The 51,155-nt window shown below is 46.5% G+C and overlaps 1 protein-coding gene across 1 annotated transcript; it reads right to left on the reverse strand.

Moving 5' to 3' along the window:
- Positions 1-17,425: 17,425 nt before the first annotated feature.
- On the reverse strand, positions 17,426-46,813 carry LOC124664495 (protein O-glucosyltransferase 1-like). Its single transcript, XM_047202006.1, has 4 exons — positions 46,746-46,813; positions 18,444-19,092; positions 18,088-18,152; positions 17,426-17,987 (listed from the first exon to the last, which is right to left on the reverse strand). The coding sequence occupies exons 1-4, from the start codon at positions 46,811-46,813 to the stop codon at positions 17,426-17,428; spliced, it is 1,344 nt and encodes a 447-aa protein (XP_047057962.1).
- Positions 46,814-51,155: the final 4,342 nt, after the last annotated feature.

Raw genomic sequence — 51,155 nt, forward strand, 5'->3', positions numbered from 1 at the left:
GTAGATTGCTATTGATTAAAGCAAACCATTGCACAAATAGAATCCAGAGCCACATTATAGAAAATAAGAACATCTCCAGTCACATCCCCAAAGCGGCCTCCATAGATTTTTGGGACGTGTCGGACATTTTATCTAACCCACCCACGCGCCTTAAAGGGCGCCCTAAGCCCATCCCGGTTCACAGAGGATGCGCCGAACAGAGCACGAAACTAAACTACGTCGCAAGTGGCAAGCCTGACGCGTCATTGACACGAAAGTCCAAAACCCGTCTACAACCTCTGGTCAACGGCGTTAATGGCCTGACGGGTTTCCCAGGCGGCGCAGTGAAACGGTTAGTCGTGCATGGCCGTTCGCGCCGGCGTTTATTGCGACCAACGCCCCCGCTGGCGCTTCGCCTGCCGCCGCCGTCTAGGCACCGCAAGTACTACTAGATTGGTTTTAGGTTTAAATTTTATTGAATTTCGTTCATATCCACGTAATATATAGAGAGTTTGAATGAATTTGACTGTTTTCCATTAAATTAAAAAATCTAAACTTTTGTTTGGAGGACGCGGCTAGGTAGCGACGCCCCCAAATGTGGCATAAAGAAACAACATAAATTCGCCCCCCAAATGTGGCATAAAGAAACAACATAAATTCGGTGCGCTTTGGGGGGAGGGTGTACAACAATTGATTAACTTTGTGAAATATGAAATACAAAGCAAATGGAAAACATATGCATGAGCGAAAAGCGGGTCTAGATTATTATATTTGTGGCTGCTAAAGTAAAAAAAAAAAGAGTCTTATTTAGCAAGAAATTAGCAATTAGAAATAGGAACTTCAGTTCATAAGTTGAGAAGGTAGCATATTTATTTCACATGACACAATTATGAGCATACACGATACATAAGTAAAGGTAGCCTGTATTTTAATTCGTAGGCTATAAATCATGTATGTATGCATACAACATGCATAACATAAGTAGAGAAGGTAGCTTATATTATCATTCAGAAGCTATAAATCATGCATGCGTGCTAGGATGAATTAAGTTGAGAAGATGGATCAGAAAAGTACCCGCACTTACAAGAGGGTTAAGCAGGTTTTAAAGCACGAAAATTCAATGCACAACCTAGTTCTTTTTGTCTATGTATGCAATGATCTAGTATCATGGTGTCACACATTTTCGATAACAATTTTACTAGAAGTATGGGAACCACGTCGGTCTTACACGAAGCCCTCTTCTTGGTCATCGCCCCCAAGCCTGATAGCGGTGCCGAGAAGAAGCCGTCCGTTAATCTGGCAGCCATGCCTCCCCCTAACCCTAACCCTAACCTTAAACCATAACCCTAACACTAACACTAACACTAACCCTCATAATTTATAGGTCTTGACTTCTTATTCTTTACCTGAAATTCACAAACACAAATGGCCGGACCTTAGATGAAAATTGCAAATAATCATGTCTTCTCTTCTGTTCATCTACTCAAAACAAGCAGGTACCAAGAGCTACCAGCAATAGCAACTAACATTAGATGGATTTACTTCATGCAAAAGGATTACTGTAAAATAAAGTCGCCACATATGGATTTTACATAATTGTTAGAACAATGGTCACTTACTCGCAGTATCATCAAAACGTGATTTACTTTTCCGGTAATATTAATGACGATATAAAAATAAAACAAGTACTCCTTCGGACCATACTAAGTGCCATGCTTTAAGTAAAACCATGACACTTATTATGGTTCAGAGAGAGTAGAATTATTATATAGATATAGGGTGAATCAACTATTCTACCAAGCTTGTAAAATCAACTATTCTATTATAATAAGAACGTGCATCAGAGGTGAATTTATTCAGTGTGTTGTAGAACCGCCAACAGAACAAAAAGAGCAAAGGTTGTTTAGGCAAACGAGACCTCGAATTATTGCACGAGATGAGCCACTGTTATTATTCTTCCACAATTTCAACCGACGAAAACTGTAGATACATATGCAGATATTGTACAACTCCAGACCGATGAAGAAAGACAGATCCAGCAAAACATGAACCCTTACTATGTCTAAGCACCAGCATCCTTTTTTTTTTCCTTTTGGAGCCTATATCCGGCTGACCCCGATGAAATGGTGTACCCAGAATTGAGCACCTGCACTAATTTATTTTGGAGCTTAAGTTAAAGGAACCAGGAGTTATTCCGGTACCATAATTAATATAAAAAATAATTAGTAAAGCTAAAATCAGTTGCCAACTCGAGATACAGATAACAAATCAATGACCAACTTTTGTTCTTGAAAACAAAGTACTGAACAATGAACTACCATAAACAATGCTACCATATGGCACCTCAAAACTGAAAGACCATGTGAAAAAACATAGGAAGAGCATGTAGAGGAGAAGGAAGAGGAAGTATAGGACTGACAAGTCTTTGGCCTTATTTCAAAACAAAGAAGAACTTTTGGTCACAACTTTTGTACTTGAGGGAGAAAACAAATTGATCAAACAACCAGAGGAAGTTGGGGATCATCATGACTATAACTTCTCTACTTCATGGACAGATGGAAACTAAGCAAATGGTAGAACCACCAAAAATAATGCACAAATTTATTCTATACTGGGTGTAAAGATGAGACAAGCGGTGGAAAGGGAATAACTTCAATAACTAGTAAGAAAAGAAACGAATACATATCCTACCAATATGAATTAAGCTACCCCAATATTCACGAAGCTCACAAAGATGCACTACATAATTTCACAGTCCAAATTTAACAAGTTAAAGAACTTCCGAAAAATATGACCAGGATACATAGAATTACAAATAAATAAATGTTACTGCAGACCGAGAACTAACTTTGTTCGCAGACCAACATAATCTCAATAATTAATGATAAAAAACTAGCAATGCTAGAGATAATTAGCACAATAAGAGTTTCATGATTTATAACAGAGTGAAGCAGCTAGTATGTGTTTAAAAGTTTCATCTAGTATTTCATCAAGGATTTGCCGCATGCATCAGTGTGCGACCAAACATGAAAACCTATCATTGCAATTCAGCTCCCAAGAAACAAAACAAAAATAAATAAGGATCTAGGTGTACATCTACATGTCAAAATGAAATATTTTGTTCTTTCTTCCTCAAAAGTGCTCTCTTCCTACAAAATTGTTCAAATAGAGAAGTTGTTTAAATAAAGGAGTATATCTCTTTGCTTGGTTTGGCTGGCAGCAGGACCCAACGACTAACAACAACAAGAAACATTAAATCTCACACCATAATCAGCTCGCAAATGGACTTTCAAAATCCTGCATTACTGTACAAAGTGATGATAGAGAAATACAAACTAACTTTGTTCGCAGGCCAACATGATCTCAATTCATTTTATGATAAAAAATACTAGCAATGCTAGAGCAAATTAGAATAATAACGTTTCATGATCTATAGCAGAGCGAACAAGCTAGTATGTGTTCAAAAGTTTCATCCAGTATTTCCTCATTAGTAGGAGTTTCTGCATGAATGAGTCTGCAACCCAGCCGTCTATAATTGCAATTCAGCTCCAAAGAAACCAAACAAAAATAAATAAGGATCTGGGTGCATAGCTACATGTAAGATGAAATATTTTCTTCTTTCTTCCATAAAATTGGTCTCTTCCTGCAAAATTATTTAACTGAAGATTATACTGACTACAAAGCACCATAATCAGCTCAGAACTGGACGACCAAATTCCAGAATTATTGTACAAAATGATGATCGAGATATACAAACAATAGACTGAAAACGAGATGTGATGTTGCGACACATTAATTTCAGACATCATAAAAATTGTGGAACAGAGCGACATTACTCAGTTGTTTTCCTGATTTGGAGTTTCGATTGGTTGAAGAATACTCAAATCACATACCTATGTACAGGTGACTGAATCGGGAGAACATATTAGAGGACTCCTATTTGTTTGGACTTTAGGTACTAGAAGTTGATTCAGTCAGCTGTTTGCTTATTCTTCAATTATACCTCATTAGTCAGGTAAAAAGCAACTCAAGCAAATTATGGACCTGTTTTTCCTCCTGGATTATCAGAAAAGTGTCCATGATTGTATATTGTATCCTACTACTTGAGATTTTTTTAGTTTTGGTCAATCAGCGAATTTGTGGAAACTAGTATTAGTAGATAACTCAATGGAGAGTCAATATATGCGCAGTTTGCTTGACACCACAATACAGGCTTCTTTCCCTTCTAGATTAGCACGCAAATCACCTACACTTGCATTGACACGGTAAGGCAAAGGAGAGCGGGAACTGGTCTCACCTGCGGACACACAGTTCACATGGCCGGCGACACATATGCCACCGGGAAGCCGCTTAGCACTTCATGCAGACCGGGGAGCCGCGTCGATGATGCCGACGGACAAGACCCCATCCCCTCCTCAAAGGAGATCCAAGGGTCTTGCAGCGCGGGGAGGACGGCGTCATGAGCAGCCCTTCATGGCTCGCGTCGCCGAAGTCCCGTCCTGGTGGCTTGAATGCAGCGCCCTCCCAACTCCACCGATCACGCGCGATGCGATCTGGCAATCTCGATGGCGCGGCGTACACCGACTAACCGATGCACGTGCGAACCGGTGATCAAGACAGCCAGCCGCACCGTCACGGTACCGTCGCTAAAGGAGCTGGGCGTGGAGCCACGTTGCAGGGGTCCGGCGGCGCCGACAAGACGGAATCCATCGTGGCTAGGGTTCGACGGGAAGCAACACATCGTCGGTCCCGCGGCATGGCATCGGTGGAGGAGGAGGATGTGGTGCCGGGGCGGTGTTCAGCAACGCGAGGACTCGCCGGAGCTGGCCGGGATCTGCCCGAGGCGTAGGCGGCGGCTAAGGAGATCGTGAGGCGTGATGGGAGGAAAATGGACATGAGGTGGAGGCGGTGAGTGATGATCTACGGGTGGAGAAGGGCGTCTGGGTTGAAGTAGTGCTTTTTTGGGCCAAAATTTGATGCTCGTCCCAAAATGAAATATGGGGCTACAAAATGAATATACGTCGTGGACCATGGTGGGCTTTAGTCAGCGTTGAAAAAAGGTACCAATCAATGAATCAACGAATGCTTAATTCCATCGGTAGATGTAGTGCAATTGTGGATCGGAAATGCTCCACACATGACAAATTTAGTACTCCCTCCGATTCATATTAATTGACTTCAATATAGATGTATCTAGAACTAAAATGTGTCTAGATACATCCATATTAGAGTCAATTAATATGAACCTACGATGGTCATTTTCCTTTTTCTTCACTGCAAGAAAATGCATCAGGGCGAGCAATCTTCATCTCCTCCACTTTCGGCAATCTTAGCCGGCGCCAAACCCCGGCGATCTCCCTCGCCTCACCCAGCTTCTTGTGGTGAGTCTGGTGACCATGGAGCTGCGACCTCCTTCTGTTCTAGCTGCTTGTTCCTAAGCTAGATGTGCATGGGGCAGGTCGTTCCCGGCTGCCCATGTGCCAACCACCGGCAGAAGCTCGCCGCCGGCTTGATTTTTCCCCCGGCGTGCCACCTCTCTGTTGCCCTTCCGTGTGCTTGCAGCTTTGTCCCGACGTCGCCGGCATCTAAACACCGATGAAATCGAGTGAGTTTTCATGCTGTTGTACAAAACTCGTAGGAAAAAATCGTACTTATAGCAGCGATCATTGTGGATCGTCCAAGATTGATGTGGTGGGGCAATATCGAGAAGTGATTCGTAGTGTGTTCAAAGTTGTTGACTATTTGCAGCCATACGCATGGAGTAGACGTACAAGTAAACAGAAACCGAAAATAGAGCGATGTAGATATGTACCGGAATTAAAAGAACACTTGAATCATGCAAATAACTGAGAATTCAAGCGAATGAATAAACTTGTTTCCCTAATTCTAGCGTGTTGCTTGATTTACTGAACAGGAGAAGGTCGAACCGTGGAAACGTCCTCGAATGTATAAAGAAAGTACTTGACAAGATCATGTAATAGGATTTCTTGGGCTGGAACATGCACATCAATACATTACAAATGGAAATTTCATTTCAGCCGGAAACGAAAATTCCTTTTCCATGGTGGTTTGGCCAGAAAATATTGTTCCATTTCCGTCAAAAAGTTTTCATTTCCATATCTGTTTTGCAAAATTCCCTTTATGTTTCTATATTTTCATTCCGTTTCCGTTTTAATGCGAAAAGTTGAAAACTTTCCGCTGTATTTTCATACCTAGCTGAGGCCGAGATGCGTTCTTTAGCTCTCATGTCCTGATCGATGGATCCAGCTGCAGGTAGGTTGACTCCCGGCTCAGCTTCCTCTGTTTGACTCCGCAGCTGCTCCCCGGGAGGCCGGGAGGCTGGCAGGCTTGCATCGACGATGTGGGTGACGAGTTGAGGTGAGGTGGGTTTCTGTGCGTTGGATGGATGAGATAGTCATCGGCAGAGAGGCTTGGTTGTGCTAGTCGATGGCTTCATCGATGGCTGTGATTACCGATGGAGGTTAATTAAGTACGTACTCTGAAACATCAAGACATTAATTTTGGCTGTGTGATTGCCGATAGCTACGTGATTGTAGTTGGTGTTACTTAGTACGCGCTGGCCAATATGCCAAGGCATGCATACGTCAAAATCTAGCCAAAAATACGAGTGTTGCATGTTACGTGCTCTAGACATACGTACATGCACATGGTTACATTTCGAGCTGATTGGATTGGTTTGTGTACCAATCACGATGGTTTCATTTTCTATTTGGTATAAAACCACATCAGGCAGGTAGCTAGTATTTTTTTTCTCTCTTTCCTGGAAAATGGCATTCGACCATATTGGTGAACTCAATAACCCCATTTTGTTTCTCCAAATAAATCTCGAGACATCCTAGAAATCGAGATGATCAAGGGGGCAGTGCTGTCGTGTTGGACCATCCGAGATACACTACTAGGAAAATATCTATAGGCGGGTGGCATACCCGTGATGCATTAGGAAAGTGGTGTGCCACAGTAAGTTGCTACCCATGATGGTCACGGTTGTCTTCTCCCCCTTCGCATGGAGAGAGCGTTGTCGCTCGGTCGACTTCAGCGCCCAACCACCACCGCACGTGCTCTCCATCTCCACCACCTTCCTTCCTGAACGGCGTCGGATGTATCCCTCCCCAATCCCTTCTGCGTACCGGGGGAAACCCTAGGCCTAGTCCGGGCAGCAGCGGCGTCGTCGTCGTTCCCTTGTTGAAGATGCTGCTTGGTATGCGGTGTCTTGGCGTGCTAGGAGCGTGGTGGTACTTCTCCGGAGGGCGCAGCGGTTGCGGAGTCATCCTCGTTTTCGTCAATCTGCCTGTGTCGGCATTAGTTTCTTTTTCTTTTCTTTGTCCTTTCATTTGGGCTTGGTTGTGCTGCGGCCCCAGCTGTTTTGTTGTATCGGGTGATTGCTATATTAATATAGCGGGGCGAAAGCCTATTTCGAGGAGGAGGTTTGCTTTCTTCACGTAGAAAGAAAAGGGATGGATTAAATTAATTAAACATAAGAGTGGTGCGTGCGCACACGATGGATGCATGGCTTTGGTGTGGTGGTTTGGACTTCGGAATTTAGACAAAGCCAGCCGACGTCAAAATTGAAAAAGAAAATTGAAAAATGATACACCTATACCGATGGCAATACCGTCGGCACAGGACCTTGGCTATGCCGATGGCCAAAAGGTCTGTGCCGAGAAAGGATTGTAACTGCGGGGGTTGTGCCAACGGTCAAAATAGCATGTGCCGACGGCTTTCTGGTCGTCGCATTTTGACTATTTCCTGTAGTGTCGCTCGGTAAAAAGACAAGCTTGCTACTACGCCATGCACAAAGGTTTATTTCCTCTCCAATGTGTGAATTGCTGCCAGCGTGATTGGCGGACTATGCTTTGTGTAAGTATGGTTTAACATGCACGGAAGATAACCAAACCGAAGAAAAAGAACGAAATTAAATTAAAATCAACACAAATTTGCTTATCACTCGGTGCACAAAGGCTTATTTCCTCCCCAATGTGTTGCCACCGCAAAATATCACTCTTGATTCCCTTAAATCTCTCTTGGCCAATGCCCCTATCGCACGATTTATTCCGTTGGAGACCTAGCCGCCCACACCTCTAATCATCGATGGAGACCCTCGCTGACCACCACAATATTGCTGCCCACTGGCACGTCCCCTAGTTTGCATCTCATCAAAACCATCACCATGAACTTCGTCCCTTCGTTGGCTCATCCTCCCATTTCGCGTCATCCCCAAGTTGCCATATTTGATGGATTATCCATCAAATATGTAAGCCCCATAAGAAAAAAAAAAGACATGCATTTTTTATACGTCGCGGTCGCGAATAAACAAAGCAATAAAATTCTGGTCTGGCAATAAAACTGAGTATTTAGTCACACGACCATGGCTCTTCGCACCCCCGCCCATGCCAAGGGTGTCAGGGTTGTTGCTCGTTGCCTCATCACCGAAGTCCACCTCACCACACCGACACATCATCCACTGGTATGGTGGGCCCGCATATCAATCATGTGATTTATCCACTTGAGTTGTGACTTTTTCCACACAGTCGATTATGACCATGACTCCATAAGGACAAGATGCCATGGGGAAAACATCGCCTTACATGGCAACTACTACCGACCGGACTGTGCTCATTCATCCTAGGTGTTGAATATAAATACACTGCATAGTATCTTTTCATCAGTTCGGATTTTTGGTTCAATTGGCTAGTGCAGCAATCTTACCCTAGGCTCACCGCGTCCGCCTGCGTTACCACCGCCTTCTCCTTTCCTAGCTTACGAGGCCATCGGCCCGCCACCCCGTGGTGTGAGGCATAGCTGTGCCACCTTGCCCTTCTGAATTACGTGCCACCCTGCCCTTGCAAATTACGTGTTCAAAAAAGAAGTAGAATTATGTGTTAAATACCCTCTCCACTCTGCTTGAAATAAATAAATTTGGTGTATATGGGTATAGAGGTGGCTAACGCGGTACTAGGGTGCAACATACTACATTATATGCATGCATACATTTCATGATGTTTCGCGTGATTAGCACTACACGTACATACTACTCAAGGACACATGCAGTTATTAATTAAGAAGTCTGTTGGCCGGTGGCGGTTAATGATGTGATTTAGGAAGATGGTAATTAGTAGCCGATGCATGCTTCCTAGCTAGCTCGTCTCACGCATGGTTTGCACTTTGCATGCATGTGTTCATGTATGTTTTGACAAAACAATTGATGAAGTAGATTGGCATCCCAGCTTCAAGTAGGAAGAAGAAATTATTGATGTGTGCTAGATACTAGGAAGCAAGAACCTCTGATATATAGAAGGAAAAGGGAAAACAACGTGATCCATAGCTAGCTAGCGGTGTTTCTCCTATATATCGCGGCCTCTCCGTCGGCATCCCCTAAAGGCCTTCAGACCGCGGTCATCCTTATCGGGTGGGAGATCTGGAAGGAGCGCAATGCTAGGATCTTCAACAACAAGGCTTCCACGCCTTTGGCGCTCATGCAGAGGATTAAGGACGAGGCCGCTAGATGGAGAGCGGCAGGCGCAAAACACCTTGCGGAGTTATCCTCTTAGGGCTGGCTTTGTTTTATCCTTTTTTGGTTTCTGGTTGAGCTTAGGCCGTGTCATGTTTGCTCCTTCTATATCAATATAAAAGGCAAAGCTTTTGCCTCTTGCTTAAAAAAAAAATTAAGCAACCGTGCGTGCGCGATGGATGGGTTTGGTTTGGGAGGAACACACGAGACAAAGGCAGCCGACCCGGCCCGCTCTCGCGCGTGTCAAACTGGAACATATGTGCCGAGCATGCTCCAAACTCTAGAGGGCAGCGCCATGCAAAGGAGCATATGTGCATAATTTTTTTTTACGACGGATACCTAGCAACGAGAATTGGCGCCGCCACGGTTCCGAGTCTCACCTTCCTTTGAACCCGCTCCTCCCGGCTTACTCATGTAGAACCATAGGAAGTTATATGTCACCAAAACTGTATTAAGGGTGTGACAATTTCTCGGTCAACTTAGAAGTAACTTTGTTCTCAGTCGGGTGATGTCAGCAAATCTCAGTTGCAACTGATGGCTAGCACGAATGAGGAAGCAAATCTAATGGCGTAGATAGTTTTTTCTCGGTTGTAGCTCTACTTTCAATTGAAAAAAGAAGAAACCCTAAAAGAACTCAGTTGCAACCCATATATATATATGCATATGAATGAAGATGCAATCAAATAGTGTACGACTTGACTGAGACATAGCAAAACCGGTTGTTTCAATTGTTAGTATGTAGCAAGAATGACAAACGCCACATGATTGGTGATGTAAATGTCCAAAGAAAAAAATAAGAGAGAGATAGGAAGAGAGACAAAGCCAGGCGTCCCGGCCGCTGTCGCGCGGCGCGTGTGCAGTCAAACCAGAAACGCGTCAAAGCGACCGACCGACCGAAGTCGCAGTGGAGCAAGTGATTTTTTTTTTTTTTTTTTTTGCGAAACACAGTACAATCAAAGACGCTCATACATACGCGTACACACTCACCCCTATGAACGCACACACGCACACCCTACCCCTATGAGCACCTCCAAGAGATCACGATGAAGAACGATCCGGCGGGTCTTGAGATTGACGAAGTCACCACAGCGCTGCCATTGTCGACAGGAACGTCACCTCCCATCTGAAGAATATTCCGCCTTTATGAGACACCAAGTGTCAAATCCGGATTTGAACTCCGGCAGGTGCAGAGTCATCGCCTTCCTAACCATCCAACCACAGGTTGGTTCTCAGCAAGTGATTTTTGACGATGTACCAAGTGGGCAGATGTATCAAATCAAATTAATTATGCAGCAGAGTGGTGCGCGCGCGATGGATGCATGACTGAGCACGAGCAAATCCCGCGCGGGAGGCTGTCTCCGGACGATTGATTCGCCAGCTGTCTCCGGACGCGCGCGTCAAACCGACCGATGGAGGATAGAAATCAGCACCGCGCCGCTGCCAGTATTGTGTGACACAATCGTGGTGGGCCAGCGCGGGGACGTGTTCACACGGACGGACAGCGGCACCAGAATAAACCCGGACAGGGGGAGGAGTTCGATCACTGAAAAGGGGAGGGCGTGCAGTCCTTCTTCTTGCGCACGGGGACCGGATCCAGGCGAAGCCGTGTAGCGCGCCCGGACCTCTGGCTGGTTAATTGTGGCGCGCGTACGTGGACCTACGTGTTCACACGGAACGGAAGGCCAGCGCCGACCTTGGCCTTGGCCGACCCGAGCCTAAGAATTTTCGCTGATTCACCTCGCTCCATCCTTGGCAGTTGCACTGTGCACGGCAGTGGCGTGTAGCAGCTGCGTCCGCCAGCCAGTGGCTGCGCTGCGCTCATTTCTTTTTCACTCTTGACCGATGACCAATCACGAATCGCTTCTTCCTTTTGTTTTCAGCAGAAAACCACAACTGATTCCACCTGCCCACCATCCCACTTCTTCTTCCACCGGCACCTTGCCCCACTCCTCTTCAGCCTCTCTGTTCACAGTACACACGCCACTCCCTCAAACGCTCGAGCTTCTTCTTGTCCTTCCAGATCTGAGGAATGACGTCCGAGGGGAGGGACAGGGGCTCGCCGTCGTCGGTCATGGGGCAGGGCGACCAGAGCGCCAAGAAGCAGAGGGTGGAGCAGCTGCCCAACGGCTCGGCGGTGAAGCAGGAAGTCGTCGTGCACGATGGAGCCGTCGTTGCGGAGGTGAACGGGGCCAGAGTGGAGGTCACCCTCAAGATGGACATCTCGGTTCTCCACTGCCCCCTTTGCTTCTCCCCTCTCAAGCCCCCCGTCCACAAGGTTTGTTCCTTTCTTGCTCTCTTGATTTCGACTATCGGTTCGCGTCTCAGCAACTTCGATCTGTGACAGTGTAAGGCCGGACATCTGGCCTGCGGCGGCTGCGTCGCCGATCTGCCGGGGAACCAGTGCCGTCGATGCGAGCACGGCGGCGCGTTCGACCATGAGCCGGCCATGGACGCGGTCGTCTCGGCGGCAAGGGTGGAGTGCCCGCACGAGGGCTGCGGCCGCTTCGTCGCCTACTACGAGGCCAGCGACCACAAGAGCGCCTGCCTGCACGCGCCGTGCCTGTGCACGGAGCCCGGCTGCGGCTTCGCGGCCCCGCCGTCCGCCCTCGTCGCGCACCTCTCCGCCGCCCACTCCATGCCCGTGCACAGGATCCCTTGCGGCAGGCCCAACAAGATCCAGGTGCCGGTGCCGTGCCCCCCGCGGCGCCTGATCGTCGTCACCGGAGACGACGGGCGCCAAGGGCCCGTGTTCCTCCTCACGCTCTCCGCGCTCAGCGCCGTCACCGTCGTGTCCGTGGTCTGCGTCCGGGCGGACACCTGCATGGTGCCGCGGTACACGGTTAAGATGTGGGCCAATGGGCCGCCACCGTTGCCGGGGTCGGCGGCGAACCGCAAGACAGACACCGTGCTGGCGGACGTCGAGGCGGTGAGCAGCTCGTCGCCGGGCCTTGTCGCCTTGGAGGACCTCACGTCGTACCTCATGGTGCCGCCACGCTACCTCGTCGGGCCTGCCGCGTCCAAGGAGCTCCCTCTCCACATCCGTATCGAGAAGAACATCTCCTCCTGATCACTCCGTGATGTTCCACTACTCTACTGCACGCGTCCATCCAGAAGAACAGCTTCTCATCTGTCGTTGATGTTCCAGCATTCCAGTAATCGTCTACTCATCCTAATTAGGTAACTTTGAGCTTAATTTAGTTGGGGAAGGTTCCGCTTGTCATTCATAACAAGTGATGAATTCTAGTTGCAGTGTGCACTATTTCGTGGCTGTTATTAGTACTTCAACATCAGACGAGGTACTGTGAAAATTCCAAACCAAATGGATTTCCATTATGTCACGGTTCCGTCGGCGCTCTGCCTCCCGGACGCATCTCTGCGCCTCCGCCACACGTCGTCACCGTTCGCACGCCACCGCGCGTTCCCACAGCTTCTGGCCTCTTCTCGTGCTTTCTTCCCGCCTCTTCTCGTGTCGCCGGCGCCTATAAAAGGCTCCCCCGCTCAATGGACACCACCACAGCCGCCAGTATCCCTTTCTCCGCCGCAACGCATGCCTCGTCACCTACGCAATGATGAGCTGCGTAGGGGGTGTCCAGTTGCCTCCACCACCGTCTCCACCTCCACCTCCATCTCCACCACCACCGGAGTTCAACGTCGATCTGGAGGCTGCGGACAACGAAGCATGGGAGGAGGCGGCGCTAGCGGCCACCGTAGCGGACTTCGACGACGCTACAACGGAAGAGATGCGCCTCCGCCGGGCGGAGGAGATGGGTGAGCGGCGGCGTGCAGAGCAGCTGCAGTGGCGCCGTCGTGCGGATGAGCTGGAGCTGCGGCGGCATGCGGACTAGCTGCATGAGCGGCGGCGCATTGAGGAGATGGGCGAGCGGCTGCGGATCCGGGAGCTCCATCAACGACAACGGCTGGAGGAGCTGGAGCAGCAGCTGCGGAGGAGGCAGCCTAGGAGGTGGAGATGTTGGCGGCGATGGCGCAAGTTGAGGAGGAGGAGGAGCAGGCGAAGGAGGAGGAAGAGGAGGAGGCGGCCTAGGAGGTGGAGATGTTGGCGGCGATGGCGCAAGTTGAGGAGGAGGAGGAGCAGGCGAAGGAGGAGGAAGAGGAGGAGGACGACAATGGCTTCGACTGGTCCGACGACGATGGGCCGAACCCGGAGGAGGTGGCGCATCAGCAGGCGCTCGTCAAGTCGTTCGAGTCGCAAAAGAAGCTGCAGGACGATGCCCGTGCCCGCGAGGAGGACAACGACGCGTGGGTTCGTCGTGGCGTCGAACTCTCCCTCCAGCAGGAGCAGCTGCGGAGGGTAGGCGATGATGCGGCGAATGAGCAACGGCGTCTTATCGTCACGCTTCGTAGGGAGAGGCAGCGCGCGGTGCACAAGCAGCGGCTGAGGGGAGGCGACGATGGGGCGAGGCCGTCGAACGCACCGTCGGACGGCCAGTAGGCCAGAGTTAGATAATCTAGCCGTTTTCATTTAAACTTGTAAATTTTAGTCAAATTTAAATAAAAACTTTTATTTTCGTACATCTTTATTGATTTGGGGTCTCTAAATGAGACGCGCGACTGGGCAGCGACGCTGCTCAAACGCGGCACGAAGTAACAACGTCCCCAAAAGCTCGATCCAGCTGTGTCACTCAAACAGGTACGATGCATGCATTTATTAGAGGAGATCAGCCCATGTGAAAAAGTAGGTGAGATAAAGTGTGGGAAAAGAGAATGGTATGTGAGAACTAGGAGCTAGATAAATGCATTCAGATGTTGTTTTTTTTTCCAGCGTCTCCGGTAGAAACTCTATACATAGAGTCTCTACCGGAGACGTCGGAATGCGGCGCTGTTTAACTTTGGACGATGTGAATGGAAAGAATTTTTCTCCATTTTTTATCCGCGGTTGGAGATGCTCTAATTGTTGCTTATCTCATTGCAAAATATGCAAATTTTCAAAAGAAAAGTTTACCCCCACGAGCTAACTAATATCCGCCTATTTATCAGTCGATGTTAATTTTACAAATCTATTCATTTTTTTCATCGTGTTATAATATTTTTACATTTCATGCATCGATATGTGGTGTCAATTATTAGAGTACAATACCAACAGCCTTAATAGTAGACCCAACTGTTTACTAGAAAGAACATAAAGAAAACCATGCTGAATTGGTCGCCATCACAACCTTCTAATGCCTATACGGGCATCTCCAACGGCTCTACAATTTAGTCCGTTTGGATCCGGTGACGGGCACACATTTGTTCATTTGGATCCGGTGACGGGCACGCATTTGTTCGTTTGGCCCGACACAAATGTTGATAAATTATATTTGATAGATAAATATGAGTAATTTACAGAAACCAGTTTAGAGAAACCACATTTTTGGTGTGGCGCTCCTATTTGATGAAACATATGACTCATTTAAGTGGTCTTTTGAGACTTTTCTAGCTACACATAATGGGAGGCAGCCTAGTACTATTTATACGGATCAAGATGCAGCCATGGGAAAAGCAATAGGGAAAGTCTTCACGGAATCCTCTTCTTCCTCTACTTCTTCTTCTTCCTCCTTCCCGTCGGAGGAGGTGGGTTTCACCCAGGGATGAAGGTCGTCTTCGCCTTCACTTATCAGCTTCCCTTCGACGAGGAACTTGAGGTCCTCTTCCCCGTCGGTCAGAGGCAGGTCGCCTTCTGGCACATGATCGGAGTTCCACTCCGGTTCGCTCGAGGATGGGGACTGGAGGGAAAGGCCGGAGGAGGCTGAGGAAGAGGAAGACATTGCTACAGGGGAAGAGGGTTTTTTGGTGCCGATAGTTAGAACAGAGGAAGGGGATGAAGTGGGCTAACCAATCGGCACGTTTAAATAATAAGGAGCCTAGTGGGGATTTAATGCCATTGCAGTTTCCGAGGAGGTGATGCTGAAGCTATCAAATTTTGCAGAGAAGCTGAGAAGACAGGGCGTCATGATGAAGGATACTGCAACGGTTATGCTCTGCCACGACATGACCCGACGAAGAAAAGCAGAGTGATTTTGGAATTATCAATTCCAAAACCAGGGGGGCATGTGTTATCACCAGAATTTGACCGAGTCAGAGGTGGGCCGCGATCAAGATGGATTTGAAGATTATATATGGAAGAAATACGTGAATCGGCCTTTATATGCAAAGTTTGGGCTAGTTTGCCCTTGTATCTGTAACATATTAGGATACGTGTCGGTTAGTTAGAGTTTGCCCCGTGCACGGTTAGGTGCACGCCTGAATTAGAAAGTCCCTGGACTATAAATATGTATCTAGGGTTTATGGAATAAACAACAACCAACGTTCACCCCACAAATCAATCTCGGCGCATCGCCAACTCCTTCGTCTCGAGGGTTTCTACCGGTAAGCATCATGCTGCCTAGATCGCATCTTGCGATCTAGGCAGCACAAGTTTATCTCGTTGTTCATGCGTTGCTCGTATCGAAGCCTTTTGATGGCGAGCAACGTAGTTATCATAGATATGTTAGGGTTAGCATTGTTCTTCGTATCATATGCTGTCGTAGTGCAACCCTTGCATATCTAGCCGCCCTTACACCTATCTTAGGTGTAGGGGCGGCACCCCGCTTGATCATTATTCAGTAGATCCGATCCGTTACGGTTGCTCCTTGCTCTGCAAGGATTAGTTTAATATCTGCAATAGTTAGGCCTTACAAAGGGTTGGAGGATCCAGCGGCACGTAGGGTGTCGTTTGCTAGTCCTAAACAGGATGTTCCGGGGATCAACCTCGTGTTGGTTTTTAGGCCTTGTTTAGGATCGGCTTACGATCACCGTGCGTGGCCGCGAGGCCCAATCGTGAGTAGGATGATCCGATTATGCGGTGAAAACCCTAAATCGTCGTAGATCGAGTTAGCTTTATCTTGATCAAGCAGGACCACCATATATTCGTGCTCCTCGTACGAATCATGGGTGGATCGGCTCCTTGAGCCGATTCACAGGATAACCTGAGAGCCGATCGAGGCTCGTATTTAATGTTTACGTGTATGCCATGCAGGAAACTAAGCGAGGCATCTCCATCACCTTCCTGACCAGGTATAGGTCAGGTGGCACGCCCTTGCATCAGCATCGGACGGTCGTACCAGAAGCTTTGCGGGCCGTCGCTCGGAGGGACCAGGGCCAGCCGCAGCCCTAAGTTGTTCCCGGCTCTACTGTGTTGCCTGTCGCTGCCCGCCGGTGGGTTTCTGACGACAACAAAAGAACAACGAGCAGCTAATGCTCGTGACACGCGTGCTGGAGACCCTAATGAAAGGGAAGAAGCTCGGTGATGGGGCAGAGCAAAGAAAGGAGATGGGGCAAATGGCGGCCAGAGTGGAGGCCATGACAAAGGTCGTGTTGATCATGGCCAGAACAATGGAAAGGGGAAGCAGAAAAAACAGCACAAGTTCGACATCACGAAAGTTAAGTGTTTCAACTGCAATGAGAAAGGTCATTTTTCTTCTGACTGCCCGGAGCCGAAGCGTGGCGTGAGAGGCCTAATCTTCTGTCGGCCATCTCCTTGGCCTGCGCCCTGGTGAAGGGTGGCGGCAAATTTCACGCATGAAAAAAAAATAGCGCTATTTCGGCGTTAATAGCACGCTACAACGTTTCTAGACAGTCTACGCTACATTATTCCGGTGCTATAGCGCGCTATTAGCGTACGCTAATAGTGTATTTTTCGGCCAACGCTATTTTATTATAGCGCGCTATCTTTTTCCTTGCTTTCACGGATAAGAGTCGTGGCTCTTCTTGGAGCTATAGCGGCATGCATAGGCACTAAAATGATGTAAAACTGACGCTTCAAGTTTTGGCCTGATTTTGTCATTTGTGCCGGTGGAGCAACAGATCATCTAGTTACGAGAAATAAGTTGGATTTGCTTCTCCCTTTATATTATTCACCAAGTTTTGTAAATTTGCTCGTCAAGGCGGAGCAGCATGCTCCTTCTCCCTCTTCTGAATGTTTCTTAGCAACTCCTCCTCTTTGTCGGCCATCTCCTTTGCCTGAGCCGTGGTGAAGGGTGGCGGCAGCGTGCACGGATCAGAGTCAGCAGCTCGCCTCTCCATGGAATCCATCATGCAGGGCCGGTGCTGGTCGTCGGCAGGGCATGCCAGGGAGTGGGTGCAGATCTCGACGGCTTTCTCCAGGATGGTGGGCTTGTACCGGAGCAGCTTGGCGTACTCGGTGAGCAGGTGCAGCATGTAGTCGTAGATGTAGTCCATGCTCATCTCCTCTCTGGCGAACCGGCTGCCTTGCTCGCCGATGAGCTGCGCCTCGACAGGGTGCTGGTTGCCCCAGTCGACGGCGAACCTGATGGACTCGCATATGCGGTTCCGGTCAATGGGCCAGTAGTGCTTGCCGGCGACGAGACCTCTCGACATGATGTCCTGGAAGGGCGTCACCACGAAGAGCACCGGCGAGTTGCACGCTAGGATGTACTTCTCGCTCACTGACCATGCGTTCCCCTCGATGTATATCTTGTACCTGAATGTATGTACTAGTATTAACAAAGCATCGGTCGATCATCAAAATTTGAAACAGTACTGTAGCCATAGGCAGGCGTTGTCCAGAACGAATTATATACCTATATAAGCATTGCTTGGGAATGCTGGAATCTCTTAGACCGTTTTGTCTCGCTTTCCCCCAGTCCTAAAGCCAGGTGAAGGTAAAAAGAGTTAATTTGTGGATTCAGTAACCGGTGAATTTCTTTGTTGCCAATAACATATTTTAGTAGTTTAAAATAGCCTGCTATAGCCGGGCTATAACTATAGCCTTTCCCGCATGGTGCTGCTAACTGCATTAGTCGCTAAAAGGTGTCAAACTCCTTAAATAGCCGGCTATAGCTATTTTAGGAGGCCGCGGCTATATCCTGTAGCCGGCTGTTTTAAACATTGGATTTTAGAGCACTCTTGTTCACTACATACTGAAAGTAGTACGTACCTGGTTGAAGAGTCGGGCGTTCCATTCCTTGCCGTTGGAGACATTGCATTTCATCATGTCGTGGCGTATGCGGTATCTGTCGGGGTTGCCCTTCCAGAACGCGAGCGGCTCCCTCTGCGTCCACGGCACGCGTTTGTTCTCGCGCTCAATCTCCGCCAGCATGGGCGTCCACGGCCGGATGCCCACCTCCGGCCAGCCCCAGAAGGACCAGTCGGGGAACACGATGTCCAGCGTCGACTTGTCCTTGCAATAGCGGAACACCGGCGGCGCGTCGGACGGCGTCGCGAACTCGGCGGCGCGCACCTGGCCCGGGTCGTCGCAGGCGAACATGATGTCGAGGTCGGGGACGCGGCCGGGGTAGCGGCGCATCAGCTGCAGGATGCCCCACTGCGTGAAGACGTCCCGCATCTGGAAGGCGACCTGGTACGTCTCCACGTACGCGCGCCCGCCCACCACGACCAGCCGGAAGTAGGCGTACTTGCGAGCGCGCTCCATGGCGTCGCGTGTGATCCCCGCGCCGCGCCAGGGCCGCAGGTCGTCGTGGATGTAGCGGAAGTAGTCCGGGCACGACGGCGTGGTGCTGGCAGCGGCAGGCCAACGCCATGGCTGCGGTGCTGCTGTTGCGGGGCATGTGGTTGATGTGCCGTTGCTGCAGGTGAAGGGAGTCGTATAGTTGGAGAGGCTGTGGAATTCGTAGGCTCGGGTTGGCCAAGGCCAAGGTCCGCGCCGGCCGGTCTTCCGTGTGAACACGTACGTCCACGTAGGCGCGCGCGCAAGTCGATCCGGTCCCCGCACGTACCGCGCCCGCGCGCAAGAAGAATAGATCAAGGACTGCACGATCCTCTATTCTTCTCCCCGTGCCTCGAGGTGCGCGGTCAGTCGGTCGGTTCGACGCGCGCGTCCGGGTCGAGACGACGTCCGGGTTTATTCTGGTGCCGCTGGGCGCTTGCCTCCCCGCTGGCCCTCCATCGGTCGGTTTGACGCGCGCGTCCGGAGACAGCTGGCGAATCAATCGATACCATCGTCCGGAGACAGCCTCGCGCGCCGGAGTACGACAAAAAAAGAAAAATCCATGCATCCATCGCGCGCGCACGCACGCACCACTCTGCTGCCTAATTAATTTGACACATCGTCAAGGTCCAGTGCGAGTTCGGTCGGTCGGTTTCACGCGTTTCAGGATGGTGGGCTCTTTTTTTTCCATGGTTGCAAGTGGAGCTACAACCGAGAAAAAAACTATCTAGCCCATTAGATTTGCTTCGTCATTCATGCTACTCATCAGTTGCAACTCAGATTTGCTGACATCATTCGACCGAGAAATAGTCACACCCTTAATAATATGTTTTGCCTAAGCACATAGGGCCTACTAACGCCACCATCCACAACAACAAGGGCACCACCGCTAAGTGGACATCGAGCCCCTCACCTCCCCCGCCGTCGGGATCCCGTCTCTCCGCGCCGCAAGATCCGGACGAGGGTGCATGCCACCGCCAAGGGGAGAGAGCCCTCGCTCGCCGCCGCCAGGTTTTGCCCGGTGGAGCTTCCCGGCAACATCGAGAAAGGGGGAGGCGCTGGGTAAGGGCGTCGACGACGGGATTTCTAGCTTTCTATGGTTCGACATGGATGAGCCGCGAGGAGCAGGTTCAGAGGAAGGTGAGACTTGGAACCGTGGCGGCGCGCGCCAATTCTTGTTGCTACGTATCCGTCGTAAAAAAATAATAAGTATATGCACATATATATGTTCCTTTGCATGGCTGCCCTCTGGAGTTTGGAGCATGCTCGGTGACGTATGTACGCCCGTTGTAGGTATGTATGTACTCTAGGCCCGAACTAAAAAGGGCAGGAAACAAGACCAACATGATTGTCTCACGGAGACACGGTCAGGCACGCCTCTTGGTTCCAGTTTGACACGCGCGAGAACGGGCCGGGTCGGCTGCCTTTGTCTCGTGTGTTCCTCCAAAACCAAACCAATCAATTTGAGTACATAGGAGAGACGCCGCTAGCTAGCAATGGATCACGTTGTTTTCCCTTTTCCTTCTATATATCAGAGGTTCTTGCTTCCGAGTAGTATCTAGCACACATCAATAATTTCTTCTTCCTACTTGAAGCCGGGATGCCAATCTAATTCATCAATTGTTTTGTCAAAACATGCATGAACACATGCAAAGTGCAAAGCTAGGACGAATCTGGTGACCGCTCGGGTCGTCCCCTCCAGGGCGACTCGGGCGGCAAACGCTAGCCGCCGCCGCCGTCCTCCCCCTCCCTCCCTCCTCCTCGTCCCCGGAGGCTTTCGCCGGTGAAGCCGGGCGCGGCCGGTGATGGGGGCGGCGGGGCTTCTCGTATGATCCCTCCGTGCGGCGAATGGAGGCTAGCCTCCGCACGGGAGGGATGGCCCCGACCCGTGGAGGATGTGGGCGGCGCGGCCCCTCGTCGGGCGAAGCGGTGATGGCGGCGGCGGCGTGGCCATGATCTGGTGGCGCGGCCATCTCCTCTTCCTCGCAGCGGCCTTCGGACGGGTGGTGATGGGGGCGGCGGCGCGGACCCGGAAACTGGCGGCGCGACTTCCTCAAGGTCTGGGACCACGGCACCAAGGGCGGCGGCCCTGGATGGCGGAGACAGCGTCGACCTGGTGGCAGGTGGCGGGCATCTGGAATTGATGCCAGAGTGCAATGGCCAAAGAGAAGAATCGGTGAAGTTGGCGATGATTGGGAGCGTGCGGGAATGATTCCTTCGGGGCGGAGGATGTGGGGTATGAGGCACATCTTTTCGTGGTCTCATCTTGTAGCGGGGTGGCCCGAGATGACGACACGGTCATAGGGGAGCTCACAACCATGGTTCAGTGGTGTTCTGTCATATTGTTTCGCGTGGAAAAGGAAATGAGGCGAAAGGGGATGCTCTGGTGGAGGCGATGTGAAGCAGAAGAGAGGAGAAAGCTAGGATTTCCTCGCGGGGCTAGGGATAAAAGGAGGGAGATGGAGAGCACGTGCCGTCGTGGTTGGGCGCTGACGTTGACCGAGCGACCACACTCTCCCCATGCGAAGGGGAAGAAGACAACCGTGACCATCATGGGTAGCAACTTACTGTGGCACACCGCTTTCCTAATGCATCACGGGTATGCCACCCGCCTATAGATATTTTCCTAGTAGTGTATCTCGGATGGTCCAACACGATGGCACCGCCCCTTCATCATCTCGATTTCTAGGATGTCTCGACATTTATTTGGAGAAACAAAATGGGGTTATTGAGTTCACCAATATGGTCAAATGGCATTTTCCAGGATAGAGAGAAAAGAAATACTAGCTACCTGCCTGATGTGGTTTTACCAAATAGAAAATGAAACCATTGTGATTGGTACACAACCAATCCAATCAGCTCGAAATGTAACCATGTGCATGTCAGCATGTACGTATGTCTAGAGCACGTAACATGCAACACTCGTATTTTTGGCTAGATTTTGACGTATGCATGCCTTGGCATATTAGCCAGCGCTTACTAAGTAACACCAACTACAATCACGCAGCTATCAGCAATCACACAGCCAAAATTAATGTCTTGACGTTTCAGATTACGTACTTAATTAACCTCCATCGGCAATCACAGCCATCGATGAAGCCATCGAACAGCACAACCAAGCCTCCCTGCCGATGACTTATCTCATCCATCCAACGCACAGAAACCCACCTCACCTCAACTCGTCACCCACATCGTCGATGCAAGCCTGCCGGCCTCCCGGGGAGTAGCTGCGGCCTGACCCATGGATGGAAACAAGAGAAAACAAACAGAGGAAGCTGAGCCGGGAGTCAACCTACCTGCAGCTGGATCCATCGATCAGGGCATCTCCAACCGCGCGACCCAAACGGACGCGCTGCGCTGGGCCGTCCGTTTTGGACCGTTTGGGTCGCCAGCCGGACACGCGGACCGCGGCCCGCGTTCGCGTGTCCATTTGGGTCGCGCGCTGCGCCCAACGCGCGGACGCATCGCATAATCCGGAAACACGAAAATAAAAGGAAAAAAGCAAATTTAAACGAAATTTGATTAAAACATATGCCCTATTTTGGGCAAATTTATACATAGCCCTATTTTGGGAAAATAACTAACAAAAGAAGCCCCTATATGGGCTTTTAAATTTAAACTTATACTAAAAACCCTCTATTAGGGTTTGGTCGGCGGCGCGGTGGCCGCCGGTGCGCCGCCTAGCCCCTGTGGGCGTCGTCAGCGACGACGTCGTCGTCCACCCCGGGCGGCGACGCGCTGTCGTGGCTGGAGCGCGCCGGGGACTCCGGCCACGGAGACCACAGGGCCTCCTCCCACGGCGAGTGGGGGTCCGGAGCCACCCGGCGCTGTGCCGACCGCACGGAGCGGCGCCTCCTCCACGAGGCGCTGCTGTCTCTCCTGCCGGGCGCGGCGCCCGGCCTCCGGCGCCGCCGCTCGTCCTCCCCGCCGCCGCTGCTCCTGGCGGCGGTCCTCGTCGGCGCGGCGCCTGGCCTCCTCCCGCCGCGCCGCCTCCTCCTCCTCCTCCCGTCGCGCCTGGAGGGCCTGGGGCGTAGAGCTCCCAGCCCTCCGCCTCCTCCACCTCCCGCCGCGCCGCCTCCGCCATTTCGAAGGTGCGAATGGCCGCATGGAGCTGCGGCCATTTCGCCTCCTCCTCCGCCGCCGAGATGATCAGGGCGGCGCGGAGGTCCGGGTCCTCCTCCGAGGACTCCGGCTTGGGCTCGATGAGGAGAGGTGGCGGTTGCGGCAATGCCGCACCGCCGCGGGCGTCCTCTCCGATGTGGAGGCCGCCGCGGTTCCCTCCGGCCCGCAGCGCCGGCGGCCGACGGCGGCTGCTGCTCGCCTCGTCGTCGTTCGCTCCGGGAGCGAACCGTCGCTTCGGGGCCATGGCGGCGGTTTTTGCTCGGGGAGTGGAGTGGGGACTGGAGTGGAGGGCCAGATCCCCTCCACTCCCCATTTAAATAGTCTCCCTGGTCACCGACAGGTGGGCCCAAGGGAGACGAGGCGACCAGCGCGCGGACGCGAGCGGACGGCGCGTGCCATCCGCGGCCACGCAAACCTAGTCCAGATTTGGGCCGGGTTTGCGTCGTTCCGGACGCCGCGGCCGTCCGCTTTTGCGGTGCGTCCCCGCGCTGGGCCGCGTTTTTTTCCGGCTCGACCCAAACGGACGCGCGGGCGCGGTTTGGATCGCGCGGTTGGAGATGCCCTCAGGACATGAGAGCTGAAGAACGCATCTCGGCCTCAGCTAGGTATGAAAATACATCGGAAAGTTTTCAACTTTCCCGCATTAAAACGGAAACGGAATGAAAATATAGAAACATAAAGGGAATTTTGCAAAACAGATATGGAAATGAAAACTTTTTGACGGAAATGGGACAATATTTTCCGGCCAAACCAACATGGAAAAGTAATTTTCGTTTCCGGCTAAAATGAAATTTCCATTTGTAATGTATTGATGTGCATGTTCCAGCCCAAGAAATCCTATTACATGATCTTGTCAAGTACTTTCTTTATACATTCGAGGACGTTTCCACGGTTCGACCTTCGCCCGTTGACAAGTAAATCGAGCAACACACTAGAATTAGGGAACAAGTTTATTCATTCGCTTGAATTCTCGATTATTTGCATGATTCAAGTGTTCTTTTGATTCCGGTACATATCTACATCGCTCTGTTTTCGGTTTCTGTTTACTTGTACGTCTACTCCATGCATATGGCTGCAAATAGTCAACAACTTTGAACACACTACGAATCACTCCTCCATATTGCCCCACCACATCAATCTTGGACGATCCACTATTGCACTACATCTACCGATGGAATAAAGCATTCGTTGATTGGGATGAGTACCTTTTTTTCAACGATGACTAAAGCCCACCATGGTCCACGGATATTCATTTTTGTAGCCCCATATTTCGTTTTGGCCCAAAAAAACCACTACTTCAGCCGAGACGCTCTTCTCCGCCCATAGATCATCAGACGCCGCCTCATTTCCATTCTCCTCACATCACGCCTCCCGATCTCCTTTGCCGCCGCCTACGCATCGGGCAGATCCCGGCCAGCTCCGGCGAGTCCTCCCGCTGCTGAACACCGCCCCGGCCGGCACTACATCCCCCTCCTCCACCGATGCCATGCCGCGGAACCGACGATATGTTGCTCCCCGTCGAACCGTGGAGATGGATTCCGCCTTGTAGGCGCCACCGGACCCCTGCAACGTGGTTCCACGCCCAGCTCCTTTAGCGACCGTACCGTGACGGCGCGGCTGGCTGGCTTGATCGCCGGCTCGCGTGTGTATCGGTTCGCCGGCGTGCGGTGCTCCGTCGAGATCGCTGGATCGTGTCACGCGCGTGATCAATGGAGTTGGGATCGCTGGATCGTCGGCACACCTGCCACCAGGGCGGGACGGTGTCGACGCTATCGGCTGACGACTGCACACTTCTCCTCTGAGAAGGGGACCGGGTCTTGTCCGTCAGCATCGTCATCGGTGCGACTCCTCGGACTGCATGGACTGCTGCGCGGTTCCCTGTGGCCTGCGTCCCCGGCCATGTGAGGCCACTGTTTGTCCGAAGGTAACACCAGTTCTCAGATCTCCTGTGTGCCTTACCGTGTCAGTGCAAGTGTAGGTGATTTGTGTGCTAATCGAGAGAGGAAAGAAGCTAGTATCGTGGAGTCAAGCAAACTGCACATATATTGATTCTCCATTGACTTATGTACTAATACTAGCTTCCACAAATTCTCTGACTGATCAAAACTAAAATCTCAAGCAGTAAACTACAATATACGATCATGGACAGTTCTCCAATAGTCTAGGCGCGAAAACAGGTCCATAACTTGGTTGAGTTGCTTATGAGAGTTGTAAATGAGGTATTAAGAAAACAGTCTCAATCAGCTTTTAGCACGTAAAGTCTAAACAAATAGGAGTCCTCTAATTTGTTGTCCTGATTCATGATTCAGTCACTTGTACATAGGTATGCGATTTGAGTATTCCTACCAATCGAAACTCCAAATCAGGCAAACAACTGAGTAATGTTGCTCTGTTCCACAATTTTTATGAAGTCACCGGGAGATGTCTGAAATTAATGTGTCGCAACAACACTTCTCGTTTTTAGCCTATAGTTTGTATATCTCGATCATCATTTTGTACAATAATGCAGGAATTTGGTTGTCCAGTTCTGAGCTGATTATGGTGTGAGATTAAATGTTTCTTTGTAGTCAGTATAATCTTCAGATAAATAATTTTGCAGGAAGATAACAATTTTATGGAATAAATAAGAAAATATTTCATCTTGAAATGTAGCTATGCACCTAGATCCTTTTTTCGGTTTTTTTTCGTTTTGGAGCTGAATTGCAATTATAGACGCCGGGTTGCAGACTCATGCATGCAGAAACTCATGCTAATGAGGAAATACTGGATGAAACTTTTGAACACATACTAGCTAGCTCACTCTGCTATAAATCATCAAACATTATTATTCTAATTTGCTCTAGCATTGTTAGTCTTTTTTATCATAAATGATTGAGATCATGTTGGCCTGCGAACAAAGTTAGTTTGTATTTTTCAATCATCACTTTGTATAGTAATGCAGGATTTTGACAGTCCATTTGTCAGCTGATTACGGTGTGAGGTTTAATGTTTCTTGTTGTAGTCAGTCGTTGGATCCTGCAGGCAGCCAAACCAATCAAAGAGATATAATCCTTTATTTAAACAATTTCACTATTTGAACAATTTTGCATGAAGAGAACGATTTTGAGGAAGAAAGAACAAAATATTTTATTTTGACACGTAGATGTACACCTAGATACTTATTTATTTTTGTTTTGTTTCTTGGGAGCTGAATTGCAATTATAGGTTTTCTCACGCTTGGTTGCACACTTATGCATGCGGAAATACTAGATCAAAATTTTGAACACATACTAGCTAGTTCACTCTGTTATAAATCATGACACGTTATTGTGCTAATTATCTCTACCATTGCTAGTTTTTGATCATAAATTATTGAGATTATGTTGGCCTGCGAACAAAGTTAGTTCTCGGTCTGCAGTAACACTTATTTATTTGTGATTCTACGTATCCTGGTCATATTTTTTGCAAGTTCTTTACCTTCTTAAATTTGCACAGTGAAATTATGTAGTGCATCTTTGTGAGCTTCGTGAATATTGGGGTAGCTTAATTCATGTTGGGTAGGATATCTATTCGTTTCTTTTCTTACTAGTTATTGAAGTTATTCCCTTTCCGCCGCTAGTCTCATCTTTACACCCAGTATAGAATAAATTTGTGCATTATTTTTTGGTGGTTCTACCATTTGCTCAGTTTCGATCTTTCCGTCTTCCTCTAGTTGTTTGATCAATTTGTATTTCTTCCTCAGGTACAAAAGTTGTGACCAAAAGTTCTTCTTTGTTTTGAAATAAGGCAAAAGACTTGTCATTTTCATTAATTAATAAGAAGATAGTTTGCCCTGTTAATTTTCGGGAAATCGGCCTTAGATCGTAACACCCCTTCGCCAACCATCAGTGTGGCCTGAGGCCAACGACAGCGGTGGCATAGTAGCACCATCATATGCTGCTAGTGGCGGTGGGGTTCGGATCCCCCGGGTCGCCATGACCGTGGCGACACGGGGTCGGGTGATTTTTCTTCGACCCCTCTTCAACGTGGATGGCTGAAGCGCGTGGCATGGGTAGAGATATAGCAGGCCCAGCAACATGTCCGCCCCTGCAGCTCACTTCCTGGCCGCCAGTCTGCCAATACCTCCATTGTTCAAATATAACCCATCGCTCCCTCCCATTCTCCAAATTCTGCTCTCCTCCTCTCTAATTACTGATTCATGTGTCCAAATTATTTGGGGATGCTCCTTAAAATTCAGAGAAAGGGTAGTAATTGGCGCACATGCATGAGAGATAAAATGTGCAGGATTTGGTCGCCGGCTTATAGATCTAAACTTTCATGCATGTCATGTGTCAATTGATGTAGATCAACTCTAGTAGGCGCACGGGTATGAGAGGACAAGGACACATGTACCATGCTCCTAGTTGTTGTTTCGGTCACGTTCGGTTGTTCACTAGGTTATGTAGCTGGGCATATGTACCATGCTTTTTTACTAAGTGCTTTGTTTACTTGGTTATGTAGCTTGGGATCTCTACCATTCTTTGTAGAATTATAGCTGGCAATTTGTATTAGTGGTCCATGTTCTTTCATTGGTTTGTGAAATGCCTTGTGGCCAATTTTCCATATATAGTAATATGATACTAATGGTTTATAGCACAGTTGACTTTTCCATGGTTATGCGTGCAATAAGTTTGAGACTAGTAAATTAACTGAGCATAGTTGACTAATGGTTTATAGGACAATTGACTTTTCCATGGTCACAGTTGTTGTGCTTACTACTTGCCCGCTTTAGTACGCATGTACATGTGCACTCATCTGACCAAACATCTATAATATTAGCTAGAGTCAGTGCCAATATATGATTCACTATTGTGTATGTAATGTTGCTATGTTGATAACATAATTGGAGCTTGAGAGAGCAAAGTCAAAATAGCATGGATTCCGAAATCTTAGTAGTAAAATAGACAAAAAAACATATTTGTATAATTGATACTAGCTCATGCATATCATCTCGGTACCTATCGCTCCTGGATCATTTTTAAGATAAAAGCTATCCCATTTTTAAGATAAAAAGCATCTAGCACTAGCAGTGTTACGAATATTGTTCCATCTTTAGCAGTGCCATTTGCACAGACACTTGGCATTGGTGCCTTTGAACAACAATCATTTTCGGTCACCTGCATTTTGTTAATGAGTAGCTTAATTGGGTCTTCGATTCACTGCAGTAACCTTGTGTTTAAAAGTCATACAAGTCAATAAACTCTAAAGTTTGCTGCAGTAACCTTGTATTTAGCACTTACCTTTCTTGTTAGTCATGTATCGCTATGAGTTTGTTGTGCTTTTTTTATTTTTTAAGTAATGAGTTGGTTGTATATAATTTCACGTTAGAACTTGCATATGATTTTTTCACCCACAATAAGATACGTCAAAAATCTCAAAAGGTTGCTGCAGTAACCTTGTGCTTAACACTTATCTTTCTGGTTAGTCATGTTTGGCTCTGAGTTTGTTGCGCTTTTTTAATTTTGTGAGTAATGAGTTGGTTATTCTTTTGGGCTGAATTGATAGCAACTCAGCATGTTCCATTATGCCAGAGAAACAACCAGATATATCAAAATATTATAATGAGCTACAAAAGCACCGCTTGACCGTGCTTTCTTGCAGCTAACTTCATGCACGTACATACATGCAAACGAAGCTTATGTTGTTGTCAACTCTTAATTAAAATATGAATAAGTCATCGGCTCCAGCCGTTTATCCTTTTAATTTCGTTTAGAAATGCACGAAGCATATAGCTACAACATCTTACTTCTACGGGCTTAGTCGTATTGTTCATAAGCTTCTTTTGAAGGTGATAAATTGCAAGAACTATTTTCATATTCATGGAATACCTAGTAATTAGGATCCCAAATTAAATTGGTGATAGTGGCACCCAAGAGTCACTCGTAGTTATGGTGATAAACAGCAAGAACTATTATCATGCATGGGAAACCTGATAAATGGGATCAAATAAAATTTATGATAGTGGCACCCAAGAGTAACTCGTAGTTATGATGTTATGAAACCTGGAGCACGTTCAACATGTGCAGTCCTTTCTCTTTTTTTACGATGTCTGGCACTAAATATGATGTCTGTGTCTAAAAATTTCGGATGAAGGAGGTAGTTTTGTCTAGTTTGATGTATACAGCTTGTATGGTATAAGGACCATACGGGGTTACTTCTAGATTTTGTTTACCTATTGTTAGCCATTGATGATGTTAACAATCTACTTTGTTCAGAGGTTGCTTTTTTTCCTACATGGAACTTAGGTGCGTGCGGGTTAGTAAATACATCTTTGTTTGATTGAGAAAACTATATTTTCCTATTTTGTTTTCTCTACTATATTGATATTGTTTGTGTACTGATGAGTGAACTTCATTATAATTCTATAAAACCATTGTAGCATTTGATTGTTTATTTTTCACAATATGTGGCATGGCAGCACCCATTTGTAGAAAGCCATTTCCATGTAAATCCTTCATGGGGCAAGGAAGACCGCTCTTACCCCATCCTCACCGCTGGATCTTGGCTTCTGGTCTTCGTATCCGTGAAGCAAACCTCTAAAGAAGCTGAAGCAAGGGTTTTATCCGTAAATGTTCATTGTCTGCTTAGAGATCCTGTTTCAGTAGATGTCGTTATTGAGGAATGTTCCCTCCTTTTAGTGCTCCTGCTAATGTAGTTTGCTTTCATGCTCTTTGCAATATTTCTCAGCTGTAAGAATTTTGGATCTAATGGTTTCTTTATATACTATCAAACTGAGGGAAAACTCCCTTTTAATCTAAAACAATATAAAACCATCATTAGGTTTATACTTCTTATTATGTCTCGAATTATAATTGGTTATGCATTTATCTATTTGTACTCAATTAAGTGTTCTGACCTGGTGGATGATTCTGAGAGCACAAATGCCCAACTTTTTGTTGCTTATTCCTAGTTGGATATGCTCATTCATTTAACTTGGCATTTTTAAGGTCAAGCTGTTGACATTCTACAAAGATATACAAGACAAACAACATCGAGAAGCACAATCAGTGTGTTACAATACTTCAAGCCCACTCAGATGGTGGTGTTACTTCAAGCCCACTCAGATGGTGGTGTTGGCCTCAAATTTTATTTTCAATTCAGCAATGTCTTCATCTCGAAATTCCTTATTGATTCAACGTCATGTTCTTACCTTCATATTAGCTTAGTTTTGTACTGCTCAGTGCTTCCTAGTGGGGGCCGCTTTACAAATCAAGCAACTCATTTTTGGGGGGGATCCAATGCATTGCGTGTAGAATATGCTGCTACAAAGTAGTATTTGTAGTGTTCTTTAGCTCGCCATGTTTTTTTGTTCTTGCCTCTTTTAGGTTTCGATAATTGGTGAAAAAGTAGGTGAAAGCATTGGTAGTACAAGGAAAAGAAGGGCGGCGTCAAGATGCATAGATATGTGTAAGAAATCTAGCCAGATAGTTTATTTTATGCATTTTAAATTTGGATTATTCATGTTTACTCCATGGATATATAGCACCATCTAATATCTTGGAATCTATCACCGTGGACATATAACAAGTTACAGCTGCCGCCCAGTTGTAGTTTGGATAGTTCCGTTCTCAAATTTGCACGTTGAAAAATACTTGCAGATAAGTACCTCTTGACTTAACGAAATAACACGACGTGTTGGCATTGTTCATGGTGTGAACGTCTGGTATCTAGTACACCCTCCTATATCACTATTTTTTGTGGGTCTTGCAGTACACAGTTCTTTGTTGTCAGCCATTAATGTTGTCTGGAATGTTTGCTTTCTATTTATAGAATTTATCTTATAGAAAACGTCCTGACACCCTTAAGTATACTCAATGGCATGACCTTGCTATTTTCACGTATAATTTGGCAGGCAAACTCTTGGCAAAGGAGTTGGAATAACATGGGAAGAAGTGAAGCTTCATGTTAGACAGCTCACAAAAATGCATTTTTTTTTCAAGTTAGATCAGTTTAATTAGAATATATAGGTTCACTTACGATTTCACACTTATATTGTTGTCCCAAAATAAACTGTATTGTAGTGCTTAGATATCGGGTCAACTGTTTGACTGTTGCTTTTGGTGACGGTGTGGTGGAGTGGATTTCTAATATATCTATGAATATGAACTGCGATATTATATTTGCTTGCATTTGAAGTTTGTCTACTGAATAGAGGTGGCGTACATGCATTTTTGAAACAATTAAAATATATCTAGGTTGGCTTTGGTTGTTCACATGTTGTATTTCTGAATTAAGTTCTTGCATGTCCGCCACTTTGTAGGGTGCTGATGGGGCACTTGGAACTTTGCGAACCATGCTTGGTCAATTTACTCAGAAATTTTGTGGTTCTCTAAGTATGTGTTTTTATTGCATGCTATATATCTATTTAGTCATCAAAAGAAAATGTACATTTGCTTTTTACGGACATGGTTAGTTAATTGTCACGATGTCCCATGGTCCAGCTGACTGCTTTGATTTTCTAGTTCAGCGACTTAAGTTTCGCTAACTTTGTTGTCCTTATTTTATTAGTATTTCTTACCGCTGAAGTACTATGCAACTGGTATGTAATAATGTTTTATTCTAGTTCCTAAATTAAGCGTTGTGTCCATACATAACTGTGCTCTGTGCTTGGTATTCCAGCAGTAGCGTGTTGGGGCCCAGACAATGTTGACGAAAGATCTATCACAGTAACTCACTCATATATGTTGATGCAGTGATTGTTTATTTATAGAAGTAGTTTTTACAGCTTTCCTGATTATTAAATGTTTTTTACATTTTGTTTCCTGCATTATTTAGTCTGGTTATTCATTTTATTTTATTCTTTTAGTATGCTTAGTTGTGTTACTATTCCAAAAACCATTGGTGCCTTATTTCAATAAGTGCTTCAAACAAGATTTCACAAGGCTAGTGCATAGGCTTCATTATGGTAGATATTCCAGGATAGAAGGCCACACTCCTTGACTGTGCTGTCAGAGAAAGAATGTGTGTTGACATGGTAGATATTCTAGGATTGAAGGCCATTTTATTTGAGCAAAGTTTTGCAGCAAAAACGATGTACCTGGACATCGGAGCTCTGAGTTAGAGACTAATTCTGTAAAAGAAAAATGCCATCTGGTGGAATCCCAAGGCTCTCCTCACAGCCTACTGGAGACAAATGGTTTTATAAGCACCAGCGAATTGTGAGGCAATTTTCTGGACTTCATGCAGATAGATACTTTTCTCTTCATTTCACCAACTTTGACTAGTGTTAAAGATTAAACCTTGGATGGTTAGATTTGGCACAGAGCCCTGTGGAAAAGAAGAGCACTGCTTAGGTTCAGGTGTATGTTGTACAACAAGGCTGTAGGTAGCCAGTTTTTATGAGCGGCAGTAGTATTGATTCTATAATTAATGTGTTGAATCTGAATCATAAATAAGATATTATGTTGAACTTGCACTTAAAATACATTTTGTTTGACATTATGATTCTGATTGTTAACGACATATTGTCTTGTTTGCAGTATATTTGAAGATATCGTTGATGTGGATCATTTTGTAAACTGGCAGTGTTGATGTTGTGCTGGATGCGGCCTCCTGCACCTCTGCACGTGATGGTAGGCTCGTCCGAACCCTGAGCTCGCCAATTGCGGTGGTGGTGATGTTGGACTTGGCTACAACTCTTTGGTGAGCTCTTTGGTTCCTTCCTATGTTCTCCGCTGTACAGTAGCAATTATGTATTATCTGCTTGTGAAATATTTGGCAGACAATATATGTGCTAGCTAGTCAGTAGAGAATCCAATATATAGCTGACATGGTAGTTTGTTTGGAAAATATATATTGTACATTCTACTATTTGTTGTGTTTTAGTTAAAAAAACATTGTAAAGGGTTTCATGTCATTGTTGAACTAGTACTACTTGTAGGCAGATGCATTGCTGGAGTAGATGCCGTTTGCACTCCCTATACATTACTCATCTGCTAGGTGGTCCAGTTTTTTTTTTCTTTAGTACTTGCTGGCTTCATCTTTATTTGATATCATGTGGGTATCTAGTTTTTTCTAGAGAAGGCCATCATACTAAGGAACAACATGAGTAGAAGGCATGATGTTGTGGTGGATGAGCATGTAGTGGTTAACCTTCTAGTACTAGTGTCTTTTAATTTTCCATCGAGCTTTAGGCATCTTGCTTAACTAATTAAGCACTCTTTTCTTGAGAATAATTGCATCCTAATCTCCTTGTTCTATGTTTTTGTTGTTGCAATGGTAGGTAGCCATATACTGCTAACTTTTTGGATGTTGGGCCTATCATACCACCATGTATAACTTTTACATGTATGCATGCCCAGGTTATCTTTGGTTCCTACGGGCACGGTATACTTCAATTGCTTTTATACTTACACGATAGTAACATGGAAAATAAAATTGTCTGCTACTTTTATCAGTTTTTCGGATGTGGACAAAATATATTGTTGTTGTTATATTATAAATTAAAGATTTAAACATGACTGGATATGGATGCAATCAATCTAATTTGCTCATTTGGTGGTTGCGATAATATTCCTTGTTTGCTGCGAGGCTTGGTTTGGGTTAAGCAATTTGAAGTAGTGCCCACTTCCCATCGACAAACAGTTTATTGAAGTAGTAGTAGTAACTGGACAATATTTAAAAGATATGTTTGTTGATGCATACCACGTGGTATATCTAAAGCTTTCTTGTATCTTTGGTACATTTTAATGATTGTTCATCTCTGCAATTGTATTGGGTTTCTCTCTCCGCAATTTGTGTGATAGCCTGCAAGGAATATTGTTCTTTTTTCAGGTGCTAGGTTGGGACATTTTAACTGGCAGCCTTCATCTTTGTTGATGCTTTTGCTATTTTCAAGCTGTACAAGTTGGCGCTACAACTGGTATTGGTGGGATGAGACCTAGTTCTTTGAGTATGTACTTGGACCATAACTACAATACCTAGTGAATATCAAATTAGGTATGCACTTTTAACTTTTTGCTTTCAACATCTATATTTATTTCTTGCGTTCCTTGTTCTTAAAATATCAATGTTTATAGGTTGTTTCTGTGATGCTGAAGATGATACTCAGAACCTGGTTGGCAGATGGTAGATATGGTGCTTCCGAAGTATTTGAATGTTACTTAATTGATGGTTCGATTTCTACTTGAATGCTTTTTGGTACTAGTGATGGGGAGAAGTGGAGCTGGTAGTCGCCAGGATGGAGGGAGCCATCACCGCCGGTCCAGATGGCCAGTCATGTTTTTTCTCATGTTTTTTTGGACTGATGATGCAGTCGTTTGGATTCAGTGAGCGACATGTTAGGCGTAGAGTTGATGATGTATTTAAGGGAGTGAATTTAATCTTGGCGTGGATAATACAAATCGTTGCATGTACTCAAAGTGATGAGCAGCATGACCAATTGCTAGTGAGAAGTAAAGGGCTAACATCCCCTTCTTGCTAAGTTTCATGGTGGATAATAAGCCATGCATTAATTAGAATTGATGTGAAATGTGAAACTCAAATTATCTATGATTTGGTTATTAAGACCTTAATATGTGAGCTCCAACTAACACTGTCTTGCCCTTTACCAGGTCCAAATATGAGGGTCTTATGAGTAGAAGGTTGAGAAGGAAGCTTGACAAAGCTGGATTTGGCCATGTTTATGTTTGCCTGCGTTAAACCGGTGGGAACAGACTGTCAGCAGATGACAGTGCTCAAGAGGTGCTAATCTATGTCTGTTATGTGCCTTTTGTTGTACTTAGACCTTATATTGTGCAATAAGTTCTGCACGCAGCCGCAGCCTTCGAGCCAAAGTAGCATATTTCTTTTAACCTTGTTTTGATCATGGCTTTAAGGATTCCAATGCATTCGTATCATATTCTATGTGTTTTTTCTTCCTACATTTTTTTTAAATTCTGCGAATCAAAAAGGCCCTAAGTGATCACGAGGGATCCCCACAAAGGTCCATTTTTTGCCCATATTCCACCATGTGATGTAGGCAAGTATTAAGTGGCGAATAATCTGTAGATGTGTGTGTGTGTGTGTGTTACATCTGAACTTTGTGGAGTTCTTCAAATATGGTACTTTGGCTCGAAACTCCCGAAAGATTGTCGCTTAATTAACTGATGCGTTCTTGATACTAGTGTAGTACACTAGATTACATCTAGTATGCATCAGATATGGCTAAATTGCTTGGGTGTGCTGCATTCATGCTCGAGTATGTCAAAAGAATGGAAATGCATAAAATATTTTATCTTATTTCACAAGTTGCCATTAGCATGTCTGAAGCAGGTGTGTAAATATCATTAGATGCCCTGTGAAATAGTGTCTTTTTGTGTGGTTACAACTTTGTACGGTTAGGTTTAGAACAAAGAAATCAGCGAGCACGCATCTCCTGTTAATTTTATTACTTCTCTGACTAGTTACTGAGCTATGATCTGGTGTTTGTTTAGCCACTGTTCAGATCAGAAAATGTTGTTGCTACCAGAACTAGCTTAGTCGTGCAAATCATTGTGTTGTTTCAACATAAATTAACCAATGGATCAAAATTAGGAATTATCAAAAAAAAATCCATTCTAGGATTTTTTTTGTATCTGTTTGTTTGACCGTGGGTTGCAAATTATTGATTAATTATCTAGTTTTCCTAACATGGCGGCATTTGCAGACGTGTCATGGCTTTTTATCAGTGATTTCAGTGAGCGACACGTTAGGCGTAGAGTTGATGATGTATTTAAGGGAGTGAAATTAATCTTGATGTGGATAATACAAATCGTTGCATCTACTCAAAGTGATGAGCACCATTACCAATTGCTAGTGAGAAGTAAAGGGCTAACATCCCCTTCTTGCTAAGTTTCATGGTGGATAATAAGCCATGCATTAATTAGAATTGATGTGAAATGTGAAACTCAAATTATCTATGATTTGGTTATTAAGACTTTAATATGTGAGCTCCAACTAACACTGCCTTGCCCTTTACCAGGTCCAAATACGAGGGTCTTCTGAGTAGAAGGTTGAGAAGGAATGAAGCTTGACAAAGCTGGATTTGGCCATGTTTATGTTTGCGTGCGTTAAACCGGTGGGAACAGAGTGTCAGCAGGTGACAGTGCTCAAGAGGTGCTAATCTATGTCTGTTATGTGCCTTTTGTTTTACTTAGACCTTATATTGTGCAATAAGTTTTGCGATGTTTCTATTTTCTTTGCCTTGTTAATTTTCTTTTGCGGGTTGCCATAAAATTTTAGCATAATACCAGACTAGGGTGCAACTATTCCTTGTTACTCGACTTGAACGTACCTCCATACAAGTTACATGTATAATCATAAGTGTTGTTCCCTGCAATAAGCCACCATTCCTTGTTATGGCTTCATGCTTTGCTTCATATCGTTGTCATGTTTATGTATGAACTATTACAGTGCTCTAGTAAGTACCTAGGTTGCACCAAAGGTGCATTATAAAGATCTATAGGGTGACACTACTATGTGATGGAACAAATTATCGCCATTCATGATAATCTTGCTTGTTGATTGTTATCCTGAACAAGGAAAAGATTTATTTTATCCTTCTTGTGAAACTGCAGATTGTGGATATGCTGGGTCTTATCTTTTGCGTGTGAGAAAAGACAAATTTACATGTCTACATGAGCACAGTCGTAGTTGAAGGACTAAGTCTAACTTTCTTTTCACACTCAATCATATATTTCTAATCTTTACATATGTACATGAGCACGGCTAGCTTTAATTGTTTCTGAAATGCATTATGTGTTTTTAGTGTTCTCCCTTTTTGTAACGAGTACACTATTCACAATTGGTTAAATATATTGTGTACTATGTTTTGTCAATGCTACTTATTTGTGTCTGCAAATCATATACTATGGATATATTTTAGCTCCTAGGATCTAATTTATATACCTTTTGAATACAACAAATGGATGTCTAAGCAATTTACTAATTATTCCTTGTCAACATGGAGGAGAGAATTGCCTCGCTGCCTTCTTACCTGCGCGCACCAGGTCACAGTGCTGCACGGGGACCTGGTGTCCGTCGACGGTAGAAAACTGAAGATGTTGCTCACCTTTGTTGATGTGCGCCCCAACGGGCACAACCCCAAAGGTCCCTCCTGATTCCCATGTGGTAGTACTACCTGGTCTGTGCTACTGAGTTTGTTGACTTGCGACTCCTTTGCGGTGTTGCTTTCTTGTGTTTCAAATATGTGCAACGAGCACTCCAATTTCCTCCTCCTGTCTCTATACTTACCAAGATGATATCAAAATTCTGTCTCGAGTTGGGGCAGGAAGGAAGGGGCTGGTCACTGTTGATGATATATATAAGGTGAGTCCCACGACGGTGGCGTTAGCTGCTAATCTTGTCGCTTGAGAGGACGCTGCTGTCGTTGTGCTGCAGCTACTGATTGGTCCTTGAAGACCAGCGCATCCTCGAACCTTATTTAGATGCAAGACTCTCATGTGTATTCTGTGTTCAGTCTGTCTGCATTTCATTTCAAGATTTCAGGTCTTTTTTTCTTTATTTGTGTGTTCTTAGATTTATTGTCCTAGCATGTGTGATTATGTTCAGTTTGTCCGCATTCTATTTTCGGATTTCAGGTCTTCTTTTCTCTCTATGTGCGTTCTTCGATTTAATAACAAAGGACCTCTCTTACCTTTTTGTAGCTACTTCATGTTGATTTTGGTTTGGAAACTGTAAAATAGAAATGTGCTGGAGATTTACATCACTAACTATCTAATGTTGTAGTTTGGCAAACAAAGTTGGTTGTGCATTTTTTCTGCAGGACAAGACTATTTCTTGATAGTCAATCAAAATATGTAACTGCAATACCATAGCAGACCTTGCTCATATTTATTAGATAAGTGCTTGAACTTAAATCACCTAAGCTGCTGATCAGAAATTTGAAATATTCCTGCCATGCTTGTTCCACTTTGTTGGCTTGCTTATTAGAAGGAGATGGCCTTATTGCCTTGTCACTGGACTGTCTTCCCAAATTCGAAATATTTTGCATCTTGCCGTACATAGTTTAGTTGGATTCCGGCATTACTTTTTTTAGTTTGATTAATGATTGCTTACTTTGTTAATGGTGGCTTACTTTGTTGTTGGTTGGATCCTATTGTGTTGCCTCGATTAATGATGCCTCGTGTTGCCAATGAATAATCTTGTTTATTGGCTTCTTGAATTAGGAACTTGTTTTACTATCAACATCCAAACCTCAACCATATTTCTTGTCTTTTTGTGTTGTCTTCTTCAGGTGAAGAAGAAAAGAAAAAGACAAGACCTCGAGTAACTATTCTGGGGGCTTTCAAGTGACTCCAACTTCAGTGCTGAGGATGACCACCAACAAGGTCTTCTCCACTTGCCCGTCTTACTCATTTCGCCATCGCCACCTGTTTGTGGACATGGGCCGCTCTGATACATTTCGAGTTTAGTGTGGGGGGTTTGAGTGCTGGGCTATGAGAGGCGAACGCAATGCAGACCAATTTCCTATTGTAGCCCATTTTCTCATTCGTAAAAATGATTACAGAATTCTCACATTGGATAACTAGTTATATTCTAAAACTGAAACATTTAATGTCGATTATTTAGTCCAATTGAACATTCATTGATATCTTCTGCGGGTACATCCCCTTGCAGTCTTGATACCGCGACTGTCACCAATACAGTCTGCCTATGGTTTGAGCCCCATGCCAACCACAAAGACCTCCACTCCGATGGCCGGTTACTACCTTTTGTTGTGGACCTCCACCAAAACTTTGTCATGAAAAAAATGGTAGCTTTCCCTAGGAAAAATCTGTCGACGGGAACTTCGAAATCCCTATTTTGGTATGTTTGATGTGATTGCTGTCCCTAGGAAGTCAAATAGGGGATGTTATTTTGGTCTATGTTCACTGGTTGTTTGCTGACCGTTACTGATTGTGTGCTTCAAATTATGTCTCAGAAAATAATTAGACTGTCTAAAATTAAAACATAGCAGTAGAGCACTCTTTTTTGATTAAGATAGTAAGGCACATATACCAGATGATATGTATAATTCATCTGTTATATTTATAATTTATCTTATTTTCCACCCCACGTCGTGTCTCTTTTTGCAATATGGTATGTAACTGCTTGATATTGATGACACTACACTGATTAGTGTATCGATCAAAACCTGAGAAGCATGTTTGACTTAGTTTCATGCAATTTCCATCCTTAGGAAATCGAATGGGAGATGATAGTCTCGTCCATATGGTAGCTTAACTATCCTCACATGATTCACATTACGCTTCCTGGGATATGATATTTTTGTCCATATGAAATAGTTTATTTACAAGTTGGTTGAGGCAACTGGTGTGCAATATCTTGTTAACAACATCCAATGTTTTTCCGTGCAATTTTTGGTTGAATGGTTTGTATTAAATCGAGTGTGTTTGGTCCGTATGAATGGCTTGAGCTAGACATACATTGTCCTCCTGGAGCTGGGAGTCTGGTGCCTATGGAGTTTTGGTCCATTTTATTTTTTCTTTCGCCTTTGCATCTAAATATATTATTGTCCTCAACCTGGGCATCTGAAAGCTACAGAAGCGGTGTTCGCTATAGTTTTCGTGACTAATAGCTACATTTTGATATTGTGGATTCTCAACTCTCTAGAGGAAATAAAATCTTACTCTATGTCATGTGTCATTATACTAACAAGGTACCTGCAGATGTTAAAGATTATAGTACCCTGCGTTGTGTGCCGAACATCAGGGAGGATCTCTTGGGAAAGCAGCTGGAGAGCCTAGAGCATCCTTGTTTCAGTGAGGGAGACACTGTAAGTTGTAGCTGCAACCAAGTTTTATTGTGGTGCGACTGTAGAATGAATTGGAAAGAAATTATTTCGTGTTCAATTCGCTAACAATGATGCTGCAATTTTTCAGGGAGGAGCTAAATGGCATCTCCAAATGTTTTAGCAAAGGCGGTGCGTGATGGTAATCAGATGGTTTGGTTTGGATGGACAGAAACAACGAAACAGTTGTAATTGCAAGTTCTGGAGTTTGGCCAACTAATTCTGACTGCTTGGATGAGTTCCCATGTATACTTGGCTGGTGAATGGATTGGTGTGCATGTGCAAGCTTTTTTACGGCAGCTTGCCCATCCATCCGAATCGCCCACATGGCCTGCATACAGGTACGTGCATGCTTTTCATGAAAAATGAATGGATGTTTGAGGTCCTGCTGATGGAAATGATTGTGGCGTCGTCAAGCCAATCCTTTTTTTTCTTTCGCAAGTGTCGGCTAGACCAGATTTCCTTTTTTCCTTCGGCACACCTGTGTTTTGGGTTCGGAGAACCTTTTTTCTGTTTATCTCTTACCAGGTTCATGCTTTATAATTTGTATAGTTGTAGCAGTACAACAATCTCATGAGAATCCAGGAAAATAAGTAGCAGCCAGTGGAAAATAAGCCAATCCTTTTTGTGTATTGAGTTTCTTGGTGATTTGTTGTGTAGATGATGGATGCACGAGTCAAGGCGGGGTGTCTTGGACCGGTTTGAGCAAGGCGCTGCGTGATACTAATATGGTTAGGGCTAGGCGGATTGGCACTCACAGTGGCATTTACAAGTGGGAGTTTTGCCAACTATTGCAGACTGCTTGGAAGGACTAGAAGAGATGTCTGATATGCACCAGGCTTGAGTAAGAACCAGATGTAAAATCTGTAATAGTATACTGATGGTGCGTGTAATAGTATACTGATGGTGCGCCATGAGAAATAGTAGTCTAGGAGTTTGCTGAGAAGCTGTGGATGCTTATTAATCACCTTTTGTGTCTTTGTCCATGCCTGGAAGGGTTTTTTTTGTTTCTTTCACACACATGGCCGGTTTGCAAGATCATGTAGTGTACACCTGCACCTTTTTAGGTTTGTCCAAGTGGAAAATGAATTCTTAAGATAGAGCATGATCTTACTAGGAATTTAGACATGTATCTTTTTCGAAATATTTCTTGCTGCATGCCATTAGCAGGCCTGGCATTTTGGTATCTGATGGCATGCTATATGCTTAGATTGCTTCGTATAGACCTGATACTTTTGCAAACTATAGGGAAACACAACAGAATGATTACTTGGGTCCTAGCTAGGAATCTTTGTATAAAAGATTCCGCTTCAATAAAAGTAATCCATGTAAAATTCGATATCTTAACCAATCAAAACATACGTTATCCTATAGCAAATAATGGAGTGCACTTGTATAGTCAAATCACGTTATGCTCAATATATTACTTGGAAACCATAGATAAAATAATTAACACTCCATCTCACAAATCACGTTTCTATATAATTACTAAATCTGCCAATCAAGTTTTTTCGCATTTTGTTGCTAGATTTATTTATGGAGTTGATGACACACCAAGGATTAATGACCCTGGCAATTGCGCTCTGCTATAAACAAGGGTGATTAAAGGAAACATAATTATCTCATTGCTCCATGTCATCAGCAATCCACACCACACTAAATCCGAGCGGTCCATCATCAACCTCTCCCGAGTTTATTCATCGTGCCCTTATACCTTGTAAATAAACAATAAAAAGAGCGATGAAAAATTGGCGCTGAGTTTTGAATTTTGAGTGAAAAGCTGAGTCATGACCGGCTAATTATCTATAAATACCAAGGGAGCTAGCGGTATCGTACGCGTGCGTCGCGCGTGACTAAGACTCATATACCCGTGCATCGACATGAGTGTCTTCTTCCTCCTTTCAACGGCAGCTCTGGAGATCTTGCATACTGAAGCCTCAATTTCATTCATACCCATCTGGCTATCAGTTGAGCTCGTATATGAATTTGTTTTCCTCCCATAAATAAAACATCCCTTTGAATGTTGGGTAAGTCTATCTGGAGAAAAGATGCTTGCAAAAATGCTGAAACAATCACGGAGTGATTCACGGGCTGAATTCATATCCTACAAATCCGGAATTTATACCTTGCCAGAGTTGGATGCTCCAATTTAGTAGCGTGATTTTAGGAATGATAATTCTAACTCGCCCACATCTTACCAAACCATTAACACGAGGGGAAACTGCACTATCATATGGTTCACCGATAGGAATGCTTCCCTATTAACGCCGGGTAGATTGAAATACGGATTGGATTGAATCCTCGATGCAGCTAGCTATGGGGGATTAGGAGGGAAAGTCGCGAGATTAGTGGAAGATAGTTAATAGGGTGACCCATCGGCCGTAACACACTAATCATGGCAAAACAAAGATTCGATACGAGAGACTCAATCTCGATGGGGCGAAAAATCCCTAGCATGTCGGAACAACCGAGAAAGTTACGGTAATTAGGTTCCATGCATGTAAATTGAGGACCCTCTGTCCATGATCATAGGCGTGTAATTATTTGGATTGACTAGCATAGACACTCGTGGCATGCAACCCAATCATTAAGTAGGAAGATTACATGCCTTGCTTGGCGTCTGTTTTACTTTGTTTGCTTGGCGTCCATTTAGAAAATAATGGCATACACTTGTATAATCAAATCACGGTATGCTTAATGTATTACTAGGAAACCTTAGATAAAAGAATTAACACTCCATCTCACAAATCACGTTTCTATGTATGGGCAATTACTAAAAACTGCCAATCCAGTTTTCGCGATGTGTTGCTAGATTTATGGAGTTGATGACCCACCGAGGATTAATGACCGTGGCTATTGCGCTCTCATGTAAAATAGGGCGATTAAAGGAAACATAATGATCTCATTGCTCCATGTCATCAGCAATCCACGCCACACTAAATCCGGGCGGTCCATCATCAACCTCTCCCGAGTCTATTCATCCCTCTAGCGCCATTACCTTGTAAATAAACAACAAAAGGAGGGATGAAAAATTGGCGCCGAGTTTTGAATTTCGAATGAAAAGCTGAGTCTTGACCAGATATTTATCTATAAATACTAAGGGAGGGGTATCGTACGCGTGCGTCGCGTGTGACTTAGACTTTGACTCTTTACTCGTCGAGGAGAGGAGAGGAGAGGAGAGGAGAGGAGAGGAGAGCACCCACCCCGTCCTTTTTCTTTGTCGACATGGTTTCCGTACGGAGGGATCGGCGAGGCGAGCCACCATACGGAGGGATCGGCGTGCCGAGCCACCGTCCTCATCGTCAAGTACATCAGATCGGCGAGGCGAGGGCACTCTGATCCAAATCTGCGTGCCGCCGCCCTCATCGTCAAATCCATCGGCGGGGTAGCGGCGCATCGATCCACCAGGTATCCATAGTTGTTTTCATTTGATTTGTTTCTTTTGGGCTGGTTCCGTTCCGTGAGAGGTTTTCGACCATGCATGAATTATGTATTAACCGGCGGGCTAGTCAGGCGAGCAGTTGTGGTTTTCGTAGAATCGATGGATCGATCGATCAATCTTAGGCCCCAATAAGCGAGCCAGGTTTTCTTCCGATGGATCTTTATGGAGTACGTATTTGTTTTTCTCATGAGTTGATCCATCCGTAGCGTGCATGGATCGACTCCTCATGTAATGGGTGCTTTAATTAGTGCGCCGGAATATAATGGGCGTTTCAATTTCATCGATGGATCCTGTAAGGCCCGGCGGCATGTCTCCGTAATTGAGCCTCTGCCCGGTCTTAGTTTTATTTTTCCTAAGAGAGCAATCTCCAGCGGTGCTCTCCATATGCCTAAATTCAATGCCCCTACCTGTCAAAATGCTACACATATATATTCCAGCCACACATGTTACATATCATAGAGTTGTTTAAATGACATCTATTCAGCTTCAATGCCCGATGCTGCCTGGTGTGCTACACCTCACCTTAGTGCCATGGGGGCAAAAATAATAAATATGCTAGATGCCAGGAATTTTTCATGTGCCTTCTTATCCTGCATTTCTTCCATGTTGATTTTAGCTTGTAGTCATATCTTGCTTGTTTCCCCGACCACCACAAAGGGCATCTTAGTACATGAATTTTTCCAACACTTGTAGGTGGCCGGCATTGGGGTTAACAGGCCAGGGTGTATTCCATAACTCCAATGTTGCATACGTTCTCTGTCATATGAGAATCATCATTGCATGGGATGGGAGGTCCCACTTCTTATATTGGTGAATATCTCGTGTTCATTGGGTGCGGTGTTACAGATTTTTGTCTGTGTTCAATGGAAAAGATGCAATTGATTTGAACGATTTGATGCTACAATAGAAACTCAGGTGCGTCGTTCATGAATTTATTCCCTCAATTTTGTTATTGTCTTTGCATAATTGCGATCATCGTCTTGTTTGGTCGTTGTACTTGCAACAACTTGTGAATGTAGTTTTTGGTTGGCCTTTTGTATTATTTATTTATTTCTGTCACATGTTTGGACTTTAGTTATTCGATGTGCAAACTAGGATGTGATTTGTCTGTGTTCAATTAAAATGTATCTTAATAGGTCTTGATTCGATGCTGAATGGTTCTTAATTCTTATGTGTCAGTCCTTCATAGATGATCTGTTGTATCATGAGGAAAGTTCGCAGGCTGAAAGAAAAGATGATTGCCATGGTGCTGAGTGCTAACCTGCTATTTATGCACATGCTAGTGTATTTGTGTATTACTTTGGATGCATGTTCCTTCCTAGTTAGGTGGCATGAGCTGAATATTAATCTAATTTGGCAAGAACTTTTGTTGATAAAGAATGACTTGTTAAACTCTCCTCTTATGAATTATATGGTATTTTGTATAAATTTGCAACACATGGATCATAGCTTGCCGTTAGTAATTGCAGTAGGTTTGTGTTAATCATCTTATTTTCCTTGCCATGCATAAGAAGGTGCTAATTGTTAATTACTACATGAGTTCGAAAGGGAATCGAGACGAGCAGTCCTTTTTGATGGAGGTGGCAGTGCAGATGGTACAATAGCGGGCGAGGAAGTCGAGGGAATGGATGGAATGGTGGACGACCTCAATGCCCGCTTCCTTTGCCAGTTGTATGTAGGAGCTTCATTGATGCATCACACATGATCAATTCGGCAACCGTACTTGGGATTGGGAATCAGTAATTGTTCTGCACAGTTCACTATAGGGCCCTTGGAGTGGCTGGGTATCAGTTAAAAAATAGTACTACCCCTGTCCATAAAAGGATGTCATAAGTTTATCTAAATTTAGATGTATAGATACATCAAAATTTAGTGTATAGATACATCCAAATTTGGACAAATCTTCGATGTCCTTTTATCATTAGAGGGAGTACTAAATTTTAGGCATAGTGATTTTCACACCGTTACTAATTTGAAATCTACACAAGAGTTGCCTAGTATAGTTTTGGTGACAAGTAGATGCATTGTGGTATTGTGGATTCTCAACTATCTGGATGAATTAAACTCTATGTCATGAATTAAACTCTATGTCATTGTGGTATTGTGGATTCTCAACTATCTGGATGAATTAAACTCTATGTCATGTGTTATTGTGCTAAGTGCTAACAATGCACCTAGAGATGCTAAAAATTATGGTTTCTTGCGGTGTGTGACCAGCAGGGAGGATCACTTGGGCTAGCAGATGGAGAGCCTGTAGGTCATCTTTATTTCGATGAGGGTGATGTTGTAAGCTGTTCCTTTGTTTTCTTAAAAATTTTGAAGCGTTTTGGGTTGAATGAGAAGGAGTAATGATCACTGCATCTGTTTTCTTTGTAGCCAGGGGAAAACTTGGAAGAGGTAGTGAGAAGGGAATCATGTGAAGAAATTGGGGTTGAAGTTGACGAAGTCATTTACCACAGTTCTCAAACATAGCCTGGTAACGAAGTCTTCTCACTGTCTTCTTATTTTCAATTGCGGACCTATGCAGGGAGTATAATACTCGAATATGTGTTTTCACACGTAGTTACCAAGTCTGATGGTGTTCTTGTTGCATTCGTTTTTAATGACGTAAATGATGAAATCATGCCATCTACAAAATACTGCAGCTGCGCAAGCTTATCAAACCTCGTAGATTTTGGATAGCCACATTATCCATCCACCGGGTAGACATACTTTTGTACACTCGATGGTTAGGGAACCACCCCATAAGATGGAGTTTTCCCAACGACCAAGATAAGTGAAGAAGAAGAGATATTCGGAGAAACATAGATACCACTATCTTCGACATCGATCACCAAGACCTTGCAATGAGGGTGACAGAAACAGAGGACCATTATTCCACACAACATCGTCTTATAAATTCAACGACCAGTCTTACAACCTAAACTAAAACCCTACTTAGTGTCGGATCGATGCAAGATCGGGATTGTTTTAATCGATCCTAAGAGCATCTCCAGTCGGGTCCCCAAACATCATCGGATCAAGCATTTGGGGACGTTGCTGCCCAGTCGCGCGTTCCATTTAGAAGTCCCAAATCAATAAAGATTCACGGAAACAAAAGTTTTTATTTACATTTGATTATATCTAACCCGGGCCTACTGGCCGCTCGACACTGCATTCGATTGCCTCGCCTCATCGTCGCCTCCTCTTCGCCGCTGCTCGTGCGCCATGCACCGCCACTCCCTACGGAGCGTGACGATAAGACGTCGGTGCTCGTTTGCCGCGTTGTCGCCTACCCTCCGCTACTGCTCCTGCTAGAGGGAGAGTTCGACGCCACGGCGAACCCGCGTGTGGTTGTCCTCCTCGCGTGCATGGGCGTCGTCCTGCAGCTTCTTGTGCAACTCGAACGACTCGACAAGCGTCCGCTGCCTCCTCCGGGTCCGGTCCGTCGTCGTTGGACCTGTCGAGGTCGTCGCTGCCCTCCTCCTTAGCCTCCTCCTCCTCCAGTTGCGCCGCCGCCGCCAACATCTTCGCCTTCCGGCCCGCCGCTTCTTCTGCCGCCTACTCCTCCCGCAGTTGTTGCTCCAGCTCCACCCGCCGTAACCGTTGATGGAGCTCCCGGTTTGCAGCTTGGTCCAACCGGGCCAGCAACCGGCCAGTCCGGCGTGCTGGCCGGTCAACCGGTCGCCAACCGGGGCGAGTCCGGCGCGCGGCCCGGTCAACCGGTCGCCAACCGGGCTCCAAACGAAGAGCCAGCAGATCCGGTTGCCGACCGGTCAACCGGCCTATAGACCGGCGAGTCCGGCGTGTGGCCCGGTCGACCGGTCGCCAATCGGGCGCCAACCGGCCGCCAACCGGAGGTGCTCCAGGACAACGCAAAGGGAATCCGGTCGCTGGTCCGGTCCGACCGGCCTCACCACCGGGCTGTCCGGTCTGTGGTCCGGTCAACCGGGTTTGTCGAGGAAAAAGCTGAGGTGGCAAGTGACCAACGGCCATATTTCGAAGAACACTATAAATAGGCCTTCTCCTACCTCTGAACAGTTAGGCACTACACTACAAGTTGTTCTTGAGCTCTCTCTCTCTCTCACTCCATTGCTAGAAACACCAAAAGCCTCAGATCTACCTCCTCCTCCACCCAAACTCAAATCCCTCCGGGGAATCGTTAGAGGAGGACCCGATCTACCGTTCTACCAAGCCAAATCTCATTCCCCCTTGTATTCATTGAGAAGCTTGCTTCCTAGGGTTCCTTGGAAACCCTAGGTGGGCAAGAGGAGTCCGCATCCGGGCTGTGGATTTGCTCCGGGCAAGATTGTGAAGGTTTGGAGGCTACCTCAAAGTCTACCACAAGTGAGTGAGCTATTCCTTCGTGGGATAGGCTCCGGAGAATAGGGTGAGCCTTCGTGGCGTGGGGAATCCTTCGTGGGACCTCCACCCCTCCAAACGTGACGTACCTTGTTGCAAAGCAAGGGAACACGGGAATACATCCTCGTCTCCGCGTGCTATCGGTTATCTCTAACCGAACTCCTTACTTGTGATTTAATCGCTCGTGAGAGCCTTCGTGCTCGAGTTAGTTGTATCCTCATATAGGTTGCTTCACCTAGTTTGCATTAGGCTCACCTTTATATTCCGCAAAGCCTAATATTGCAAAGAAAGAATTAAAACTTGTAGAAACCTATTCACCCCCCTCTAGGTTTACCATCTCTATACTTTCAACGGGGGTTGTCTAGCAGCTTCTTGTGCGACTCGAACGACTCGACGAGCGTCCGCTGCCTCCTCTGGGTCCGGTCCGTTGTCTTTGGACATGTCGAGGTCGTCGCTGCCCTCCTCCTTAGCCTCCTCCTCCTCCTCCACTTGCGCCGCCGCCAACATCTTCGCCTCCCGGGCCGCCGCTTCTGTTGCCGCCTCCTCCTCCCGCAGTTGTTTCTCCAGCTCCACCCGCCGTAGCCGTTGATGGAGCTCCCGCATCCGTAGCCGCTCGCCCATCTACTCAATGCGCCGCAGCTCGTGCAGCTCGTCCGCACGGTGGCGGCGCCGCTACAACCCCTCTGCACGCCACTGCTCGCCCATCTCCTCCGCCAGGCGGAGGCGCGTCTCTTCCGCTGTGGCAGCGTCAAAGTCCGGTATGGTGGCCGCTAGCGCCGCCTCCTCCCATGCTTTGCTGCCGCAGCCTCTGGGTCGACGTCGAACTCAGGTGGTGGTGGAGATGGAGGTGGAGGTGGAGACGGTGGTGGAGCCAACTGGCCACCGTCTATGCGGCTCATCATTGCGTAGGTGCTGCGCAGGTGACGAGGCATGTGTTGCGGCGAAGAAAGGGATGTCGGCGGCTGTGGTGGCGTCCATTGAGCGAAGGAGGCCTTTTATATGCACTGGCGACACAGGAAGAGACGGGAAGAAAGAGTGGGAAGAGGCCAGAAGACGCGGGAAGAAAGCAGGAACGTGCGGTGGCGTGCGAACGGTGGCGACGCGTGGAGGAGGCGCAGAGATGCGTTGGGGAGGCGCAGCTCCGACGGGACGTCTCGCCTGCCCCTCCGTCAACATTAAGGCAAGCTACGACGCTTCGTTCGTGTGTCAATGACGCTTTGGGCCCGCCACTCCCCGCCTCGCTTCTTGCTCTGTTCGGAGCGTCCAATGTGGAGCGGGGATGGGCTTGGGGTGGCGGATACCGTATTGGGGCGCACGATTGGGGCCGAAAAAAAACTGTTCGGTGCGCCACAAAAGACTTTGGAGGACGCGACTGGAGATGCTCTAAGAGCATCTCCACCGGCGCCCCCCATTGCGGTCCCGATAGCGATATGGGCCGGGAGCGAAAATGGGCTCACACCGGCGCGCCCCAAACAACACCGACGATTTTTCGAGCCTAATAGAAGCGCTGGCAACCCCGTGCCGAACCCCTTAGCCAAGGGCGCGAATCGGGCGCGCCGGCGCCTCGCGAGGCTGAAAATTTTGGGCGTGGGGAGCCGCCTGTCAGCCACACATCCCAAAAGTCGACGCCACGGTGAGTGGTAGGGCCGACGCGTCAGCGGAACATTCAATTTTAACCTATCCGTCGCCTACCTCGCGACGGGAGTTATTGGGGCGCATCGGTGGTGCAGTTTCCGCAGACGCGCAGCGAACCGCCCCGTCGCGCCTTGCTCTACGTGCCTACCGCTCCCCTCACCTCCCGTCGGCCTATAAAAATGGCCGCCTCTCATCGTCCCTCTGACACACAAACCCTAGCGCCTCTCTCCCCAACCCTAGCCGCCACCATCTGAAAGAGACGACGCCATGTCTGGTCGAGGCCGGGGTCGCAGCCGTGGTCGTGGTTCTGGTCGTGGCAGAGCTGCACGCTCGCCGTCGCCTACGATGCCGTTGTCTTCATCATTGGATCCACAGGAGTAGGAGCGGCGAGTGGTGTTTGGGTTCGTCATTGTCCTCAAGGGCAACCCACATGGCATCCAGAGGCTACCGGACACGTTCGCTGACTTCGTCGCCAGCGACCAGCCGGGCTCGCTGCATCTGCGGGAGGCTGCCTGCGGCTGCTACCGGTGGATTGTGGACATGATCTACGACGCGCGCGGCAAGATGTACCTCCACATCGGCTAGGAGAAGTTCGCGCTCTACCACCACCTCGAAGCCGGCTTCGTGCTCATGTTCTCCTACCTTGGCGAGGGGGACATGATCGTCAAGGTGTTCGACGAGACGCGCTGGCGCCGCCACTACCATGCAACATCGCCGAGGAGGACTACTACTAAGTGTTGTTTCTTCGCAACGAAAATAGGCACGCATGTTTTTGGATGTTCTTCCTCGAAAGAACCAACAGGGGCACCGTTAACAGCTGGATTTTCCAGTTTGGGCGACTAGGTGTGCCTGCGAGTGTTTTTTTCTTGGCAATGAACACACGAAACCTGCGATGACCGGCCTAGTTAGGTTTATTTATGTTGCAATGTTATTTGTGTCAACCATGGTTCAAACTATGTATTAGTTTGTGGAAAACCATGTTCCAAATTATATCTTCATGTAAACCATGTTTCCAATTATGTATTAGTTTGTGAAATCTTTCTCCTCTTTATTCGATTTTCTATGCTTTTATTTGTGACTTTAATTCAAAACTTCTATCGGGGCCGCCGGTTTGGGGGCACCGGTGTGGGAACAGCTCCCACAAATAGAGGATGCAGTGCCGGCGTACCCATACGGAAGTGCCGGCGCCTCTGCCGGCGACTATTTGGAGTCCACCGGTGGAGATGCTCTAAGGTTATCTTGTTCATACAGAAAATATTTTATGACAGGAACAGTGACATAATGGAAATCCATTTGGTTTGGAATTTTCACAGTACCTCGTCTGATTTTCACAGTACCAATAACAACCACGAAATAGTGCACACTGCAACCAGAATCCATCACTTGTTATGAATGACAAGCGGAACCTTCCCCGACTAAATTAAGCTCAAAGTTACCATAGGATTAGTATGCTGGATGCCTGGAACACTAACGACAGATGAGAAGGTCTTGTTCGATCTGGACGGAACATCACGGACTGATCAGGCGGAGATGTTCTTCTCGATACGTATGTGGAGAGGAAGCTCCTTGGACGCGGCAGGCCCGACGAGGTAGCGTGGCGGCACCATGAGGTAGGACGTGAGGTCCTCCAAGGCGACAAGTCCCGGCGACGAGCTGCTCACCGCCTCGACGTCCGCCAGCACGGTGTCTGTCTTGCGGTTCGCCGGCGACCCCGGCCCCGGTGGCGGCCCGTTGGCCCACATCTTAACCGTGTACCGCGGCACCATGCACGTGTCCGCCCGGACGCAGACCACGGACACGACGGTGACGGCGCCGAGCGCGGCGAGCGTGAGGAGGAACACGGGCCCGTGGCGCCCGTCGTCCCCGGTGACGA

Source organism: Lolium rigidum, chromosome 6 (assembly GCF_022539505.1).
Source record: "Lolium rigidum isolate FL_2022 chromosome 6, APGP_CSIRO_Lrig_0.1, whole genome shotgun sequence".
NCBI lineage: Eukaryota > Viridiplantae > Streptophyta > Magnoliopsida > Poales > Poaceae > Lolium > Lolium rigidum.

Coding starts and splice junctions, on each gene's coding strand:
- LOC124664495 (XM_047202006.1), bottom strand. CDS start 46,813: ATGTTGGCGGCGGCGGCGCAACTGGAGGAGGAGGAGGCTAAGGAGGAG. Junction 19,093..46,745: donor GGCAGCGACGACCTCGACAG/GTCCAACGACGA, acceptor CTTCACCTGCAG/CAACGGCACATCAACCACAT. Junction 17,988..18,087: donor CCCAAGCAATGCTTATATAG/GTATATAATTCG, acceptor ACATACATTCAG/GTACAAGATATACATCGAGG.